General features: G+C 40.8%; 4 protein-coding genes across 5 annotated transcripts; all 4 read right to left on the bottom strand.

Annotated features, from left to right (window-relative positions):
• Window positions 1–9,614: 9,614 nt before the first annotated feature.
• On the bottom strand, window positions 9,615–13,426 carry faslg (Fas ligand (TNF superfamily, member 6)). The gene is made up of 4 exons (XM_023429213.2): window positions 11,413–13,426; window positions 10,762–10,804; window positions 10,586–10,648; window positions 9,615–10,501 (listed from the first exon to the last, which is right to left on the bottom strand). The coding sequence occupies exons 1-4, from the start codon at window positions 11,794–11,796 to the stop codon at window positions 10,083–10,085; spliced, it is 909 nt and encodes a 302-aa protein (XP_023284981.1). The 5' UTR covers window positions 11,797–13,426; the 3' UTR covers window positions 9,615–10,082.
• A 140-nt stretch (window positions 13,427–13,566) lies between these two features.
• Window positions 13,567–16,523, bottom strand: LOC111671955 (uncharacterized). Its single transcript, XM_023429207.2, has 5 exons — window positions 16,430–16,523; window positions 16,244–16,284; window positions 16,075–16,149; window positions 15,776–15,965; window positions 13,567–14,594 (listed from the first exon to the last, which is right to left on the bottom strand). The coding sequence occupies exons 1-5, from the start codon at window positions 16,494–16,496 to the stop codon at window positions 14,008–14,010; spliced, it is 960 nt and encodes a 319-aa protein (XP_023284975.1). The 5' UTR covers window positions 16,497–16,523; the 3' UTR covers window positions 13,567–14,007.
• A 324-nt stretch (window positions 16,524–16,847) lies between these two features.
• caiap (CARD- and ANK-containing Inflammasome Adaptor Protein) lies at window positions 16,848–21,989 on the bottom strand. Its single transcript, XM_023429218.2, has 4 exons — window positions 20,822–21,989; window positions 20,510–20,693; window positions 19,441–19,663; window positions 16,848–19,348 (listed from the first exon to the last, which is right to left on the bottom strand). The coding sequence occupies exons 1-4, from the start codon at window positions 21,987–21,989 to the stop codon at window positions 18,599–18,601; spliced, it is 2,325 nt and encodes a 774-aa protein (XP_023284986.1). The 3' UTR covers window positions 16,848–18,598.
• A 9,075-nt stretch (window positions 21,990–31,064) lies between these two features.
• jun (Jun proto-oncogene, AP-1 transcription factor subunit) lies at window positions 31,065–33,149 on the bottom strand. Of its 2 annotated transcripts, none has more exons than XM_023429230.2 (2): window positions 32,964–33,149; window positions 31,065–32,723 (listed from the first exon to the last, which is right to left on the bottom strand). In XM_023429230.2, exon 2 carries the CDS (start codon window positions 32,670–32,672, stop codon window positions 31,797–31,799), a length of 876 nt encoding a protein of 291 aa, XP_023284998.1. In that variant the 5' UTR covers window positions 32,673–32,723; window positions 32,964–33,149; the 3' UTR covers window positions 31,065–31,796. The 2 variants fall into 2 exon arrangements, with proteins under 2 accessions (XP_023284998.1, XP_023284997.1); XM_023429229.2 differs by having other exon boundaries at window positions 31,065–32,768.
• Between the last annotated feature and the right edge of the window lie 38,940 nt (window positions 33,150–72,089).

Genomic DNA, 72,089 nt, shown 5'->3' on the forward strand with positions numbered 1-72,089 from the left:
AAAATGTCATAGTTTAGTAAGGCATAAAACGTCATAGTATAGTAAGGCATAAAAACGTTGAAAAACGTCATAGTGTAGTAAGGCATAAAACATCATAGTATAATACGGCATAAACTGCCATAGTATAGTAAGGCATAAAAACATCAAAAAACATCAAAGTATAGTAAGGCATAAAATGTCATAGTATAGTAAGGAATAAAAATGTGAAATAACGTCATAGTATAGTAAGGCATAAAAACATCAAAAAACATCACAGTATAGTAAGGCTTAAAAACGTCAAAAAACATCAAAGTATATTAAGGCATAAAATGTCATAGAATAGTAAGTAATAAAAACATCAAAAAACATCATAGTATAGTAAGGCATAAAAACATCAAAAAAACATCATAGTATATAGTTTTAAAAAAACTTCAAAAAATGTCAGTTTAGTAAGGCATAAAAACATCAAAAAACATCAAAGTATAGTAAGGCATAAAATGTCATAGTATAGTAAGGAATAAAAATGTGAAATAACGTCATAAAAACATCAAAAACATCATAGTATAGTAAGGCATAAAAACATAAAAAAAAATCATAGTATATAGTTTTAAAAAAACTTCAAAAAATGTCATAGTTTAGTAAGCCATAAACGCCATAGTATAGTAAGGCATAAAAACGTTGAAAAACGTCATAGCGTGGTAAGGCATAAAACATCATAGTATAGTAAGGAATAAAAATGTGAAATAACGTCATAGTATAGTAAGGCATAAAAACATCAAAAAACATCATAGTATAGTAAGGCATAAAAACGTCCAAAAACATCAAAGTATATTAAGGCATAAAATGTCATAGTATAGTAAGTAATAAAAATGTGAAATAACGTCATAGTATAGTAAGGCATAAAAACATCAAAAAACATCATAGTATAGTAAGGCATAGAAACATCAAAAAACATCATAGTATAGTAAGGCATAAAAACATCAAAAAACATCATAGTATATAGTTTTAAAAAAACTTCCAAAAATGTCATAGTATAGTAAGGCATAAAAACGTTGAAAAATGTCATAGTTTAGTAAGGCATAAAACGTCATAGTATAGTAAGGCATAAAAACGTTGAAATACGTCATAGCGTGGTAAGGCATAAAACATCATAGTATAGTACGGCATAAACTGCCATAGTTTAGTAAGGCATAAAAACATCAAAAAACATCAAGGTATAGTAAGGCATAAAATGTCATAGTATAGTAAGGAATAAAAATGTGAAATAACGTCATAGTATAGTAAGGCGTAAAAACATCAAAAAACATCATAGTATAGTAAGGCATAAAAACATCAAAAAACATCATAGTATATAGTTTTAAAAAAACTTCAAAAAATGTCATAGTTTAGTAAGGCATAAAACGTCATAGTATAGTAAGGCATAAAAACGTTGAAAAACGTCATAGCGTGGTAAGGCATAAAACATCATAGTATAGTAAGGAATAAAAATGTGAAATAACGTCATAGTATAGTAAGGCATAAAAACATCAAAAAACATCATAGTATAGTAAGGCATAAAAACGTCCAAAAACATCAAAGTATATTAAGGCATAAAATGTCATAGTATAGTAAGGAATAAAAATGTGAAATAACGTCATAGTATAGTAAGGCAAAAAAACATCAAAAAACGTCATAGTATAGTAAGGCATAAAAACGTTGAAAACGTCATAGTATAGTAAGGCATAAAACGTCATAGTATAGTAAGGCATAAAATGTCATAGTATAGTAAGGAATAAAAATGTGAAATAACGTCATAGTATAGTAAGGCGTAAAAACATCAAAAAACATCATAGTATAGTAAGGCATAAAAACATCAAAAAACATCATAGTATATACTTTTAAAAAAACTTCAAAAAATGTCATAGTTTAGTAAGGCATAAAACGTCATAGTATAGTAAGGCATAAAAACGTTGAAAAACGTCATAGTGTAGTAAGGCATAAAACATCATAGTATAATACGGCATAAACTGCCATAGTATAGTAAGGCATAAAAACATCAAAAAACATCAAAGTATAGTAAGGCATAAAATGTCATAGTATAGTAAGGAATAAAAATGTGAAATAACGTCATAGTATAGTAAGGCATAAAAACATCAAAAAACATCACAGTATAGTAAGGCTTAAAAACGTCAAAAAACATCAAAGTATATTAAGGCATAAAATGTCATAGAATAGTAAGTAATAAAAACATCAAAAAACATCATAGTATAGTAAGGCATAAAAACATCAAAAAAACATCATAGTATATAGTTTTAAAAAAACTTCAAAAAATGTCAGTTTAGTAAGGCATAAAAACATCAAAAAACATCAAAGTATAGTAAGGCATAAAATGTCATAGTATAGTAAGGAATAAAAATGTGAAATAACGTCATAAAAACATCAAAAACATCATAGTATAGTAAGGCATAAAAACATAAAAAAAAATCATAGTATATAGTTTTAAAAAAACTTCAAAAAATGTCATAGTTTAGTACGCCATAAACTGCCATAGTATAGTAAGGCATAAAAACGTTGAAAAACATCATAGTGTAGTAAGGCATAAAATGTCATAGTAAAGTAAGGAATAAAAATGTGAAATAACGTCATAGTATAGTAAGGCATAAAAACATCAAAAAACATCACAGTATAGTAAGGCATAAAAACGTCAAAAAACATCAAAGTATATTAAGGCATAAAATGTCATAGTATAGTAAGTAATAAAAATGTGAAATAACGTCATAGTATAGTAAGGCATAAAAACATCAAAAAACATCATAGTATAGTAAGGCATAAAAACATCAAAAAACATCATAGTATATAGTTTTAAAAAAACTTCAAAAAATGTCATAGTTTAGTAAGGCATAAAACGTCATAGTATAGTAAGGCAAAAAAACATCAAAAAACATCATAGTATAGTAAGGCATAAAAACATCAAAAAACGTCATAGTATATTATGGTAAAAAAAACGTTAAAAAATGTCATAGTATAGTAAGGCATAAAAACATCAAAAAACGTCATAGTATTTTGTGGTAAAAAAACGTCAAAAAACGTCAGTATTTTATGGTAATAAAAATGTGAAATAACGTCATAGTATAGTAAGGCATAAAAACATCAAAAAACATCACAGTATAGTAAGGCATAAAAACGTCAAAAAACATCAAAGTATATTAAGGCATAAAATGTCATAGTATAGTAAGTAATAAAAATGTGAAATAACGTCATAGTATAGTAAGGCATAAAAACATCAAAAAACATCATAGTATAGTAAGGCATAGAAACATCAAAAAACATCATAGTATAGTAAGGCATAAAAATATCAAAAAACATCATAGTATATAGTTTTAAAAAAACTTCAAAAAATGTCATAGTTTAGTAAGGCATAAAACGTCATAGTATAGTAAGGCATAAAAACGTCAAAAAACATCATAGTATAGTAAGGCATAAAAACATCAAAAAATGTCATAGTATATTATGGTAAAAAAACATCATAGTTTAATAAGGCATAAAACATCAAAAAACATCAAAGTATAGTAAGGCATAAAAACATCAAAAAACATCATAGTATAGTAAGGCATAGAAACATCAAAAAACATCATAGTATAGTAAGGCATAAAAACATCAAAAAACATCATAGTATATAGTTTTAAAAAAACTTCAAAAAATGTCATAGTTTAGTAAGGCATAAAACGTCATAGTATAGTAAGGCATAAAAACGTCAAAAAACATCATAGTATAGTAAGGCATAAAAACATAAAAAAATGTCATAGTATATTATGGTAAAAAAACGTCATAATTTAATAAGGCATAAAAACATCAAAAAACGTCATAGTATATTATCTTAAAAAAACGTCAAAAAACGTCATAGTATAGTAAGGCATAAAAACATCAAAAACATCAAAGTATAGTAAGGCATAAAATGTCATAGTATAGTAAGGAATAAAAATGTGAAATAACGTCATAGTATAGTAAGGCATAAAAACATCAAAAAACATCATAGTATATTATGGTAAAAAAACCGTGAAAATATGTCATAGTTTAGTAAGGCATAAAACGTCATAGTATAGTAAGGCAGAAAACGTCAAAAAACATCATAGTTTAGTAAGGCATAAAAACATCAAAAAACATCAAAGTATAGTAAGGCATAAAATGTCATAGTATAGTAAGGCATAAAAACATCAAAAAACGTCATAGTATTGTCAGGCTCAAAAACATAAAAAAACATCATAGTATAGTAAGGTATAAAAATGTCATAAAACGTCAAAATATAGTACGGCATAAAAACGTCAAAAAGCATCATATCATCATAATATGATAAGGTATTTAACATCATAATACATTTAGGTATAGAATATTATGGTATAGTAAGGCAAAACATATCATAGAATAGGAAGGCATAAAAATGTCAACAAACTTTATAATATAATAAGGTACATAACATTAGGGTATATTAAGGTAAAAAAACTTCAAAAAACGTCATAGTATAATAAGGCACGAAACGTCATAGTATAATAAGGCATAAAACGTTATAGTATAGTAAGGTACAAGAACGTCAACAAACCTCCTAATGTAGTATGACATAAAAATGTCAAAAAAACTCATAGTAAAGTAAGGCATGAAGATGCATGACATCTTCATGCCTTACTTTACTGTGAGTTTTGGTAAGGAAATAATTAATCTGCGTTGCCAATTAACCTAAGGTGCATGTTTTTGAACTGCAGTAGGAAGCTGAAATACTTGGAGTGAAGTTACAGGAAGAATATTTAAACTCCAGAAAGAAAGGAACAATGATTGACACTCGAAACCATGACCTTCTGATTGGAAGGTGACACATCTAACCACTGTACCACCATGCTACATCACAAACATGTCAAAACATAGAAGTCCACAAAAACGTCAGATAACGTCGTAGTATCGTAAGGCATAAAATGTCAAAAAACTTCATAGTACAGCGAGGCATTAAAATGTCATATAACTTCATTATATAGTAAGGTGTAAAAGCGTAAAAAAACATAATTTTATGATAAGGCATTAAACGTCTTAATACATTAAGGTATAGAACATCACAAAACGTCATAGTACAGTAAGGCATGAAAAGTTATAGTATATCAAGGCATAAATATGTCAAACAACATCATATTATAGTAAGGGATTCATTCATTTTCTACCGCTTATTGTCTAGTAGGGTCGCTGGAGCCTATCCCAGCATCTTTTCGGGCGAAAGGCTGGGTACACCCTGGACAGGTCGCCAGTCCATCGCAGGGCAAACACATAGAGACAGACAACCATTCACACTCACAGCCACACCTATGGTCAATTTAGAGTATCCCATTAGCCTAGTCCCCATTATGCATGTCTTTGGACAGTGGGAGGAAGCCGGAGTACCCCGAGAGAACCCACACTTGCACGGGGAGAACATGCAAACTCCACACAGAAAGATCCCACGGCCGGGCCGGGACTCGAACCCAGAACCTTCTTGCTGTGAGGCGACAGCGCTAACCACTGCGCCACCGTGCAGCCATAGTAAGGCATAGAAAGTCATATTATAGCAAGGCATAAAAACGCCAAAAAAAAAAGCTGCTTATATGGCTGCACTTTCAAATTTGCTGCATTGGCTGTATGTCTATTTCAGCCTTATATTGTAGTCACATTATCTTGTGTGTGAATCTCATAGCGGGAATTTATTAATAAGTTCAGCCTGCTTTGATGAATAAGTGGTTGCTTGTTCCTTATCTGGCATCATTGTGCCTCATAGTTCCACCTTGTGGCAATGCTAAGCACGACAGTTAAGTTGATTAAGCAAGATGTTATTTTATGTAATAGTTTGTAATATATTATTCTTCTGTCATTAATTTCTCCTCTTTCAGAAACCACACAAATATATGTAAACCCGCTTATTCCTATACACCCTGTTGTTTTATTTAGTAAAGTTCACTTATCTGAACTTTTTGGCTACTTGTGATTAAATCAGTCACTTCAGTGGTGGGCTGTGATTTCCCAAGGTATGAGAGAGAGAGAGAGAAAGGTCACTGTCAGTCATTCTCTTTATTAAAAACACTGTTGTGAAAGATTTCTATTTCCACCTAAGAAACATCACCAAATTCAAACCATACCTCTCCTTTAATGATCTGAAGGTTGTCATAAATGCCTTAATTTCCTCTCGGCTGGATTATTGCAGTGCTATCTGTTTGTGCATTAGCTTCCTTGTCTTGCAGAATGCTGCTGCTAGACTGTTTACTGGTACCAGGAAGAAAGATAACACCTCATCTGCACTTGCATCTGTGCTCTCACAACCAGTCAAGTATCGAATTTAGTTTCTTTTATTATTTTTTTTTAAAGCTTTACACAGTCTGGCATCCCAGTACATCTCAGAGTTCATTTTCCCCCTTTCCATCCCCAGACCTATCAGGTCCTCAGACCACCTCCTCCTGGCTGTCGCTATAGGTCGAGACTAAGGGGAAAGGGTAATTGTGTAATTGCTGTAGCTGCCCCAAAGATTTGGAACAGTTTAGATGTTTAATTAAGTGTTCCCCCTCCGTGGACACTTTTAAGGCTAAACTGAAAACCTGTACGTTATCTAAGGCTTTTGAGTCTCCTTAAAGTTTTATTTTTCACTTTTTTGTATTTCGTAAGTTTCCTCTGACCTCAGATGCTTCCACACAGGTACACTGTATGGTACAATTAAGCAGCTAATATCCCATCATGCTCAGTGGCATGTATGAAAATTTTGAGCAGGCCCAGTCTTTTTTCTGATTTTGTATCAAGACGACATGAGAAAAAGATCACTTTCAAAAGTGATTTTGAAAGCGGGTTCACTGTTGATGCATTTGTGGTTGGAGCTTTAGTCACAAAGATGTTCAACAGGCAGATGTTTCAGTAGGAACAGTGACTAAAGGGACATTAACATTTAGATCTATGCGAAAGACTTCAGTAAATAGGCTTGTAGATAAAGACTATGTCAGCAAGAACAGTCCATCAACTGTTCCATATTGTAGTCGGGTTGCAGTGCACAGACTGATCATTACAAAGATGAATCCACATTTGAGAGTTCAGTGGTGCTAAAACCATGGGCACTGGTGTACAGAGATGTGGAAAAAATGATATGGTCAGATGAGTCATCCTTCACCATATTCTCCACAAGTGGGCGGCTGAATGTGTGGGTTACACCTTGAGAATGGTATAGGCCTTAATACTTTAACCCTACAGTGAGGGGATCTGGTGGCTCTGTTATGCCTTAGGGGGTATTATGTTGGCCTGGTTTGGGTCCACTTGTCCCCTTAGAAGGAAGGGTCACTGCAAATAAACACAAAGTTGTTCTTAGTGATCATCTTTATCCTACGAGGAAACATTTCTATTCTGATGGGAGTGGTCTCTTCCAGGATGACAATTTGCTCATCCATAGAGCATGAGGGGTCACTGAATGGTTTGATGAGTGTGAAAATGATGTGAATCATATGCTATGGCCGTTGCATTCACCAGATCTCAACCCAGCTGAACACTTATGGGGGATTTTGAACCGACGTGTTAGTGCTCTGCACCATCATCATCAAAACACCAAATAAGGGAATATCTTTTGTAGAGTGTACTCCTACTAAGACCTTAGCCTACCAAGACACTTTATGTGGATTTTCCCTTTAATTTCTCACATTTCTGTAGATTGACACTGTTTTTATTGATTGTAAAGAGATCACTTTCTGATGCAATTCTTTTACAAGACGGGGGGGGGACAAATGTGAAGCTTCATCAGTCTGGGTTAGATAAATTGGGCATATTAGAAAATTAGAGCCTTTTAACACAAAGTTCCTTCTTTCAGCCATCATAGTAACTTTGTTTTTTAACTGGGCATGTCTTTTTATTATCTTAAGACCGACTTGTAAACCTACCTTTTAAATCAATGTTTCAAGCACATATTCATTCTTACAATACAAATGGGCATTTGTCAATCATAGCCTAGAAATTTTCTATGAATCAACTTTCAACATTAGCTTTTGTACAAATGCTGCATGAGCTCTGGCATGACAGTGGTGAACTTCATACTCAGTTGCTTTATGTGATTTGCTTTGCAAAATATTTTACCTTCTGTGTGGTGGTGTAGAAAGTCTCAGAAGCCTTCAAATATCCTCTGGTCTGCCTAAGTTGAGTGAATATATTTATCAAATGTCTAGTTGTAGTGTCTCAGAAGGCTACACATTATAAAACATGTCAGTTGGACACAAATACTCTACAAATATAAACACATTTCTGTTGAAAGAGGGAGGGACGGAAAGGAAAAAGAAGTAACTGCAAAATGAGAAAATGAAATGGCCGTAACTGTGTCTGTTCTGTGCACAGTTCATCCTTGTACTCTGATATCACTAGCATTTAGATACTCTCCAAAAATGACTATTATAGCATGTGTGTAGTTTGATGCAGATATGGATCCAAACAGATAAATGGAAATAGACACATTTTCTGTTTCTTTTACAGCCGCAACCCACGTTTAGGTCCACAGAATTCGTTACACTCAAAAAAAGAGATTTTAGGCAGGGTGTCACTTTCAACAGCCAGTAATGTGATGAGTAAAAAGTGACTATTGGAACAAGATGCAACCACAAGTCTGTTGATTGCAGACACAGATCACAGACCGGGTGATAGCAGTCCAGTTGAATTATGTTGCTGAGTTAAACAGTGAACAAATCTACGGTTTTAACCGAAAAAAATTGTCTTGTGAATCTGCATCTTGGAGTAAAAGACTCAAACAGAAACAAATACTAACACATACTAACAAATTAACAGTTGATTTGTTTTGCTCATTTGCTTTCTGAAATGTTGTGTACTGTGCTAAAAGTTGCAATAACATGTTCATTGGAAACAAAACAGTACATAAAAACGTGTCATGTACATTTTGACAAACCAAAACTGTTGAAACAGGAGTCCATTATTGTTTCCATTGATCACTAACCACTGAGAGTCTCTGAGTAATTTGTGGTTTAGCCAGAAATGACTGAAATACAAAGGTTTGTTCACGTTTAAAGGATTGTTCACATCTCACTGTGAGAAGCTTTGAGACAAAAATTACTATAAATGAGTTCAGATGTTTTCACGCTTGATTAAAGGAAGCAGAAAGTATTTCACAAATGAACAGCCTGCATACATGCAAGACCCTCATGAGAATCACACAGGAAGGAAACATACGTCAAATCTGCAACTGTTTTATCCCCCCATCTGTGCCCAGGCTGTGTCTTTGTGGTGAACAGAAAAGATACAGCGCAACAAGGGTGTTAAACTGCAAAAAAAAAAAGGTGTGCAGCCTTGAAAATGCACTGCACGGTGATCTGTACGCTAAATTTTAAACTGTCAATTAACCAGGAAATGTAACTATTTTCCACATTTTAGCTGCTGTAGAGATTATAACTGGCAGGTTATAAAAAAAACAAAAAAAAAACACCTCTCCATAGTAGGCTGCTGCTGTACCTCAGTGGAATATATGGAAATCAAGTTCATGATGTATTTATCTAAATACTTTCCAGTTTTCATGAACAAAACCCATGTGGGTGTTCCTTACATGAACATCACCTACTCAAACATGACACCCACTGGATTTCAACCAGAAAGACTTTGTTTATTAACTTAGCACTTCCTTGTTTCACCAAATGGAAATTAAGTATCTCTTTTATTTACTTCAAAGCAATGATCATAAAATCATTTTTATGTTTCATAACCACACATTTAGACATCATAAATGTCAGATACACACCAAAATAAATATTTTTGAAAAATGCTACAACTAAATCAGCATCTTAGTGTTAACTGACTATCAAAACATTTACATAAGGCACAATATTTGTTTATAAATAGGTGTGGAAATCGCTTCAATTAACCACAAATTAAAAAGCTGGCAATAAAAACAATGTGCAATATTTGACCATGGTTTTAACATCATATTCCGTGCAGTTATTATAGGTCATCGGAATAACATTCAACATAGGAATCATTTGGGTAAAGTGATGAGTAAGACTCACTCCTGTCTGAGACATTGTGAGCAGTTTACATTCTTTCATTTGAGTAAATATCAAAAAAAAAAAAAAAAGCTCATCTCCCCAAAATCTTCAGACTTTGTAGAGGCCAAAGAAGTTGCCATAATGTGCATGACTAAGAAGAGAGGGGTGCGATACATTCACAAAAACTTTGTCGTATTTCTGCAGCTTTAGGGCAGCGCTGAGGTAACTCTCTGTGGTCCAAGAGTTTTCCAGGTGCTTGGAGCAGAAACCTGCTCTGTGGGCCTCCATCAGGGTCAGAGGTGACAAATGTTTCGCTCTCCTCAAAAACACAGAGTGAATGAACGAGGATGTGGGGGAACAGTTCCTAAAGATCAGCTCCACTCGTGAGTAAATGTGGTAGAGTCCGCTCTCGTTGACCTGCAGACCACCATCTTCAATCTGGTAAGTCACTCCTCCAGATACGAACGCCCGACCTACCCTCGGCTCCCATCGCAAAGTCTTCCGGAATTCCCCTCTTTCAATCCGCCCTGCAGGACGAGAGACATGATGTTACCATATGTGCAGATTAAAAACAATCAGAGTATATCTTAACTGTGAATAAAGAATGTTACCCATCATATGTGCTGCAGGTCTGTTGTCTGTGTCTTGTCCACGCACCTCAGGTTCAGGGAAACCTGAAACAACCCTCAGATTAGAATCACATCATCTCTTCCTTTCATTTTTGTTTTAGGAACATTTTCACTTTGTAGGGGATTATTTATGTGTGGTGAGATATGTTTACACTTACCAATTTGCTTCTGTGCTGTATTAAACTCTGTCTCAGGTTGATCCTTCAGTGAAATGAAAGAAACAGAGAAAACTCAATACCACATCACACAAATTCTTTTTTTTCTTCAGCGCTGTCTTCTTAAAAGTTCTTTCACAGCTTGACTTAGAGAGGATATCCTGTCTCACTGGTCCACACTGACCACAGATGGAACGATTAAGTCCTTGGTTTGCATTTTTAAATGTCAGAGCAGAGTTGAGGTGTTTCACTCTTCAAATGGTGGCAAGGACAAATGTGAATTAATTATTAAACCTCACAGCTCTCAGTTAACTTTCCAACCAAGTTTTCCACGTTCCCACTTTACACCTATCACCCCCTCTCTGTGCAAAAAGAGACAAGTCACACCTTTTAATATTGAGCAGTTTACCCCCATTATAACTGCACAAGAAATATTACACACAAAGGAACACTATTAATATTTGCATTATTTGTCACTGACCAGCAATTTCTTCACTACTTTACAAAACTTCACCACCTCACTACTTCTTGATATTGTACACACTGCTGTAGGCACCATTACTTTTTCCAATCAGTAAAAACTCAGGTTTTCAAACTACATATATGGTTTTTCAATGTTCTCTTCCATATCCATCACAACCTGTGGTTCCTTACCTGTCTCATCTGTTTCAGTTCCATCTGCATATTGTGGATCTGGTAGGCTTCAAACCCCAGGGCTGCAAACACAAGCAGGAACAGCAACAGCACGACCAAGGCCAGACTGGGGCTGACTCCCATGAAGCCCCGACTCTTCTCACGGCTCCTCGCCCTCTCCTGGGCTGGCGGGAATGACCAGCAGGGCACAAGACTCGGAGGCTGGTCAGAGTTCTGACGACTTCCACCTCCATCCACGAGGAACACCTGTGGGAAGGGATAGCTCTGGTCACAGCTCATGTTGCAGGTCCTACTGTGAGACAAACTGTGTGTGCATGTATCGCTTCTGCATGAAGGAGGTGTGTACTGTTGTCTGAGCACCTCAGTCTTAAAAGGCCAAGGCATTCACCACCCACAAAACCCTCCCACATGCACATCACTTTTCACAAACTCACACAAGCCAAAAAACTATCATCTCTCTATCCCACCTTCTCCTCTCCTCTCCTGCTTTGCTGAATGGTATTTATGTATCAATACTGAAATTTATTAGGCTTTATCTCACAGTAAGTGACTTTGGATAAAATGTCTGCCAAATGAATAAATGTAAATGTACTAGTTCAACTATCTTTGTACTGTGCAGTGCACATATAGACAACTGTAGACAAGGCTGAAGGGAATGGAAGATACAGGTTTTGTGTGACCCCCTACTCACTAAGCACCACCAACTCATCAGAAACCTGTCCATAGGTCTGATGCAATATTCAGCAGCCACAAACATAGTCATCTGGCCTGCATTTTATAACAGGTCTTGTGAACCAGTTAACATGCTTTAAACATTCCTGGGGACTTTTTTGTGAGGTCTGTGCTGATTTTTCAGAGTTTTCAGAAAGTGCTCCTCCAAATCTGAACCATGTACTGAATTTGACTTTTCTTTAGGAGTAGGTCAAATCAAAAATGCTTTATAATTAATGTATTACTCTTGCAGATCAGTCTTAATGGGGTACAGTATGTTGGTAAACAGACAGCAGTTTCAGTAGCACACAGCGTAGTTCTTGGTGGGAAGATGCGGCTGCCACATGAAAAGGACTTATGTTTCTGCACTGGCTTCTGTGCCGGCTGCTTATGAAAAGCTGGTAGCAAGAGAGACAGCAATGAATTACAGAGGTGAGAATTAACCCCAACCAATACCTCAGAGATGAGCTTACAGGAAAGCTGAACACTCACTCCTCCCCTCTCAGTCTGGAGTTAATACCACTGTGGTCTCTCTGACACCTCTAGGTTTGTTTCCTAGGATATGGGGCAGTTACACTGCTTTTTCATTGTGGTTGTTGCAGTTTCCATAAGAGATTGCTTTTTATCTGCTGCTTAACCAAGAAAATTTGTTTCCAGATATTTATTAGCTCTTTGGTGATTCGCACTTTGGCTTGCAGTGGTTTTTGATAAAGGGCACTTTTCCACCTCACAGATAGGAACTAATTGCAAGAAATTACAAGAAACCAGCCTTGCAGTAGAGGGGGGCTGCAGCAGCAGTGCACTCTCACGCAGACCGACACTAAAACTTTGGGTTCTATCATTATGATTCACATCAACGGTTAAGCTAAGCCAGTATTGCATATTATGAAAAACATTTTTAGTAACTGCAAAGGAAGACCTCAGGCGCAAGCTCTGACCACTCCTGTAAAAGTCTTGTTTCGTTTTTCCTGGCCCCTGCAGAGAGAAAGGGAAACCCACCTTGCAACGTGTATATGACACTAACTAAAAGGGTAACTACGTCTAACTTAACCATAAACTGCACAGGGCCTGTTTTCTAGAAGCTGATGTGTCTGTTTCCAAGAAGTGTCATGCTGAAAGCGGTCCTCGCAGTAGCAGCAGCAGCAGCAGCAGCAACAGCAGCAGCAGCACACAGTGGGTTAGGTGGGAGGGTGGGGTTTGGGGTCTAACCAGGCCGTGTTCTGTGTTTCTGCTCCACTTAATACAACCAGACAGTGATGAATCACTGAATCAGCAAGTATCTTTACCAATTACTCTGTGCTTCTCACGGTTGCCATCCTTTCTGCTGCATAACGGAGCTAGTTGTGGTCATGATGAATCAGGTAATGCCTGAAAATGACAATGAATTTCTCAGCCCGAAATGAACGACATCAAGCAACATAACTTTTCCTCTCACACAGCAGGTTTTGCGAGTCTGGCTTTAATTGGAAACTGAAACATATCTTTTGTCAATTCAATAATTCATTTGACCCTTTTTCTGTTGAACTGCGTCATATTCTCACATGGGGGTGCATTTCACATTCTCATATCCTGTAATTGTGATTCACACTCCTCATGTATGAAGAAAAGAGTTAAATAGTACCCCCCAAAAAATAGTATGGCATCAAATGTAGGCCTATCTTTCAAAACAAATTTCAGGATTTAGTTAGAACTAAAAGTGAGAGGAAACTGACTATGTCATTTTCAAAAATGCAGCTACAATTATCATATTAATATTTTGTTAATGAGACCCACCACTTAGGAAGCCTTTGAATGAACACAGGACATGAGAGGTTTCATTATGCAATTCACTGTAAATTAAAATGTTGAAAATTGTGGACCAGTATATTTTATGATTTAAAAACATCATGTGTCACAGTCGTCATCGGAAGAAGAGTAACAGTCTAGTCCCAGGACATGACCAGACGTCTCCTCTGTTGTGCTACTGTTCCATGATTTCTCAGGTATCCTCTCTGCTGCTTCACAGTCTGTCTTACATGCTTGGACTCCACCTTTCTGTCCATTAACCAAACTCATCACTGTCCCGTCATCGTTCTCTGTGCCTCTACTCCTGCTCTGCGATGTAAATATTTTTTGTCCTGATGCAGAATTATTGAGGTTTGGCAGGCCAGACTGCAGCACCCTGGCTAGGCTCTGTGTTTGAAAGGAGTCGAGCTGAGCTGACAGTCCTCTGAACGCAGCAGTGGCCACTGCTAGCCGTGTCCGGTCAAAGGAGAGGGGCTGGTCCTGGTCTGCACAGACTGCCTCTGAGGTTTCTGACACCAGGTTGATGGGGACAGGGGTCTGAAATCTGGTCTCCGAATAGCTGAGGGCTCCCTGCCTCTCAGTGGCTGAGGTTTTGTGACATCCTGTCCAACTGCTGTCCAAGTCACTGTCAGCTCCATTCAACTGACTGCTGTCCTCCTGTGACTCACTGCGTCGAGGGGTTTTGACTGCGAACAAGAGTGACAACACATAGAGAAATGAAAGGAAAGGTAAGATGTTGGTGTCTTAAAGGAGTAGTTCACCCAAAATGAAAAATTTCAACGCAGATTAGACAAGTACTAGCAATAGAAAGTTCCTGGTTACACTTATGTTTGGCAGAGAGGGTTTTTTCTACTCCACATTCTCAAAATAGTTCTAGCAGTGGGTCAGAACCCAGGAGACCCACAAGTAGACATGGCGTGAGTATGTTGCACATAAATATACAAAATATGAATGTTTTATATGCTAAAACCTTCGCTACTTTTTAACAGGACAGGCTCTTGTCCCACAGTTATCTCAAGGAGGAGTCTTGCTGCGTTTGTTTTTTTTAACTTGCCCACTGGAATGGGGTAAGTGCAACTTGTTGCATATTAAAAATGGTGACTGGTATAGAAGCATTATTATTGGATTTTAATAAAAATTTAGGTTCACACACTTAAAACTGTGACACCTAAATATTAAGCAAAAGAAAAGGTGCAAATGTGACATCTTAGCAGCACTCAGAATTTTTATCTGTAACTAGAACGGCACTCAGCAGAGCACATACCTACACCAAGGTGAAATACTGAAGGAAATTTCAAATGAAAATGTTGAGGAAATGAAATATTACTGGAAACGGCCAGTAAGTGGAGATGGCCCATGCCCCATCCCTCCACCAAGTTTGGTGCAAATCAGTTCCGTACTTTTTGCCTCAGCTAAGGCCAATGCCAAACAACATACACCAGACTTCAGTGGGGAAAAATAAAATCAGATTCATAGTAAATGACACTGATCTGCCTCAAAATTGAATGGCTTCTTCCCTGGCTCATGCCCCATTCCTCCACCAAGTTGAGTACTTATCGGTTCAGTATTTTTTGTGTAATCCTGCTGATAAATAAACAGACTTGAGTGAAAACATAACCTCCTCGGTGGAGGTAATTGCCTTCTTTTTTAAATTCATGGTCTACTTAAATAGGTACAGATAGATAGCATGATAGATGTAATTGTGCTGCTGTTTTGACTGTATGGAAGGTGCAGAGAACAAGGTAAATACTGGATTTCTAGGACTGGATGTATGAAACAAGTAGTTTGAGCACTGCAATATATCATTTCTCAACAACATTTACAGTAGGCTATGTAAGAGGTGAGTCGCAGCCTTGAACACACTGACCGATGCTCGAAGAGTCTTGAGTCTCTGCTCTCCTTTTGCAGTATGCTCGAGGAGTCCACGGCTTGTGTTTACAGGAAGGGTCAAGTACTCGCAGTTTGGCAATGAAGCTTTTATACTCTCTTTCTAAAGCCTCAATATGCAGCTGGAACTCCGCTATCTTCCTCTCTGGGTAATGAGAAAGCTGGGATTGCTGGGAGCAAAAAAAATCAAAAACAGGCGAACCAGGAGAATTCAATCTTCAACAATCACTTATGCACTGCATTAGAATCTATTTCACACATTTAAATTGATTCACTTACCTGCAAATAATACTCTATATCATTCTTAATGGTGGGGATCCACTTTTTCACAGAAGAAGCTGAATTAAGAGTGGACTGTGGAAGAAAAGGTTCGGCTGAAACAAGCTGTTCCAGGTAAACGTGACATGAGGTGAAATATTAACAACTTGGTAAAAATGAATTACTTTACCAGCTTGGGTCTCCGCTCGTGCACATCTTTGAGGCGTCCCTCTGTACAGGAAGTATAGAAAGACTTATGAAACAACTGTAGCTTAGCATTACTGCAGCGGTTCACAGATACAGTTAGTCTTCCGCACAGCGGGAGGATTTTATCAGCATTAAAGGTCCGTGTTGGCTCTGGCTACAAGCTGCTTACCCTCTCTCTCTCTCTGAAGCCACAGTCTGTTCAGTCTCCCCTGTTGCTTCTCCTCATTTCTCGCCATTTTCACTTTACTCTTGAGTCTGGCGCAGCCAAAACAACGTCACGTGACACATAGTAGCCCTCACGTGACACTTACATACCGCGAGAGCAACCTGCTAAGTTATCAAAAGTGCACTTGCCTTGCATGATCACATTTTTTTGCAAAATACTCAGAATATTTTATTCTATTGTGCTTAGTGCATTGCTGTCTGTGCTTTCTATTTTGTATTTCCTTTCTGAAGATTTGATAGTAACTTCCATTTAGTGTTTAACACTTTTTATGATCACAGTTCTTGTTATACTGTCTGTCCTGACTGGTTGCATGAAAAAAATAAATCTTAGGTCATTTTAATCATCACTTTAATCACTTTCATCATGGCTGGTGGGAGCAGGGACAGTTGCATCATGTTGCATGTTGGTCTATTTTATTATATTGCAACTGTCTCCATACTCAACAGTCATACAAAAACAGATACAACAACAAAAGGTACATTACATCCTGATGAACCTTATGGATAAATAAATATTGACGCTGTTTTAAAGGTGCAATCATTTCCTCCTTGTGTAAAACGATCAGTCAAAATATTGCTATGGACTGGTGTGGTTGAAAAACGTACTCTCTGCTGCTCCAATGAGCTTCATGAGAACAGTGTGGTCACATGTGGTTTCACCATGGTTACATCCTAGCTTTGTGACTTGTTTCTAGGTCATGAGAAGTTATAGGCATATTTTTGTCAGCATCGTGGACAGCATGCCATGTGAGGAAACTTGTGCGTATGTGGTGGCCTATTTTGTCAAATTAGTTAAACAAAACTTGAAATGAAATGAAAAATGAAATATGAAAAGATAAAATGAAGTTATCCAGAATTTTGCTTTGTTTTGAACTTTTTGAGGTCTTTGAAAAAAATAATATTCCAGCTCCAGTTTTTTTTAATCATTTGAAAGCCCAGCAACGTTGTCACATAGGACAGGCCTTGTCTATGTACAAACAAAACAAATGAACTGTGATTTTCATAAATACTGTACATTGTATGTAAAACATATACATGTTGCAACTGTCCCAGGAGACCAGTGCAACTGTCTACAGGCATCAGGCCAGTTGCAACAGATGAATTCTTCTCTTCAAATGTAAATTCTGAGTTTCTTATCATAGACATAGTTTCTGATGTGGAAAATAAGCTGACAGATATGGGTTTAATATATTAAAATAGTGTTGGTGTAGTGTAAATAGTCTGAGTAAGGGTTAGGGTTAGGGTTAGGCTTTCTATTATGTGTGGTGGGGAATGCTGCTCTAGTGTAAATTAATAACTGTAGTATTATGTGTAGTGCTAGTGAGTGCAGACCCAGGCCTGACACCTCTACCCAACTCCCTAATCAGGGGCATATTATATAAGGCCGATGTTGGCCTATGATCTTGCATTTTCTGATATACGTAGACTGATTCATAGAATGCAGAAGTGATGTGATGGTCGTGGTGTGGGGGAGTCTCACGTAGTTTTGGTGTCAGTCACGTAGCATTTTGATCTTTTTTTTCAACAACCATACCGAAAGAAAGACTTCATTGGAAACCTGACGTGCATCACCAGCCGTCATCAGACCATAGTCATCACAACTAGCACCTTTGCAGATTGTTATATAGATGATAAGTAAAATGTTTTGTGCATCTTTAACCACATTTTTCCGGCTAAAAAGAAGTCGGCACACAGCAACCGAAGTAAAATCCATTTTCAACATTATGCACACATTACAAACCAGATTCTTTCTTTTCATCTAAGCTTGATGGCTAATTCACATTAAGAAGACATATTTCTGACTTGAAATCTTTGAATGCGATACTGATCTAAAGACAAAATACTTGTTTCCTTGTTGTACCCTTTCAGGGAGGTCTATTTCAGAACTGGCGTTCGAGAACACTTCAGTAGTATGGATAGTTTAGACATGGGGAATTATGTGTCATTGCTACATACTTGCTGTTTTAAATGAATTTTGTTTTTATCTTAATTTTTTTTTATCTGTCAGGTAATTTATGCAAAAGGAGCATATCTTCACAGGTTATGATTGGTAATATCACGATCATTAAGCTAACTTTTCAGCTCCTGACATTTTCTCTTAACTTCTCTCCCTCTACTTGGTGAGAACCATCTTTCTCTTGAGTAAAGTTGCAATGTTCTCATGTTCTGGTGTGTCTCCACTCTCCGCCACCTGCAGTGGTGTCTTCCCCACATTATTTGTAGCCTGCAAATTCACCCCTTTCTTCCGTCCCATGTGCCCAGCTTGGCCCCAGTTTACAAGCGTCTTTACTACCTCCTGGTGTCCACCTCTGGCAGCACAGTGCAGAGGAGTGTCTTTACTGTGATCTGTTGTGTTGATCTTTGCCCCCGCCTCCAGCAGCAGCACAGCCACACTGTCATGGCCCTTCTCAGCTGCAACATGAAGCACTGTTTTCCTCCATGCATTCCTCTCCTCCCTCCCCTTACTGTTGAGTGACTGTAGAAGAGCTGAAACCACGCTGGCATGCCCACCAGCTGCTGCGTAATGTAGAGCCGTGGAGCCATCCATGTCTTTGGCCCCTCCCTTTGCCTTGTGGGACAACAGTGAAGTCACAGCGTCTAATTTCCCCTCCATAGCAGCCAGGTGGAGGGCAGTTCTTTTCTCATTGTCAGTGGTGCTTGGGTTGGCTTTGGCTGACAGCAGCAAATCCACCACACTGCTCTCTCCCTGGGAAGAGGCTGCCCAGTGCAGAGCTGTCCTCCCCAGCCTGTCCTTCACTCCTGGATCTGCCTTGTCTCGAAGAAGCTGGATCACTGCGTCTGCATGGCCCTGCTGACTGGCTAAATGCAGAGGGGTCAGTCCGTCCTGGGCAACTGCGTTTACCTAAAGAAATGACACAACTCTCAGGCTCCACAAACATACTACAGTAACTATCTGCAAAACTGACACCAATCACCAACTGGTTTGATAATTACCTGTGCTCCAGCTTTTACCAACAGACCGACTAAGTTTGATCTATTACACTGAGCAGCCAGGTGTAGAGGGGTTAGAGCTTTAGGTCCGGTGATATTGGAGTCTAATCCCTTTTCTAGCAATATCTGCACTATGGGCACACTGCCACTGTGAACAGCCAGGTGCAAGGCTGAGGAGAGGTCAGGTAAAGTAGCAACCAGTTTGGCCTGTTTTGCTACTAGCACTCTGAAATGAAAAAGAAGGTCATACATAGAAACATAGAAAACATACGGTGCATAATTAGTAACAAGAAAGACCTGCAGTAATAGACAAATAGAAAATTAGATATGATATAGGAAGAAGGAACTCCATATCTGTGTATGTTCTGTGTGTGCTTGCTGTTAAGACATGTTAATATATCATGCTATGTTGTACATGTCATGGTTTGTAGAAAAAATTTTAAGTTTGAAGTTTATATACTATTTATGCTGCAGATACCCCATCACCCTCCTCCCCACAGATCTGACCTCTGAGGGCACTGAAATTGCAGGGCTGAAAGGGCTGCAGTAACTGAACCAATTTTTAATTTGTCACTTATGTTTATGCCAGAATAATTTAAGCAATGAGATACAGATACAGGCTTTAAATTGTAACATCGAATATGTCCTTGTCATGGGACAGTGAAAGGCAGCATATCCTTACACTTATTTGAGGGGCTGGAACTAGGGAATATTTGGCATTTCTTTCTTGTGGATGGTCATAAACTGCTGATTGATTAACAGAATAACACCCATTTGATTTTCTGTCAGTCGATTAACCGATAAATCAATTGTCTCAGCTCTTGCTACATGTTTTTTCTCTGTAGTCTTTCTGTGGATCATGCACCTCAACCGCCAACAGTCGATGGAAAGAGATTACTTTAGAGGAAGAGGATGAGAGAGAAAAGGGTAAACATTTTTCTTTGTGGTATTAACAAAAAAAATCAAGTCACTGATAATACCCCAAACTAATCAGATTCCCTCCAGTTGAATGTGTAAAGGAGCCATGTCAGTATGTTATAGCAACACTAAATCCTTGTTGGAGGACAGTTACCTGAGGACTTCAGTGTGTCCCAGCTCAGCCGACAACAGGACAGGAGTGTATCCCTGTTTGTCACACAGGTTCAGATTTGCTCCGCTGTCTATCAGAGCATTTACCACTCTATCATGGTTCTGTCTAACAGCTGAGAAGAGAGCAGAGCCCAGTGCTTCCTCACTCAGAACCTCTTTGGCATTAGCTGTGGTTTGAACAAAACATAGCTTTATTTAAGTATAATTAACACCTCACAAAAGAAGTCTACTGCATATGGATTCAAGATGTGAAGTAACATTACTGTAAGTGTTACAGTCTGGTGAAAAAACTCACCAAGCAGCAGGCGGAGAATTGATTCTTGGTTGAGCTTAATGGCTTCATTTATAATGTCATAGTCAACTTTAGCTCCTGACTTTAAGAGGACACTCGCGGTTTTCTCATTGCTCCTAGCAACTGCATAAAACAGAGCTGTTTTGTTAAAGTTGTTTCTGGCATCAACAGCGGCCCCAGTCTGCAGCAGCAACTCAGCCAGCCTCCAATTGTCTTCTGTGGCTGCCATGTGGAGAAACATGTCCTGTGTGTGGCTGTCAGACTGCTTGGCCTCCTCCTTCACCAGCACTTTCACAGAATCCAGGTGCTCATTTTCTGCTGCCAGGTGAATGGGAGTTTTGTTGTGGAGATCCAAAGTGTAGATGGAGGCACCAGCCTTTAAGAGGGCCCTGACTATGTCTGTGTGACCCCAGCTGGCTGCACTGTGAAGAGCTGTGTGACCATTATTATCCTGCAGCTCCAGTCTGGCTCCTTTACGGGTCAAAAGCTCAATGATGGATAGATGCCCGTGCTTAGCAGCTACATGTAAAAGAGTCTCATTGGAAGAACTGACAATGTTAATATTAGTTTCTTCTTCTAACAGCTTTTCCAGCAGTACCTGCTCTCCATCTGTAGCAACCCTGTGAATGTGGTTTTCTGGTTTACATTGTGGCGCCTCATTCTCCAGAGGCACAGTGCTGCTGTCTTCAATCTCAAGGCTAAATCTTTTAGTTTTTTCAATGGGAAATAAACTACTAGTCTTCTTATGAGTCTGGGTGGCAATTCCTGCCGTTCCCTCCTTTTCCCTCTCCAGCAAATATCCAATCAGTTGTCTGCTTGTGTCTCTAATATGTTCGTTCACATTCCCCAAATAGGTCTTGATTTGCAGGTAAATGTTGGGCTCTGTCAACATAAGACAGGGATGGAAAAACTTCCGACATGCCCTCTCACCTCTGGCCTCCATGATGTCAAGGACCCTGGAATTCTGATCTTTGCGAGTCCTGATGGTCAAAATGATGGATCTCTTGGCTGCTGTCATGACCCCCTCTGTGACCAGGAGATCCAGTAGATCCTCAGTATGTGAGATCCCATAAACCAGATCCTTTCTCTTTGTCCGGATCACATCCACAGCATACGGGTTGATATAGTTTGATGCTGCTTGAGCATCAAAACCCTTGATTATATTGAACATTATAAATACACTAGGAATGTTGAGTAGAAAACTAAAGGTGTTCTTAGCCAACATAGTCAGCAAGTCATTGTTATAACTTGTTGTTCTGGCTGTGTGTGTATGCGTGTGTTTCATTCCTTATTGCTGAGGAAAATACCTTGCCCTAGCAACGGGCAGAGGCCATTCACTGTACAGATCTGTCCAGCTCAACCTGCCCTTTGTGAGATTATGTGACCAAATAACATTGTTTGTTTTCATTTGATGCAGCACGGTAGTTATGACAGTGGTCATACAGTGATTTTATAGTATGTAATTGAAATACTAATAATAATAACTAAAAAATTCCTGAAGAAATTTTGAATGTGCCTGCTGTTTGGTGCGTATCCATCACACACATTTCAATCTCTACAGAGGACGTTACTTTGAGTTTCATTCATGTTGTAGAGAATTATCCTAACTCTGACCTCAGTCCCTGCAGGTATCCCTCAAAAAGCTCTTTGAAACCATGATGACTTGCCAAAGTGACCTCACAATGATGATTTGGAACCTAAATTTGTCCCTAAACCATAGCAAGACATGTATACACACATGTGCATGCCATAACAGAAGTTGATCTGCAAAAGCTTCTGTGATTTCTCCTGCTAGAACAGAATAACATGGACAACAGTAAAAAAAAGTTAATCAGTCTAATTAGCCAATCACAGTCAGTTTTGTGAAAGTTTGGGCAGCAACTGCACTTGCGCACTTGTGTGTGTCTGTCAATGTGCATGTGTGTGTTGTTGTGTGTGTCAGTAGAGCTGTCTACCATAGAGCATCCGAAAAGCTTGTGTTGCCAGGTTGAGACACCTATACAGTTAATATCTATAAGGTGGTGATGGTGTTCGTGTGTCTGTCAATGTATGTGTGTACGTGGTGTTAGAAACTGCCTCGGCTTAACCTTTGAACAGCCCTTTGAAGTTGTCAGGATCAGACAAAATGACCTCACAATAATGGTTTTTAACCACATTTGTCTTCACAACTATTGAAAAACATATATACACACACAAAGAACCTCACAACAACATGCACACACAAGTACACACAAATACACCGTGTTGATTTACTTTCACTTAACTCATACCCGAGTTATAAGGCTTAGAGTTAATGAGTCTAATTAGCCAATATGAAACAGCTTGTTCATTTCTGCCCGGTAACTGTCAGTAGCACCTGCTGAGACACATACGCTATGGTGACTGTGGCCACTAGGGGGAGGAGGGAAACACACACACACACACACACACAATCCCCTCTGTCTCCCCAGGCCGCAATAGCTTTTAAAGGGGACATATTATGCTCCTTTTCAACAAGTTTGAATAAGAGGTCCCCAAAGCCTGTCTTTGAAGCTTCTTGCTAAAAAATCCACTCCGATCCTATATTTCAGCATGCCTGTAAACCCCTCTTTTTCAGCCTTGTTCAGAACAGGCTGTTTCTGTGTCTGTAGCTTTAAATGCAAATGAGCTGTGCCTGACCACGCCCCTCTCCGGAAGGGGCTGCCGTTCGGGCTTCTGGCACCATGCTCTAATGTTTACGGTGACCGTGACCGGCGACGGTAGCGATTTGGTTCAACCACACGACTTTTATCCAGAATCTGACCCAGAAGGAGAGGCTGCTGAAGAAGTTCAAACTCTACAACTGCAGCAGGACGTTTCTGAATGGTTGGTATCCAATTTTGTGTATTTTGACATTACATTTTCAGTTTGTTGATGAGTGCCGGCACACAGTTACTAACATGTAGCTAGGTAGCTAATGTTACTGGGAGCTCTTTTGGTAAATAAGCACTATTGTGAATTGTGTAATGTAGTTACCTGTCATGCCTCCTTAGATATACTTTTACAGTCTGAAAATGTTTGTTGTATGTGGACTGCTACAGGTGTTCAATGTTCAATGTCTGCTGACAAAGTAAATCATTTTTCTCCATGTTTTGAGCAGAGATGCTCATCATGACATCTTCCTTTATGTAGTAAATTTATTTTGTGTATTACAATGAAAGCTGTAAATCAGCATAAACATGTCTGACAGCAACAGTAATCTTTCGTTAAAGACTAAACTGTGCAGTTTTCTACACTACACTGTTGTCAAGCTCCACATTATATGCAATAAGTGACATGTTATAAATTACCTATGTTATATGCGCTTAATATGTAGCCAAGCTTACTTCTTACCCACCTTAGCTCCACTGTGTGTCAGTGTTTTAATTTCATAAGCTTTATATTTTGGTGACCATGCCCACAGAAGCTGAGAACATCTGCTGCTAGGAGATACCACAGGTAGCATTCTCACTGCACAAACTAATCACTAATTTGTTTTGATTACATTACATTAATAATAAACCATAGCATTTACCATTTGCAATTCACTGTAGGTTACCAGACGGCTATGGGAGATCGACGAAGATTTACCATGTATGGTAGACCATCCTGGGTTGGAGCCGCTCTGCCTCATTGTGTTCTGCCTGCAACATGTACCGCACTGACTATGGTCCTTTATGGTTGAGAGGAATACACCAGTACGTTTTGCTTCTTTGTTAAAACATAGTTTCAATCTAAATAAAAGATGTTAGGCAGTCTTGTTTTACTTCAGTGCACATAATTTTACAATGGTAATAACAGACCACAAATAGAGTAACACACCCTCAAATGAATTAGTTTAGCTGCTCTTTGATTTGTAAAGTTCTTCTATCAGCAGATAGTGTGCATATAATATATGAATTCAGAGGAGTCATTTCTTTAGTAACAATCAAGTATTTATTTACATCAAATGAGGCACTGTAGGATTCACTGGATCCATAAAAAAATTTGTGAGACACATCATAGATATATGTTTGCAAGACTAAATGCCCTGTCCAGTTGTTTTAGTCGATACAGGTATCTAGTCTATAGGAGCTTTGTGAGCTGGTGCTGGGGCTTCCTTGGTCGCAGAATCTGGGTCGTCATTCCAGCCTGCATGGTCCTGCGCATCCATGCCGAGTTTCCTGACGCCACATGCCAGTACGTGGGTTTTAGACTGGCCCATGATAGAACCGGGACACAGAGCTGGATATGACCTCCTCCTTCTCCTCTCAGGCCGCTCGAACTGTGCAGTGAGGTCCTCTTGGATGGGGATGGCCAAAGCAGCTTCTGTGTTTTTTACAAAACAATGACTGAAAGTCTGTTTCTAACTACCTCCTGACATTTTCTTTACTGTATTTTGTTGTTGATGGAACTGTCATAACATTATACGTGCAATACTTAATACAATGTGTACAAAACATTTTTTTGTTGAAAAATAAAATAATATAACACACCTTTGGAAATTGGACATTGAACAGTGGTTCTCCTTCTTTTGTTTGGGCTTGTGGTCGGTCAGGAGTCTGGAGGTACAGTAAAGAGAAAATCAAAGATGTTAATGTTGACAGAAACCTTAGCCTACACACTCTCACAAGTTCTAAGTAACCACAGCTTCATTTATCTGCACATTATTCCAAGACTGATAAATGACTTAGGTTTATCGAAAGTAGATGCACTTCAGATGGCTACAGACCTGTACTTCTGATGTGAGGCTGAAGAGTCTTCAAGGATAACTGTGTGCCTGCAGTGGGTCAGTCTGGCATGCAACATCCCTTGTTGCAGGAAGCTGTATAGATGCACTTGATGTGCTGGCATGAACAGAGGAAACAGAGGCAGTAGTTATGGCAACAGTTGCAAGCAGTGCAAAAATGATAACAACAAATACACTCAATTGTGTGTAAATTGGGTTGTCAATAGCTTGTAAATGCTGCAAATAGCTCACTATATGTGCAAAATGCAAAAAATCTGCATTACAGACTATCCCCTTGGACATATCCCCTTAACTCTGCGCTTATCTAGATATTCCCTACAGGCACTGTATCTGTAAACATGATATAAACGTTAAAACGGCCATCATAAGGCATGACTCGCACAAATAACTTTCACAGCACTAATAAACAAGCCCGGACACCTATGCTAATCACTACAGAGCCTATTTTTAGTCCGAATTTTACCAGCTTGACTTTACAGACAGCTAAAACGCCTTTAAAGTATAATACATTTAACAGGGTGGCTCTAAGCAATGTCACACGGCGATACCAAGCAGAAGAATTGCATACAATCTGTACCCGGCTATACCCGGCTGCGTGTCGACGATGCTAAACGTTAGCCACATTAGCTGCCATGCTAACAACACACGCAACAGGCTCTCGTGAACATATAGTAAAGCAACATAAAATTGTAAAACTTACAGCTCCCAAGTTCAAAGTTGGGTCACGGACAGTCGGTACTGATCCAAGCTTTATCTTGAGACTTGTAGCAAATCCTGCATTGTACTGGCCCAGGTTGAGAAAGCAATCCGAGGTGAAATGGTTAGCACACACGGAGTGGAGCGGGTACATTTCCATCAAAAATAAAATTAATCCACCGGGTCTTCAGATCCTCGGGTGTAGGGGTTAAAAAAAGATTTCTGTGTTGGTTTGTGCAGCCAACAACAAAGCAACTACTGTGTTTCCCTCGTACCTTCGACATTGTTCTACCGAAAGCCAGTGTTCGCGAGGGAAGTAACGATGCCGTCTGCAACACGGACTCAGTGGGCGGAACACACACCTAGCTCGGGGAGTGTCACGCACCCGGGGGGAGGTGGCATCGCCCTTCTTGACGACATCAGGGGAAAATCTCCAATTCGCCCGTTTGAGCACACATTTCTTGAAAGGTGGAGAAAGCAAAAGACGGAGAGGATGGACTTTTCTCATGTTTGGGGGGTTCGTAGACATGCCAGGGACACATAATACTGATAGAAAACCACGGAAAAGTGCATTTTGCATAATATGTCCCCTTTAAGATGAAACTTGTGTTTGAAAATTTCATCTCAGAGGGAAAACTGCAAGTCCTATTGAAAAGATCACCTCACCATTGCCGTCCCAAGGCTTCAATAAAGAGACTGAAAACTTTTATGTGTACCTACAGTTTACAGTTGAGGTTTTATCGCAGTTTAGAAACTTCCCTTAACTTCGTCGAGGGCAAGAGCTTTAGAGCTCAGTTTAACACGGGCGTCTATGGGAGCTTTGGACAGCGATCTCTGCACTTCGGGGGAATTTCCTCAAAAACTATAAAATATATCAGAATTAGACCAAAACTGGCTGATACAGGCCAAAAATTGTGGGATTTAAAAGATTTAGGAAAATTTTCAGGGATGGCAGTAAGAGTGCACGTAATGTCATCCAGACTAGCTCTGAACGTTCAGTGCCATCCACACCCATTATAAAATCTGAAACTGTCCAAAAATGACACAAAACGTAAACTGCGAATTTGTGAAAATACCAATTGAACCCAAAAGAGTCTCAAGTCTTGTGACCCGTTTAATGTTTAAACTTTTTTTCTACGTTGAAGTATGATGCAGCAGTACAGCTCCAAAGAGGGGTGGGTTTAGTCGTTTTCACGACGTCTCCCAATTAATTCTCTATGGGAACTTTCTTCGCCTTTTATTGCCATTTAAGTCGCCATGGTTACTCGAATCCCTGAAAGTCATAGCACACCATTCCCGAAAGAGCTGCACGTATTGACATTGCCTATATATTGTCTGGGTTTTCTCAAAGCTGTGGGACTAGTTATGCGCCCAAATTTTGTTACGGAAGATGAATAAGTTGAATAAGTATGCAGGATAGTAATATATAATAATACACTCTTTCTTCTGAGCTGAATCGGTATAAAATTATTTTTTCACATTATTTTAATTTTGTAAACAGCATCAATATTGTATTCAAAACTGGCTTTGAAATGTAGCTGTTTCATCCTTTTGTGTGTGTGTGTGATTGAGAGCGTTTGAGAGAGAGAGAGAGAGAGAGAGCGAGAGAGCAAGAGAGCGAGAGAGTCAGAGCAGCCGTGTGTGCATGACTGAGCATGTGTGGGTGCAGAAATGATTTCCATGGTTTACCCCATTCTGCTCAGTCTCTATATGTCATACTTAGCCTACATTTCAAAAAGTCAGTGAGATATCAGATAATTAAAATCTTGATAACCTTGTGCACTTTTTACATTTTTTTCCATATGTTTTTACTCTAAAGTTATCTTGGTGTTGAACATGCAGAGAGAAGTTGTGCAGTATTCAAATAAGAAAGAGTAGAAATACAAAAAAAGGTCCATTACAAGTAAATGTCCTGAGTTCAGAATCTTACCAACAAAATTTATAAAAGTGTCAAAAATAAAAGTACTTGTTGTGCAGCAGAATGGCCTCTGACGGTGTCACATTATTATATGTTAGATTATTTAATTATTATTACTTACATGTAAGCAGCAGCAATGTTGTAGATAGCTAAGGCAGCAATAGTTGTAACTACTTTACAGACTGCTCGGTAGTTTCATCTTGTACCACAAAAATCGAATTAATAATCATTAGTACCGAAGCACTGACATGTAAGTAGCATTTTACCTATAGCTTGTTAATGTTGAAATAATAAACTACTTTATAAGCTCTTGGGTAGATTCATATATCATCATATTTATATTCATACAATATTTTACAAGATATATTTTTCTATTATAATCTAAATGGGAAGATTAAATAGAAACTGTAACTGTCAAATAAATGAAGTGAAAAGTGCAATATTTCCCTCTGTAATGTGGTGGAGTAGCCTACAATTATAAACTAGCATCATATAATGGAACGTAGTTACTGCCTTGTAGCCTACTATCCCGCCACAGATATCATAATAGGCTGTAAGTTTTGTCTCTTTATATTTACAGCCTGCATGTACATATAAGCTACATTTTTCTCTTTTGGATCATCCAGTAGGCTTCGACTTGTCACCGTAGTAATCTTCTCATTGATTTACCCTTGGGAGGTGGATCCAGGCTCAACTTCTCGGGAATCACCTTATTATGCAGAGATTACAGAGTCGATTCACTTCCCGTAATACACGCCTCCTCCGTCGTGACGTACATCTTCCGAGTGTTCCCTCTCCTTATATGGTAGGGAAGGACACCACCTTCCGGAATGATGTCATTCTGTCCCACGTTTGAGAAATCAGAGCAGGTTAAAAGCAGGTGTTTAGCGAAAGTAGAATTCCCGTTATAATTGAATACGTTAAATTAGGCTATATTAAATTACTTTCATAAGTGGTTTATCATATCATTATTAAAACAGGTTATTGAATTAGTCTAATCTAATTGCATTTGTGAATGAACTTATTGAGATAGGAAAAACGGCAAATTTTTTTTAGCTGCATTGATGTGTTACACCATCTCACGAATAGGAAAAGATATATATAGAGATGAAAAAACAAACCACAAAAAGAAAAGAAAAAAGAAAGGAAAACAAAGAACAAGATGGAAAATAATATAACACCTAAAGCAGAATAGGCTGATGAAGAACTTTTGTTTCACACTTAAGGCTCTGTGTAGGATATCATAGCCATACTAAAAGATTTGTCAAGTTTCCATAGTTAACAAACTGTTCTGTTTCTTTGCTTAAAATGATGACATGTAGGTCTGTAGTAACGTAAGCACAAAGCAACAACTGATGACCCAATGTACGGTGTAATGCTGATTTACAGAAAGCAACGTTGCGTCTCATCTGTCAGATAAGTAAGTCTATGTCGCCCTCTAGTGTTTCATTATAGGCAGTACATACTAGTGACTGAGGAGTTTTGCAGTTATGTGTAACGTGTTTGCTCTATCTCAGTGGTTCTCAAACCTTTTCACATCAAGGACCTTAAACTGACACAAATTCGACCATAGACCCCCAGCTGATAAGATTTGGTCTATGGGTCCCCAATTTGATAAGAATTTTGCTCTTAGATGTTTTATTACAGAAAGTGATTGAAACTCATGACCACCAAGTCATTGTGTTACTTATGGATGGAATTTTTAGTGAAATTATAAATGACTAAATATTATTAAAATAAATGATTCCCCTTTTTGCTGGGGACTCCAAGGAAACGCCTCATGGACCCCTGCTCTATTCTGACCTGTCCCGGCACAGTCACCTGCTGTAATTACTGTCTGTACAGTAGGTTAAATTGGGCTTATTATATTTTCTGCAGGGTTTACTGGGGGTATTGAGTCAAAGTTTCCCTACTCTAAGTTGTGTAAAGCCCAAATCTGTTTTTTTCACTTCATAAATTTGAGGTTAACTATTGAAGAGAAAAATGTCTGCATTCTATCTCTAAAATGGTAAAACTTAAAATAATGGGCTGTATTTTGATATAAACCTTTATCAAATTTAGGAAACAGTTATTTAGCTATAGTAGTTGCCTTGTGTGCACCCCTGTATTTGAAGACCTGTCAGAGGTTTTGAGAAAGATTATGGGTTTCATTCTTTTGATTTTTGGTAGTGAGGCATACCCTTTTGTTTACATCTGGGTTATTGTTTCTTTAAAAAAATACTCTATATGTTCATAGGATACTATGTATTCAGAATATCATCTCCCACAGAACCACAGTGGTAGTTTTGCTTTTTATTGAGATAATGTCTTATTGATTAAGTAGCCTTTGTCTGTTCATTCCTGATATAGGCCTAAGACTTTGAGTGTGTTTCGACAGCGGTTTCCCATGCTAGGGGTTTCTTTATTTACAATGTAACAGGAAGTCATGTTGAATAACTGAATGGTGCAATATTACAGAGGATGGCCTGTGATTTTCATTCTATGTATCAAATCAGTGATACCTTATGTCCCATTTCATAGCCTTTATAACTTGACATTGTTAAAGTGTTAAAATCTTATACTTCAGTTGAAGTTACTATTAACACCTGAGGAAAATGTGAGGTGTAATATGTAGCCTCTACTCTTCACATACACCTGTGTGCTGACATCTGAAGAGGAGAAATTAAGCTATGCATCCTAATTTGCAGAATGGGCCTCCATCAGTAAGAGAGCCTGGTCCGTCAGCTGCAACACAATCACTTAGCCTGGATCAATACTAGCACTAATGGAATTTACCTTGAGGTACTGGGAACTAGCAGCTTTTGCAACATGTTGCAACATGTTTTATTGTTTGAGCTCCTGACATGGCACACCCACTTTTTTTTTTTTTATCTGTCACACACACTTACAAGAACACAGAGGCAATGTTTCTTCATTTTATCTGGTTTATTTTCTTAAATATTGATTAGTTTCTGAAGTGCTCAGAAAACAAAACATAAAAAATTATACAGTATTCTTATTACAAATGGTAAACATAAGTACTCCAAGTTGATCTTATATACACATAACAATGAGTGAAACCCCATTAAACAACTTTAGAAAAAAACAAGTAAATCTTGAAGCTTTTCTAACTTAATTTCTTACAATTAAGAAAAAGTACATTGTACTGTAACTCAGAAGTCAGGCAGCTTTTGTTACAACTTTTCAGCCGTTTAGAGTCGGCCAACACGCCCATTTTTGAGGCCATTATGGCTACAGCAAGAAAAGTCTCTATTGCAGGTTCTTAAATCCTCTAATACTGAATTTCTCCTTTGATGGTCATGAGAAGACCCATGCAGAGCTGGGTGTAAATCAAGAAAACTTCAGTCCAGTCCAGTTCTGTAAAACAGCACGAAACAGAAACAGAAAGGTATCCTGCTTGTTGCCATGCCCCCTCTGGTTCATGGCTACTGTTACTGTCCTGAGCCCCTCTCTGGGACGCACCACCGGAGAGCGCGTGGCACTCAGGAACTTTAGTGCGGCTCCCGGTCCTGCCAGTGTCGCGCCACATCATCCCAAATGCCGTCACGATTTCGGGAGACACAACCACTCACTATCACAGGAAGCGTCCGTATCGGTCAACTACAGTCTTTTCTCTCTTCGCCGCCGCTGACAGCACCTCAGAAGGTCTGGAGCTGCTGCGTTAACATGAGCTGGCAGCCGCTGTTTACGTGGTTCATCACCTTCTGCTTCAGCTGGGCCACCTGCTCGCGCAGCATGTTGGCGGTGGACGCGAGCTCCGAGTTCTGGGACTTGAGGGTCTTCACTTTATCCTCCAGCCTCGAGATCCGCTCCAGCTTCCTCTTCCGGCACTTGGAGGCAGCGATGCGGTTCCTCATCCTCTTTCTCTCGGCCTTGATGCGCTCCTGGCTCTCCATGTCGATTGGGGAGAGAGGAGGTGTCTCCCCCGGCATCTCAGGCACGGTTTGGGGCTCCTCCTTGAGCGCCGTGAGCCGCGGGAGCTGGGCGGAGGAGGGCTGGCCGTAGATGGGAAGCTGAGGCGGGGCAGCTGGGAAGGACATAGTCGGGGCTGAGGTGGTGTAATTCGGGGCTGAGACTGTGCTGATGGCCGGGTTGAAAGTGTTCAAGTCCTCATAAACCGGCGAGTCAGCGCTCATGGTGGAGTTGGTGTTGTAAACGGTGGCACCGGCAACAGATGACACAGGCGGCAAGGCAGTGTTGACACTGGTCTGAGGGGCTGAGGTGACACTCACATTAGTTGGGGCAGGCATGTGCTGGTGGTGGAGTTCGGCCAGAGCTCGGACAAACCCCTCCGCGAAGCCCTCCTGCTCATCGGTGACATTCTTGGGGCACAGGAATTGGGTTGGGGTTGGCGTGGTGGTGATGAGTCCGTTGCTGGACTGGATGATGAGCCGCTCCAGTTCCGGGGAGGCCAGCTTCAGCAAGCCCACATCGGGGGAGGTGAGGATGTCACTGGCTTTAGCCCGGAGGTGAGGTTTCAGAGTGCCCGTCGGGTCGGAGAGGTTCAGTGTCATGTTGTGTTTCAGCGTTTTGGGGTTGCTGTATCCGTAGCCGGCGTTATCGTGCTGGGAGAAAGCGTTGAGTGAGTCGTCATAGAAAGTAGTTTCCATCTTGGTATACATAGAAGAGAAACCAAAAACAAATGTAGCTATAAAGTCTTCTACAAAACAACTTTTCGTCCCCCCTTCTCTTCTTCCTGGTTTATCAGGTGAGTAAAAAACACTGGTTTCCAAACGTCCTCTCTGTGCGTAAAAACTTCCAAAACTCTGAGTACGCACTGTCTTGACACAGGAATCAGGACTTACTTCTTTCAGCCAGCGACGGTCGATTGTTGAGTGCTGAGTTGTAAAGAGTTCACAACGCTTTTGCCAAAGTATCCACTTGTATTGAATGGTTGAATGAAAAGTGCCGAGTGGCTCTAACTTCTCTAGTCAGGCACCAGCAGTGTCTGTGGTGCCTCCTCTGCCTGGATGTGTATATACTCTGAGCTGTGCAGCGTGGAGGCAAACCTTATCTGCTGCCGCTCTAAAAATAACTATGATGTCATGACTGGGCTCTCCCATTGGCTGGAGGGCGTGTCGCGGGGCGGGCCCAGCCCTCAGATAAGGGCCCTGCCCCTTGCCTAGACGACCACCCAGAAGATTCTTAATCTCGCGGTGAATTGTGGGATGAGGTAATGCTGTAAGGAGCAGAGCGTAAGCGCGGTGCATTGTGGGATGACGTATTGTTTTTGAATCTCTGGTTACCCGCTTTACTGTTCGTGGCGGGACAGCCTGTGTTCACAGCTCCTGTTGTGTTGGGAAAGCAATGTAACATACATTTATTTGTATGCCTTTTTTTTTTTTTATACTTATAATCATTACAAATTTTCTATTTATTTAAAGTTGTTGTGCACATAGAATTTAGCTTAACCCTTGCAAGTCTGTTAAAGTATTGCTGAAACATCTCTAACTGCCTATAAATTGATGAAATTACTTTAATTCTATTCTATTCTGTCATTCAAGTTTGTTAATGCTAATCTGCCTTCAATATGGCCATATTAGGATACAATACATATACATACACAAATGACTAACCTATTCTATTCTACTCTGTTCTATATTTTATTTATTAATGTTGTTTAAACCTTATCAAAAATGACCATAATATGATATGATAAATGAAAAAGCCCCTCAAAAATTCTATTCTATTCTTTGCCAAATATCTACATTGCAGCTAAATGTGAGCTCTAGTTGAGCACGAAGGCAGACTTGAAGGAAGTGAATGAAAACCATTACATGAAAACAAATTCTATATTTTCCACATGGATGTGCACTCACAGTGGAAAGTTTTCTTGTTTTTACTGTCATTTTACTTCTTGGTCTGGGATATCATGGTGGTCTATGGTTGGTGGTCCCACATAAATTGCCTTATAGCACACATACACACATTTAGTTTTGACTATACTGTGTATGCCGAGAGTTAAAATTTGACACCTGGGCAGGTTAATACAAACACAGACATATTTACTGAGACATGCATTAAAGGTCTGCTATTTACCTGAAAAGCCGTGCCAAGTCCATCTCATTGAGTCATGTACTTTGGAAACAGTCTTTCCTTAAGATTTAAAACCATCTGATTGTTAAGTCAGTCATTAAGGGGACAGATTTAATAGGGCCTTTTGCTTTTACTACAGTAAAGACCAGACATCTGCAAAGCTACATTTAAGACCTTTTTATTATTGCTACAACTACAAATTGTTAAAGATAGATCTAGAGTCTGTCTGTTCGTTCTCATAAAGAGCAAGTACATTTCCTATTATCCATGTCAGGGTGTGTAATTAGTGTAGTGCAGTCCATTGTCCCCTGGCCTTTGGTCAGAAATCACTGCTGGTTTAATGGCAGGAGGTTAACTGGTGTGTCTCACGTGTTCCCCTCTACTCCTCCACACTCCCACTGTCTGGGTCATCTTCTGCCCTGCCGGCTTTACTGCCCACTATCTCCAGCACACCACGTCTAAATATGTTCCCCTTGTGTGACAAGTAAATCAGTCCCTTGGCGCTGGCTGGCTCAGGAAGGCACCTAAGGAGGATGAACCAGATAATAAAAAATCACCACAGTCTGACTTTTTATGGCTGCTAATACTGTCTTTATCTACTGTTGTATATGTCAGACCGTGGCAATCAATAAAGTTGGATATAATCTGATCTAATTGGTTGACTTAACTGATCTTGTGCAGTTCCTTTTTTGATTTAAATGCTAGAGAGAACATTTCTACGCTTTATGGTCTTACACAAACTAGGGAAATGTGAAGATGAGTTTTATACAGTAAACTTATACTCTTATTCTTACAGTTCCTGTCAGTTGCATTAATATTTTTCTAGTTTTATAATAATCACTCTGGGGATGAAATGAGAGGAAGCAGAATAAGGACAAGTTGTTTAGTTGCTTGTTTACACTCAATGTTCCACTGGCACATTCTGAAATATTTATCCACTTTGCCTCATTCATCTATTTATGACTGCTTTTCTTCTGAATTAAAGCACATGAAAGAATCATAAGTAGGTGGTCTAGTGCCCACCACCTGACAGCAGGGATCCTCATGTATGACTTCACCCATTGTCCCAAATAGACGAATGAAGTTAAGGCAAAACACATGATGTCATTTAAAGTTATTATCTCATTTAAATTAAAGCTCTTTCAGAGTCAAATCCCATGGCAAAAGTCAGACCTTGGTGAATTCTGTTTTATATACTTTCAAATAGTGTTTCATACAGAACCCCCTAAATGTTTCAATATGGCTTGAGCGCTGCATGAGTTGGGTCTGCTTTTCTTCCCTGGTCGCCATGCGTAAAGTTATAAAGGGGTAACCACAGCATGGTAGTTTGCCAAAGTCATTTTCTGTGTGGGAATGTATGGGGAAATTAGCATGGAGGACTAACTGTGTAACTGACTATTCAAAATAGGGGTTGGGTTATCCTGCTGTGACCTTGGTTCAGAGCCTGGACATTTGGACACTTGTGGTCACACACAGTGGGCTACTTATTCAGTATTGTCCTTGCATGTTGTAGGACCGAGGCAGAGGCTTAGCAGGGGAAAAAGCAACTGGCAACTGTGGAAAGATGCTGCCAAAAAGTAGCTACATCCATCATATAATAATTCAAATAATTATACTCTAATGTATATTTTGTAAGTATTTGTCTCATATTACTGATTAACAGATTCTAAGCCAGCAGAACATATTTCATATTTCTGATAAAGCTGATTCACTGCCACCATTAGTGGATCTAACAAGTGACTAGGTGTGCTGGCTTTCAGGACTTTTGGACATAAAGATTCAGTATTGGAACAAACTACAGCAGGATAGAAGCAGTAATAGTAATTTACTACTTTCAATCAATGGAGAATCCAGAATCAGTAAAAATGAAATGAGTGATATGATATGAGTGTGGATGTGGCTTAAGAGTCTACAGCCATGCTAAGCATCTCTGTGAGGCATAGCAGTGGTTTGTGCTAAATGCTAACATCAATGTGCTAACATGCTCTCAATGACAATACTGACATGCTGACGTTAAACGGGTATAATATATATAATAACCAAGTTTACCATCCCTGTTTGGCATGTTAGAATCCTAACATTTGATAATTAGAACAGAACAAAGTACAGCTGAGGCCGAGGAGAATTTTGAAGGTGTGTCGTCACAAACCAAAGCAATGAACAATTTAAAATTTTCACCTGACGATGGCGCTCATGAAACAGTCTGACAATCACCAAAGTCGTTAGGATTCATCCTCTGGGGACCATGAATGTCTGTACAACATTTCACAGCATTTCCAAGGCACTTCATGTTAATTGCAGCCTGAACAGACTAAACAGACTGCAAAAAGTGAAATTTTCATAGAAACGTTTAATCCAATAAATAAATAAAATGTCTGTCATGCAAAGCTGTCAGGTGTGTACATGTGTAGCTATGCATTGATTTTGCTAACTCACTTACAGTCTTGACTTTATAGTAGCAATTTTTGATACACATTTAAAACATCTTTTCTTACCATGCAAGTGGCGATGACTCAACTTTTCATGTCTTTTTCACTGTTTTTGTATTTTCTTTCCAGGACTTTAAATAAACACACTCTTTCAAACAAACACACATTTTTAAAGTAATGTGTTCTTGCTCAGCTGTATCCTGACCTGAGGTAATACAAATGGGCCTTCCTCTGAGTTGTCTAGCCTTTAGCCTTTCCTCCCACCAACCCCTGCTTCATGATGATCTTTTCTATCAATCCCCCACCTCCCCCCGGCGTCCCCGACCTTCACTCCCTACATCCTGATGTTACCTCTCCAATATTTTCCCCTCTGGATGGCATCCCAAATGTCCTCCACTTACACTTTTGCCTTTCTCTTATCTCTCTCCTCCTCCTCCGTTCTCTCTCTCACTCATCCCTCTCCCTCTCATCTTACTCCTATCAGTGCCTGTCCAGGCAGCAGGATTTCCCCTGTGATGGAAACAGGCTGTGGCTCAATTGTATTGTTTTAGCAGTTCTTTTCAGTAAAATCCCAGAGTGCTCTCTGTTTTTATATTAGTCTCGTTAAAAGTTAAAGAAGTACATTGACCAAAGCATTGCACAATACAAAGGACAAGCACAAGTGTGAAGCCATTGTTACATAAAAAAAAAAAAACGTTGGTCTTTACGTCAAACTGAACATCCCTTGTGGTTTGCATGGTGAATGAGAGACAGGGAGACAGACTGTCGAAGCTTTTGAGACAGTGCACTCTCACAATGGTCTTAGCCTGTGAGAACAATTGTTGTTTCAGCTGTTACGTGAAGGAAAAAAACGTGCCTGACGGTGTAGATTGTGTGTTGGACTGGCCTGGAAGCAAGCACAGGCCAGTCATTTGGCTGTGTATGTGTGTACACGTTTGGGTCTGCCTTTACTGTAAATGCAAGAATTTGTAAATGTATTTGTCAGTGTGTTAGGACACAAAGCAGGTAGTGTCACTGCACCGACATATAGAGGAATATTCAGAGGGTGTACAAGCAAAAATTATGGAGGAGCTCAACGAATTTGATGAAACAAATATGAATTGACTAATAATATTCAAATCTTGTGTCAGGCGTAACACTTGAACACCAAGTGTTGCAGTTAAGAGACTAGTGATGGGATCACACAACATGTTGATAACCCTAACCCATGACCACTCAATAGTCACTACTACATTATTACATTTATAGTCAGTAGTTATTGGTACATTATTACAGCAGAACTCAGCACTCATGGGTGGGTCCACACCCATCTTTGAATTCAACCTTCATTTTGATGTCAGCTACACACCTGTAAAGCTTCGTGACCTTCACAGTTGTGGTGTTATTGTGGTTACAAAATGCACCCACAGACAGACAACACACATTCAGACAGACAAGTAGGCCTACTCAAAACCACCTCTGTGGTAGTTCCGGCAACAGTAGGTATCTCCGGCACCACATTTTGCCATGACACACATGTACTCCCGCACACAGACTCAAAAGGTGAAAACAATACTAGCCCTGCTGTTGCAACTCATAACTAGCTAGCAAGCAAGCAGAGGAGAAGAAACAGTTAGCTAAATGTAAGACATAAATAGTTGACATAGATGGCTTGAAGCATAATAACAGTTAAAAGTTATGAATAAAAGGCTTAACAGCTAAAAATATGAATTATTGATAGTTATTAGCTAAATGTTATGGATTAACCCTCTGAACATGAAGCAGTTTCTGGGAGTTTTAACCACATCACATTTTTACTCACTGTAGGCTCATTTTTCACTGCAATATAACGTCCTGTGCCTCAATGAAAACAGCACAACCATGGCTAAAAGTAGAGAGAGCTCAAAATGTATTTTGTGCAGCATAACACATTTACAGTGCCATAAATTACAAAAATAAATTAAACAAAATATGTTTTTCTTTGATAATTTTTATGATTCTTTTTTTTTAATCTAGGCTATATATACAACCTTGTTTCAAGTGCACTCAAGTGTTAGGAATGAAGGAAAAATAATTTGGGGGCTCCATTTGCCATACATACTCAACTATTGACATGTTTATAACTGTGAAAACCAGGCGACTTCAACTATTTACATATCATTCAAAGCAACTGTATACAACACTACTACTGCAAGCATGCAGAGGAACCACAGTCATGCTAGTCTGCATTAGTTCCTAATATCAGGCACAGTGCCACACCACACTTTCTGCACTTATATATATGTATATATACACACAGGAGTTTATGTATATACTTATATGAACGACTCTTGAAAATCTGTCAGGATCTATTATCATATTGATAAATAAAACTCACATACATATTACAGAGATAAATCACGGTAATATGATGGATTATACACATGGATTATGACATATTTCACCTCCTGAAAATCACCTCTGACTCTTTTGAAAACCTGTCAGAAGCTACTATAATATTTATAAATATAACCCAGACACATATCATAGATATACATCATGCTAAAAAATTTATGATAGCCTATAGGATGATATATGCCCTACTCACACGTCCTCACACGGATCAAGACGGCCTGTATCCTAGTCTGAGTCGCTTGAAATCCAGTCATTTTCTTCGTCCTCACAGTTCAAACTATCTTCCAGTAACTTACTTATAACTGTCTTCAGTCTGTATTCAGTCTATTTCCTTTTTGTGTCATGATAAATGTGTTTTAGAACTCAAACTTTTTATGTTTCGTGTGTCTTCCCTCACCCATTCATCCACGTTCTGGAGATTGTAAACAAATGCTGGTAACTTCCGTGTGTTATTGTGACGTATTGGTCAGCTGACATCGACGTCATCATGGCTGCGGGGGTGGGGAAGCGTATATTTATCTGTTTTTTTTAAATGATTTAGCTGAGCAAACCGTTTGTTTTGCAATTTTTCTTTCCTTTTAAGACATGTGGAGTGGAGCGATTTCGAAGAAAGACTGCAATTTGAAGCCACGCTTTTTGACGGAAGCGTATGGTTAGTTCATGGGACTATAGGAAAGTTGGAAATCCGATGATTCTGTTAGCCTTCAAAGCTCCTGGCTATGATAAATGGTTTATTTTCGGCGATTTTTTAAACAAAAATGGTTTTTCGATCCCATGCCCGGGGCTTGGGGCTCAAGGGGTTGAAACAGCTAAAGGTAATGGACAAAAAGTGAATAGTTTGCGATAAGTAATTTAAATAGTTCGCTAAAAGTATTGGATTAGTGGTTGAAATAGATCATTAAAAATAACAATGGATGAATTAATAAATTAAATAAATAAAAAATATAAAGCTAAAATGGATAAATGGTTGATAGTATTCTAAACAACACAATGGATAAATGGTTTAAATAGCTAAAAGTAATAGGAATTTAATAATTAGCTTAAAGGAGCTATTTGTACGTTTTTCTATTGCTACAAAGCCAATGTTAACATTAACAGCTGTATATGTACCAATCTAGAAGAAACGTTACGATTTCAACATCAAAATTCCTTTACTCCCCAAGAGCTGTCTCCAGAGGTGGAAAACAACCCTCTTGTTTTGCTATTTCTATCACTTTTTTCTGCTACTGAAGCTACCTCCGGCCCAATTGGCCCATCTTGTCATTTTCTGATATGGAGTCACTGCGGCAGAAGTAGCACTGCTCAGAGGGCGTATTATAACCTCTTGTACAATGATGCCTGAAGCTCTTGGCAAGATAGCCGTAAATGCTAACGTTGGCTATGTAGCAATATTTAGCAGAACTTACAAATAGTTAATGTAATGGTAAAAACATCTATCAAACATAAGAAAACCAACATAAACAGTTCAAACATTTCTTTTTACTGTAAACATGCACTGCATATGATATCATATCTGACAAAGCTACTGGGTGAGCAAAAGGCCGGGAACCACTGAAGTTGAATTTAGCCTCCGGGACAGAAACAGAAACAATCATTTCGAGAAATCTTCCAATCAGTAACAATTTCTGTTTGTTTTCCTGCCCAAACAGTATGTTATCCCACATCTTCCTTCTTTGTCCTTATCCAGCACCACATCTTTTATTCTCCCCAGTGACTCCTTTTGATCACACACACACACACACACACACACACACACACACACACACACACACATTAATAAGATACTATGGCAGGCATTTTTATAATGAAAAAGGAAAGACGCAGCTAAATGAGAAATGTCCTTTCCATTTGGGATTTACGATGTGGTGTAAAGGCAGGAATCATTGTCTTCGATTAGTACACACACACTGACACAGACACTCATTGAGTCTCCCTGAGTGATGTCTCATTGTTCCGCCCTTCACCAAGTGTAGAATGACTATTTGATGCCCGACAGGGCTTTTTCAGGCAGTGTTTTAATTAATTTGCCCATAAAATGAACCATGATTCCCAGCAGCCCTTCTGGCACCCTCACCCACAAAAGACTTTATTAGCTTTGACAATTAATCGTCGCTAACTACCTAGACTAATCACATCTTAGATTTATTGGTCAGAATCATATGGAATATCGATCGCCCTTCTCTCATTTTGACCCTTTCAGCTCACCGTAACTCACTTTGGCAAGTGTGCAATGACATCATTGGGTAAGGGTGGGCAAACTGCAGGTACTTTGACTTTACTTTTCCTTTTTAGGCTGCAGATACTTTTGTTTAAATCATGGCTAAGGCAGGAGAACAACTTCAGTTATAGGGTTACAAGACTTAGACTTGTATGTTTGTGGGAGTGAATGTCTGCATGCATTTTTATTTGTTGTCTCAGAGTAATTTAATCTATGAGAGTGAGTCTGGGCCTCATTATGTAAATTAAATAACCTCATCTAAAACGAAAGGCAGAGTGAGCCACAGCAGGACTCTCTCTCTCACACACACAGACACACACAAGTGAACACTCAGAGGCATACAGAAGCACTAACACACACACACATACAGGCGTGCAAAGTAAATGGCCTTTTTGACACTGCATAGTGGGTTGTGTGCACATGTGCAGTTTGTGTGTGTGTGTGTGTGTGTGTGTGTGTGTGTCTGTGTGTATACTCTGGGACCTGTATGAGTCCTCAGCTGGCTCTGTTCAGCCTGTAACAGGGAGGTGAGTGTGTGAGTGTGTCACCAGGGAGAATGATCGATAGCTATTAAAACCCACCAGTGCCTCAGTCCAGATGGAAGACTGTGTGTGTGTGTGTGTGTGAGTGTGTGTGTGTGTGTGTGTGTGTGTGTGTGTGTGTTTTATGTGTGTTTTATGTGTGTGTGTTTAGCCATGATCAAGCGCTGTGTTTGTACAGGTGGGACACTATATGGCAGCAATGCTAACCTGTTCCACTCCATTTACCTCTGCAAGCTGGGGGACCTTACCAACCACACAAAGTGTGTGTGTGTGTGTGTGTGTGTGTGTGTGTGTGTGTGTGTGTGTGTGTGTCTGTGTCTGTGTCTGTATTTTTGTTTTAGTATGTCTTGGGCTGCATTTGTGTGTTTGTGTGTGTGTGTGTGTGTGTGTGTTTGTGTGTGTGTGTGTCTGTGTGTGTGTGTGTGTGTGTGTGTGTGTGTGGGTGACAGGACTGAGCGATTGTTTTAAGCTGAGCAGCAGTTTCAGTCTGTGGTTGAGAGAGACTGAAAGAGAGAAGAATGGAAGTTTGTTCTTGTACACTTACTAAAGAGGATCGAGCATTAATACAGGCTTGTCAGAAAGACAGAGGGAGAGGCTTTTACAAATAAAACATGACTCAAGGCGTGGTGAACATTTTGCTTAAATTATATTCAGGCTTTATTGGATATATGATAAGTATACATGAACTTGATCTGGCAGGATGCAGTCCTATGAAACAAGAGACATGCAACTGCAAAAAGCAAATCTCTTGACTTCTCTTCTCTTCTCTTCTCTTCTCTTGTCTCATACGCCACAAACACACAAACACACACACACACACACACACACAAACAAACACACACACACACACACACAAACACACACACACACACACACACACACACACACACACACACACACACACAGATCATACTCACCATCCTCCTCTGAGGCAACTATGAAACCTGATCACAGATCAATATTGAGTGGTATTATGGCTGTAGGGGTGGGGCCTCAGGCTTTGATGACTGCCTGGCTGTTGAACAAGGGATTTTATACCATTTTATATTTTACTAGCACCGTGGAAAATAGTTCTTTCTGAATGGCTTAGACATGTGCATTAAAATTACATACTAGGACACCTCAAGAAACCAACCAAGATCAGACTGGGCTGATGTAATTTTGCTATACAGCAACTTATGTGGCCACAACTGACAGTTACATAATAATGGTACCATTATATACATATAGTAACAGTAGCACAAGTAGAGAGGAGTAATAAAGTCAGCAGCTTGAGTAGTAACGAAACCCCTGAGTATGCTGAATTTAGACGGTATGTTTTATTACTTATGATTTAAACTTTTTTGTAAGAAGACATGTGTGTTACTTCCTTTTTAAAAATTACACAGACTCAATTTAAAATGTGCATGTTCATGGGAATCTGTAATATGTATTAGCATTCTTGTAACCGTAGCAGCAAAACTGAAACTCATTGAAGGTTAAACTAACTTTTGGTTGAATCAATGGCACACGCAGCCAAAAGAACTTGAAAATGATTTTGTGTTTATCTTTCGTGTTTATTTATTTTTTTGCTTTGGTAAGTTGCCATGGTGTGTCTCAATATAGGAAAATACTGGACTTAGTGGACAAGAGACTATGTCATCTATTATTTTTCCTAATTGGGCCACTTTGCTGAACATGTTACGCCAGAGACCTCAACAGCGTGCGTGTGTGTGTGTGTGTGTGTGTGTGTGTGTTTGTGCTTATTTAGGGCTAGGTTGGGTGAGGCTGAAGAAGGAAGCAGGAGTAGTCTACGTTGTTGAGTGACAGTAGTTTGTTTAGTTTGTTCTGTTTCTGTGCAGTTGCTGCTGTGTCTACCTGTAGCTGTCAGTGTGTGTGTGTGTGTGTGTGTGTGAGTGCACGTCCATTAAGTCAATACGGTCATAGGGAAACTCACAAACTACCCTTTTCCCCTTTTTATTGTACAGCCCACTTATTATTTTTTTAAATTGTATTTTTGTCCCATGTCAACGTCTTCATTCTCCTCTGCGCGACTCTCTGGTATCATTGTGAGGATTTGCTAATAAACGTGCTGGTTGTCCTGTTGCCATGCCGACCGAGCAACAAATATTTGGAGCTATGTGGCACCTTCCACCAACATTCCAGGATCTGCTGTTTTGGAAAGTTCTTCTGTCAGTCGCCTTTCTCTCCTCCTTCCTTCCTTCTCCGTCCAACTTTCAGCCCTCTCTCTCTCTCTCTCTGTCTTTCTCCCTCTGTCACCCCTCTGTGTCTCCCCTCCTCTTTTTTGCCTCCCTCTAGATAAATGGACTCTTTGTCTCCTGGTTAAATGCACTTGAAAACAGTAGTTGGAACAAGTGGCTCTGTCTAACAGCAGGAGCACACACTGTAACTGGGCACTGATGCAGATCTGGAATAGCAACTGCTTTGTCATTGTAACTGACTAAATGTAGTTTTGACATGCTGAAGCTCCTACAGCTATTACTGCTACTCTACTACTGTACTGTATATACTCTGCACACATAATATAGCCTGATAGTAACAGCTATGCCACATAAAATTGTCTAGAATGAGATACTTTACTTTATATACATACTGTGCAAATCCACTTCATTTATCTGACAGGTAATTAATAGTAATTGTAGGGATTAGGATTATTCCTAATAATTATAGAGTAAACTACCCACAAGTATCAGAAGTTAAAATGATCCCCACTTCCACCAGCTACAACATTAAAAATGCTGCTTACAGATCAGTAATAATCATCCAATAATATAACACTAGGACTTTTTACTACTGCAAATACTTTTGCAGATAATATTTTACTTATTATACTCGGGTAAATGAGTAAAGTTTCATTTGTTGTTTTTTTTAAATTAATTATTTGTTAATTTTTCTAGTATTTTTACACTGTAATATTACTTGATTAAAGGATGCAGATATCTCTTCCACCGCTATCTGTAACATAGCCTCATCAAAAATCAGAACATTAAAAGCTTCAAAATGTTGCTGTTGGGTCCAAACTTGTCTTTACAGTAATAAATGCAAGCTAGCACAAGTAGAATGACTTTTCCAGCCATGAGACTGAGATGACAGATAAGAACTTCCCCTAATTGATGCTGCACCAATTTCAAGTTTTTCTTCCTGTTCATGCTTTGTGAATCTGACTCAGTGATCGCTGAATCCGCAGTTAATCATTACACTAAGTTATGACTTGGCTGAGTCATTGCCAGGCTGCAGAAAGGCGCAGGAAATCTTATAGTGTGAAATCTAAAACTTCTGACAGGTGATATACAAGTGGTGGGAATGTGCCTTCCGAAGGATTTACGTGCAAGCTTGCACACACACACACACACACACACACACACACACACACACACACACACACACACACACACACACACACACACTGTGCACACAGGCAATCTCAGATCAGTTGGAGAAGTAGGTGCTATCACTGGCATGCAGGAGCAGCGTAGCTGTTGCTGTAGTCCTGCAGCATGTCTGCATATTGATGGAAACCAGGAGCAGTGGAGCTCTGTGAGGCATTCACCTCCTCTGGTCCTTCTCATACAATTCATATCATTCACATCATATCACCATGTGACAAGTGTATGTAGGTAGATATATCTTGCCTAAATATGCAGCACAATTTCTATTCTTATATGATATGACTATTGCTCCATTCATCACAGTACAGACAAGTCCAGTGTGAATTTACCAAGAGAGACAGCAGGTACTATTGTTGTAAACTGAACTTTTTAGCATCCTGTAACTGCTCAGGACGGAGAATTTACAAGATCAGTGCTCATATACTGCATCTGATTTACTATCAGTCATTTTGTCTGATGTTAGATTCTTGTATTTAGTGTGTCCTCTGTGTTTTATGGTATGTATGCAGTCATTTTGGTGACCTTAATATGCACTTAAATCAGTGGTCAATAGCCTGTGTGTCTCTGAGTAATCAGTGTGTACAACCTAGACCTGGAAATATGCAGTGGTAAAGCTTATTTTCTAACTACTATTTTCTTACAAAATTCTCAGAGGAGATAGTGATCTTGCAGCATGTAGTATGTGTGTGTATTTGTGTGTATGTACATCATTTGAATTTGAGGTGGCCATGATCAGTGAACTCTGTGGAATGCACTTCCAGCCTCTAAGCCAATCATTAATCTCTATGTACTCAGTGTAGCTCAGGGCACTCTGGCCGTGAGAAATCGCTCCCAAATCACCTCTCTACTTCAGAACACTTGCATGTGTGTCTGTCTCTTTATACGTGTGAGTGTGTGCGTGCGTGTGTTTGTGTGTGTGTGTGCGTGTGCGTGGATATGTGTGCAGTCAGACTGGTTTGTCAGAGAGGAATAGAAAAAACATGTCTCAGCCGAAACTGACTCTGTTGCATGCACATATACGCACATTCTGTCCATGTTTCACACACACACACACACACACACACACACACACACACACACACACACACACACACACACACACACAGTGATTGATTGAGCAGTTGGAATCCTGTATGCACTCAAAGTCCTGCCTCTATCTCAGAAGGTTAAGGGCCTTGGCTCTTATCACATACTGGGACTCTGTGTGTGTGTGCACATGCATTAGTGTGCTTGTATGCATGTGTTTGTATAACCCTGTGCACATGTGTGTGTGTGTGTGTGTGTGTGTTCATATTTGAGAAAACACAGACTGGCCCATGGGACTGCTCAGGCTGTGTGTTTTGGCTCTGTCAGGCAGACCATTATGATGGCGTCGAAGGTCAGGTGGTCTGGCCAGAAGGCCCAGATATATTTGTATGTTTGAATTAGGTATGCAGGCCTGATGAATAACCTCTCTGGGACGCTGATGTGCACTTCCTTAGTTCCCAGTGGGTTTGTGGGATTCTCAAGACTTCTCAAGACCGTTTTTGCATGTCTTTGTGCAGCTGAAGGATAAAATGGTGAAGAGTCAGGCCACCCTGGAAGGCCCCGGGTTTTATACTTGTTTCACCCTGATTCAAAGTATCCTTGAGCAACACTTTGATCACTTACCTTTGTCAAGGAGATTAAAAGCAGCTGTGGAAACTGTGGTGATAGGCATTAAAATATGGACACATCCCAAATGGCCTTAAGCCTCTCCTCCTTTTCTCCATCACCTGGCAGCTATTACTACGTACCATTGTTACCTTTGGCGTGCATAATTGGACCATCACTTCTACATGATTCACATAAAATCACTGTATTAAAGCACAAACATGTATAATTCAGTGACAAGAGAGTGACAAATTCTTTGTTAATTCACTACCAGGAAGTGTTCTCTTAACTGATAAAGTGTGGTTGCTCATGATATCTATTCTAATGTCATGATGAATATGGAAACTTCAGCCAAACTGATGAAAGTATAATACACAAAAGCACTACCACTTCAACCAAAACCAATACTTATTGTAATACTAAGACCTACGCTAACATTAATACTACTAATACTAATACTATTAATAGAAACACTTAAGTCATACTGAGACACCAGATAATGACAGCTCTGTTTCCACTCAAGACTACTAGGTATCTGTGGGGAGCAGACAGTAGAAAGTTGTCCTGGGAACCATTCTGCTGCCCCTACACACTCAGGTTACCTGAGGTCAACATGGAGCCGGACTATCTTGCTTCTCCTCTCACTGTTTCTTTCTGTTCTTCAGTACCACTCCTTCTGTCTTTCTTGCACGTGTTGTCATGTATTTTCGCAGGCTGTTTGAATAATGAATGTCCAGAAGTCTCTGTTTCTCTCTTTTGATTTCGCTCCATGTGAATCCAGGTCAACAACCATGTAAATCTTGGGTAACAGATGCCTCAGTGGTTCTGCACAACCCCGTCTTCTCTCTGGTTTCTGCACGCAAACGTAAGAGAGTGCTGCAGAGATGACATATTTTTGTAGGCCAGTTAGAATCACCCTGGTTCCCTTGGAAAAATAACAACCCCCCTTAATTCTGACATGGGAACGCCTTCTTGCTAACTTTATACTCACACTAGATAAATAGTTACTTTTATTGTGATATGCATTCATAGCAGTCCAAAAATGAAACCAGATAAAACAGTGTATAACTCCTGTAAAGTGCTGAATCAGTTGTATTAGTGTTAATATTTGTTTTTTATATATTAGGCCTATATTCTGCAAACAGTTTGTTTACATGTCTGTAGTGTCAGAAATTCCTTATGTCTCTAACTGCGAATTAGTTGGAGTTGCTCGTAATTGTGGTTTGAACAATATGACGTAAATGTGGCATCATCTGCCTGACTATTTTTTGGCCAGGACCAGTTGCCAGGCAACCAACGGAGACTCTAGAAAGTTGCTGGTCCCAACCAAGAAATAGTCATGTACATAACCTCCTATAAGACCATAACTTGCCGTTTTCACCCTTCTGATTTTGTGTAGGCAGATTTTGGCTGTTTTAAGTCTGTGAAGTTAAGGGATCCAGCTGCTGGATTTTATTTCATATTACATTTATCTTACAGACATGACAATGGTATCGATGCTCTCATCTGATTCGCCGCCAGAAAGTGGAAAATGGTATTTCCCAAAATGTCGAAGTAATCTCTTAAATTAAAATAAAATCTCAAACTAATCGAAGAAGATCCGCAATGAAAGGTTTTCGTCTTAAAACTTTTGTGCACACCAAATACACATTTTCAATGCCAGATGTTTTCCTGTCCAGTGGTGGACAGACTGTAATTAGCTGTTGCGTGTCAGAGGTTGCAGGTGTAAGTAATTAATGAGATATTCTCGTGTGTCAGGGATCCTCTGCTCTTGTTTGTGAACAAATTAGAGCAAGTAGTAAGTCAAATGCACCTGATTGATAAATATACTTTAATTGCTAAATTTTGTCTGGTCTGTCAAGCCCACACATCTAAGTGACATTTTCAGATTGATGCGCATTCAAACGGACAGTGGAGGAAGTCGTTTTGGCGTAATGGCGATAAATGAGTGGGCTAACTGGCAGTAATTACCCATTGTGCATGTATGTGTGTCAGAGCGTGTGAGTCTTTGACAGGCTGGGTAGAGACACCAAAGATAACACAGCTGTGTCTTATTCCTCTGGGTCTGGGAGTGATTATATCGGAACTGAATGACTCCCTTTTTATACTTTCATTTTCCCATTTATTTTATATGTTTGTGTTCAATTTCAGCTGAACTTCTGCTGACGTCCTGGCCATTGTGCTCTTTTCTGCCTGTGTAGCGTGTGGGATGGAGAAGTGGAGAGACAGATGGAGGTGGAGAGAATGGACAGACGTCACTGTCAGTCGATGTAGGAGCACTCAGACACTCACACACTTTCATTCAGCTCATCACAAACGCCCCGCTGTCTTTATCTGTCTGAGTACCATGCCGGGTAGCAGTGGGCGCGTGACGTTATAGGGGAGTAGGATTCCACTGTTTGCTTCTTACGTGCGTCCGCCCTCAGCCACATGTGTGTGCACTGGTGTGTCGACGTGGTTGTGCGAGGGGACATATTTGTATGTGTGTGTGGTTTTGCAGAGCAGAGAAGTGAAACCAGTGTAGCCTCAGAGCTGGCGCGATCCTCTCACTATCAACCAGAACATGAAATTCACAGATCGAAAGAGCACCGTGTCACATAGCGCCGCCTCACCGGGCTTGTTGTTTCTGTTGATGAGTGTGCTTTATTTTGTAGCAACAGTTGCACTCACACTAATAGCAGAAATTGCAGCCACCCTGGATTGAAGCTGGATGGATTACATGTTGACAGTGACATTTAGATGTTGCACATGAAGAACATAAAGCATGTGAGGAATGCTCTGCTACCCAGGGGGGGTAACCTGTTTGGACAATAAACCACCACAGTGGCATTTCACAGCCACATGCCAGATTTTGGCGCCATTCTGCCAACATACTCCTACTTTTCCAGCTGTGACTGTGCCATGTCGGACATGTGTTGTAGGTGACTGGTGTAAACAAATCCCTGACACAAGGACAGGCCTCAGTGGAACATGGGTTCTGCCTTTCAAGAGCAGCAGGAAGGACTTACAATGAAACTACTCAGGCTGCTTCCTTTCTGTGCAGAGGCTCTGAAAAGCAGGCACAGTGCCAGTTTCTCCGCCTCTAGCCCGAGGTGGGGTTTTTATAGAGCGCCGCTCAAGAGTTTGGGAACACACGGGGCAAATATTTTGATGGGCTGTTGACTGATTGATTGATGACTTTGTTTGTCAAGGTGTTGCAAAAGCTGTTCGGGTCTTACATTAGCACATATTAAAAATACACCACGTTCTTATGTGGCCGTTTTGTCATACTCCCAATGCACAAACTTGTCATTGCACTTTTTTATCACGTGCAGCGTGCCAGCTAAGGAAAGGTGCTCATGCGTACACTCGAGTCATTGTGCTTGTGCACCTGAAAGCTGTGTTTATTTTCCCCGCTGCTGTATATGCAAGCTCTGTTTTGCACATCGGTCCTAAGAGCAGCTTCCTGAGGTTCTCTCCAAACTTCCTGTCTGAGAAGTCAGAGGTTATCTGCAAAACCCGCCCCTTTCAACCCACACAGGCCCATGCAGCTGTTTCCTCTGATGATTATGGATCAGATTGAAACACACACATATGCACACGTTCCGGGATTTCGGGAAGGCTGCAAAGAATGTAAAAGCCACTGGAAGAATAGTTAAGTTTCTGTAAACTTGCTGCTTCCTTTCTTGCTGGGAGGATGCTTCTCTGTGTCTGATGTGCTTCCTAACTTCCCTTTTTTTTTTTTTTACATCAGTGCAAATTTGTATGTATTTAGAAGGGGTGTGGTCATGGTCTCAGTTCTAGGAAAGCAACTATGCCCCAAGAGTGTGTGTCTGTGTGTGTGTTTTTGAACATCTGCTCCTCGTTGGCTTTGTTTTCCCTCCTCTACATGGCCCACCCTTGCACTGGGTGCTGCACTCCAAGCTCTTCTGCTGTTTGTCTGCAAAAAAGAGAGGAAGACACAGACAGAGTGAGGATGAGAACCTTTAAGCAGCCATTTTCATTGAAGTGTCAGTGTTTTAATCTCATTGTCAGGGGATTAGTATCAGTTCATATTTACAAGTTCCAGTCCCACCTTTTCCTCTTCTTTCCACTTTGTTTTGCATTTTCTCTTCTCTTCTTTCCTCTCTGTTTTGGCCCGTGGCCTTGCTCGCTCCATCCACCTCCCTCCAGGCAGCAGATGTTGGATCTGTGTCCAGATGTTTTGTGTTTATCACTCTCCAGTCACATCTTTAACAAACTCTCATACAGTAAACATTTACAGAGGCGTCTCCTCTCCTCTGCTGCCACGAGAACAGGCACGAGAGGAGAAAAGCTGACATTACACAGCGGCTGAGATAGATAAAGGTCATGACAGAAAAGCGGAGTATGAAAGAGAGAAATCCAATGCCACCTACACATTCGCATGCTTGTTGCCGATAGCGACAGCCGTTCTTGTTCTTTAAACGACATGCACAATGCACCAGTGCGCACACTGATTGACCCTCGCATGCAAACAAACTCAGGTATGCACACGCTTCAGAGTCTCTGCACTGGTTTGACTGCATCTTCCCCACCGACAGCGCTGACTTGACAACAAAGAGAGCATTCTGTCACTCGTGTGCAGCCAGACTCCAGTACAGAAAGGAAGTCTCAGATCTGCTTTTACACTCACTCCAGAAATCACTCAGTCTTGAAAAGCATTGCTTACATAGCTGCATTTTAACCAGCGTATCTGCAGGCTCTTCTCCCTCCACTGTCTCTTGTCCATCCTCTGTGTTGTTTCATATCTGGGCCGTCCACAGAAAAGATCCTGGGAGGCATTTTTATGGATTTGTATTTTACATTTGACTGAGACATAATAATTCTGTCGCTGCTGGTCTCACACGCAGCCACGAAGGGAAGCAACGGCTATTAATATTGAGCAACTCAGCAGTGAGATACCAATAACAAGACCATAAATAATTCTTTCTGCAGTTCACCTGGCTTGTTGCGGCTTGGTGGTTTGACAAAACAGGCAGAGAGACAAGAGTACATGCCAGCGCAGAGACGCCCATGCATGCTTACACACCTTCGTACAAACATCTATACTTGTAATGCATTCTTTAAATCTCTAAACAACATGTATGTTTATAATCCTTGCTTACCTCCATACTGCTGGCCAATCACGGTGCGAGGTGGATTTGAATGTCAGATTGTCACGTTTGCAAAACAAAATAGCAACTGTGAGACACAGCCTCCAAAATCTGACAGGGGTTTTCTGAAGCTACCTGAGCAATTGACAAGTACTTGCACCTTTAGTCTGTCTGTAACAGAAATGTACAAAGCATCAGAAAAATTACTTTTATTATTTATACATTTTTTTCATTTTCATCACACACACAAACACACACACACACACACACACACACACACACACACACACACACACACAGACATGTCAGTGGACAGGGACGCAGACAGAGCTACAGCAGCTGATACTGTAGTGAGTGACAATGCTGAACCTCGGGTGCTGAACTTGACCGCAGGCCCAGACTGTGGCACAGAGGTGTGACCCTCAGCTTGATGACATGGCACCCTGATGCCAATTAGGGGGGACTCCCTCCCTCTCTCCTCTGCTCTCCTCTCCTCTCCTCTCCTCTCCTCTCCTCTCCTCTCCTCTCCTCTCCTCTCCTCTCCTCTCCCTGTTCTGTTTAATGTCTGGCTGACTGATGGACTCCTAGGTAGGTCTGTTTTTATTACATCCACAGGCCTTCTGGACATGGACACAACTCACCCAACACTAACCCCCCTCCTCCTACACCTTGCTGCCTTCCCCCCGGCTGGGACATCAGCCTCTCTACTGTATCTTACCTCTTTTGTTCCCCTGCGGTTTCTCCTCCTTTCGTTGCTCTCAGCTCTCCCACCCCCTTCCTCTGTCACTCCCTGCATCACTTATCAAGGTGATGACATCCATCTCATGACAAGGCGGACAGGCTGCTCTGTGTGATGTCCAGGTGCCTAATCCTTCGCTTATATCCAGTTAGCCCCAGTTAGCCCCTCTGACACGTCGGGCTGGGGACATGGAGCCAGGGAGCGAGGCCGACAGACGGACAGCTGCGGGTCTAAGGTGACAATCCAACCTCCCCCTACCCTCCCTCTACCACAACACACACAGGCACACACACACTTTATTGTGCCTTTCAAACAGATGACAGTCTTTCATTTATCACCTCACCTTTAACCCTTACCTTACCTCTTACTATTCAGCACACAGGACAATCAAACACAGAAAGGCTTAGGTGCTTGTTGTGTTGCATGTATTACAGTTTAATATTTTCTCCTTGAATGAATCTTTATTTGACCAATTTAGCTCCACACAGAGACACAGCCACGACAGCAGCAGCACATTTAGTCTGTAGATGAACCCACAATAAAAAACAAATAGGTAAGTCACAGACAGTGGGAATGTTTTCCTCTCCGTGCCAGCAGTCGCACTTGGCTCGTTTGTCCAAAATTTATAGCGCAGTTTTCTGGTTGAGCCTTTCTCTGCTGAATGACTGGAAACAGTAAGTGATGACTTTCCTCCTCACACTTTTACAACAGCGGTTCAGCCTTAATGCACATTGGAAGAAATGTACCCGGCATGCTGAAGTGTGCCTTTATGGCTGATAAAGCATCGCTGCTATTAAACAGGACTGTGTGTCTGCGTGCATGGAAGAAGAAGAAGAAGAAGAAGACACACAGACACACACACGCTCCACACACTGAGACACACTTATTCATTGCACTTAGTGGTTCTGAGGAGGAGCAATGCTCCCCATAAAGTACTGAGTCATGAGTATGGTCCAGAATTCAATCATCGTTTTCCCTCTGGTCTCTGAGCTGGATTCCCATCAGACACACACACTCACACGCACAGTAACTTTTCCCATCAAAACATCACTGTTCTCCAGTGCTGTTTACTGGCCAATGAATTCATGCGCCTGCTAACCGATGCTCTTCTTTACCACTCTTATAAAATACAAGGCCTGAGTGCACATGGGGCAAGTGTTTGAGTGTGTGTGTGTGTGTGTGTGTGTGTTTGTGTGTGTGTGTGCCCTTGGGTATATCAGTAATGAAATAAAAAGGCTGATTTCATGGTAATTGCTTACAGTACAAGTTCCATCCCATAAATTGGCTATCTTCCATTTAGCTTATTGTTTTAAATGGCCGGGGTGGGGAGAGATAGAGGGATTAAATCTAGAGATTAGATGGAAAGGAGTAAAGATAGATTTAGAGGAGGAAGAAGAAGAGTGGTTGATAGTTAAATAAGAGGAAGATGGACAGATTGTGAAAGAGTAAACTGGGTCACATTTATTTGTTATAAGTCACTGGAAAGTTCTACAAAGTTTAGTCCCTTGCATAAATCGCATGTTATCAGATTAATTACCTGATTAATTACCTAATTATGTATTTATATATAACCCTAATTTCAAAGTGGGAGGAGAAACTGAAAAGCGAGAGAAGATGTTCCATTGAATACGTGTGTTTTGTGTTATTCACTTCAGGGGGGGAGGGAGGGTGAGATGGGAGGATGAGGAGCAGGGCGAGATGCAGAGATGGTTGAGTGAAGGGAGGGGAAATCCCTCAGGGAGGTTCATCTGTCCACAAATGTAATGAAAAGATAGTCATCCATGTACCCGCCTAATGTAGTGTATTGATGAACAGCTAACAGCCTCCCTCCCTCTCGCTCTCTCTAATCACTTGTGTTTGCAGCGAGGCTACAGGCTTTGTTGAGGTCTCCCTGCCTGAAGGCAAACCAAAGCCTTTCAACTCTGTGGCTTGTGGACCACCCTACCCCACACTGGTATGCACTCTATCCCCCTCTATCCCCAGCTCTGTTGCAGAGGTCAGGGGTCAGGAGCTGGCAGGTGATTGGATGTTATTGTGGTAAGGGAATACTAGGCTGCTAAGTGCTGCAAAAACACCAACTGTCTCTGATAGTACTGCCCACAGGCCTTTAGCCTACGTGTGTGTGTGTGTGTGTGTGTGTGTGTGTGTGTGTGTGTGTGTGTGTGTGTGTGTGTGTGTGTGCACGCGTGCTCTTATGCGCACGCACAGGCATAAGAGAGTTTTAAAAAGCCCCATTGCTCGGTACAGTATTTTAAAATATCTTCAGCTCCTATCTGCCCATAAAATAAGTAAGAGTCAGAGCCTCAAACAGACAGACAGTAACAGTTGGACACACACACACACAGTTGAGGTGCTGGAGAAGTTAAGTCAGGGGAATGCAGACAGACTCTCCAGTAATGTTTTTGATGAACCGGCTGTGGCCACCACATAAACCAGCCGGGCTGGAAGAGCGGTGTATCAGAGGAGAGAGAAGAAGCAGAGGGAAGTGGTAGAAGACAGTATTTAAAAAACAAAAACTAGAAAGCCCTGCGTTCTCCAAAGAAACTTAGTTGTCTGTTTTTTCTGCTTGAGAAAAATTTGCAAGCAATACAAGTGGTCGGGAACATTTTGCTACCCAGTTGTTACAGTAATACACTGCTTTGTAGTTGCTAAGATGCCACTGGGAGCTTACTTGGTCTTCAAAATATGGATAAAGTTGTTGCAAGTTGGTTACTAAATGTTTCTTAAGTTTTACTAGGTAGTTGCTGTTTGAAGTACCATTCAGGTTGGTGAAGATATGAAAAGGCTGATACAAACTCAAAGAGTTTAAGTTAGGTAAAAGCTTAAGTGGCAGAAGCAGGCCACAGAAAAATGTGGAACTGATCGTAATGTGTGTTTGTGCATTGTAAACACACACGATGAATGAAAGAGTACACACACCCATGCTTTTCTTGTCTCTAAAACCGATCGGCTTTTGAGGCATTGAGGTTTGTTTGAATATGTGTCAGCGTGTATGTGAAGGTGGAAGCTCATGGATGACACGTGATGTGACATTTGTTGAGCATCTATGTAGGTTTTTAGATATGACTCAGAGTTTGTTAGACAGATCAATGAGGTACACACGAATACACACGCACAATTAGTGTTTTTCGGCTGAAGTTTGTGGACGGAGAGGATTCACGAGTAATTATGGGTCTATTCTCATCACTCTTCATCTGAAGGCTAAAGTGCTCTCCTGGCGCTCCCTTCCCCACTTTAGTTTGATAGAAAAGACTCTCAAGTAGACAGTTTCCAACATGGTTTAGCTGAAACTCATACACGGACACACTTGTACATATGAGCGAGCAAGTGCACAAAACACACATGCAAACACACACCACAGCTGCTGTATAATATTTTTAATGAGCACACAATGCTCTCTTGGCTGTGCCTCGGCTCTCCAAAGTTCAAGCACCCAATAGTTGATATCCTGAGTTAGTGCCAGACTGACTCACTGCTCTCTCCCTCTCATACACACACACACACACACACACACATACACCCTTACACACCCATACACAGCCCCAAAGCTTTGATTGTTCAGTGCCCTTGCCAAATGTTTCACTGCAATGGGGAGCTGACTGCAGCCATTTCTCGTGAAGGCCCGCTCTTTCTCTCACCTCTTCTCCACTTCTCCACTTCAACTCTCACGTGCAATAAATAATCACCAAGTGAAGTCCAATAATTAGCTGGCATAGGTGTGAGAGGGCTATCCAGATGAGCATATGCCCACAGGAATGAGGTGATATAGAGGGGAAGGAGCGGAGTAAAAAGGAATAAAAGGGTAGAACAGAGGGGAGTAAAAGCTTAAAAGGTGATGGAGTTGTACAGACACGGCAGTCGTCGCAGCAGCCAAACAAACCCGCTGACCCCTCTCCTTGCCTTACTGCTTCCCCTCTCTGATGTTCTCCTCTTTTGGCAGCGACGAGCCATCTCCATCTGAGCCCGGCCCTTCCCGTCGTCTCCGAGCCTCACCTAGCATACCAAATGATGGTTCAGTCCAGCAGAGCAGCGTGAGCCAGCCCCGCCCGGGCCGCTCACCCAACCCTGCAGGAGGCAAAGCGTGGAACCTCTGCTGCTCTTATGAAGCACTGGAAAACTTTTATAGCTCCATAATAGTTAAACCTTTCCCCTCAACCCCCCACTTTTTTTTTCTCCTCTTATGAAGCAGTCACATTCTTTCTGCATGTGCCCCAGCTGTTCCCAACTTTATTGTAGCACTTTCTTTGTTTTATTCTTATTTCCCCTCTATCTCGTTCCCTTTCTTTCTACTTTCTCTTTCTCCTTCTTCTCCCCTCACACCCACTCCACCACAACCTCCACCGTGCGCTGCCTCCCCGTCTTGCTGGCTTGCTGTAACAGAATCAGGGGCTTAGAGAGCAGTCAGCGCCGAGATCCTCCACAATGCAAAGCAGATGTGTGACACACACACACACACACACACACACACACACACACACAAACACACAGACAGACACACACAGACACACACACACAGACACACACAGACACACACACACACGTGGAAGAGCAGCCTGGAGCATTTTGGATCAGAGGGTGGAGAGAGAAGTAAGCAGAAACAGCTCTGTTGCTAGGATACAGCCAAAATAAAACAGACTCGGGGAACTGCAGTTCTCTAGCTGAAACAGGCGGTTTGTTTCCCACACACACACACACACACACACACACACACACACACACACACACACATACACACACACACACACACTGCAAACTGTCAAGACTGGAAAACAATGTTTTGAGAGAGTCCTGAGAAAATGGATGAGCTGAACCTGAAGACTTTCATAAACTTTGTTTTGTTCGACAATCAGCTTCAGTTTGGTCACCATCAAGATCCGTTGCTGATTGTTCTTTCAGTTTCGAGTAAGTGAGGGCATGTGAGCTTTGGCGTGTGTGTGCATTTATATTTATATATGTGTGTGTGTGTGTCTGTGTGTGTGTGTGTGTGTGTTTGTGTGTGTGTGTGTGTGTGTGTGTGTGTGTGTGTGTGTGTGTGTGTGTGTGTGTGTGTGTATGTGTGTGTTTTGTGTTCAACAAAGAAAATCTCTTACTGATTGAACTGTTTTCCAGAGCACTTCATAGTCAAAGGTCTGCTGTCTCCCTGATGGAGAGAGAGGGAGAGCAATGTGTGTGTGTGTGATTGTGTGTTTGTGAGAGAGAGAGAGAGAGAGAGAGAGAGAAAGAAAGAGTTGGTGGCTGACAGCCTGTCCATCCAATTTATTCTATGTTTTGTCATCCTCCTCGCTCTATCTTTCTGTCTCTTTGGTATTTCTGCCTCTTTGGCTTGAGCTGTGTCACTCTCATGGCTGTTAAATACATGAGCGTTTACTATTCCTTTGGTAATTGTGCGTCCTAACCCTCCTCAGACAGAAGGTCTGCAGGAATGTTTATTTCCCTGTTCTGCAGAACAGGTGCTATCTTCCTGGAAATCTCCTGATGGCTGTAAGCAGTCACACACACACACACACACACACCACACACACACACACACGCACACACACACACACACACACACACACAAGGGGGATTCCTGGGACTAATGTTTAACAGCGAGATTTTGGACTGCACCATCAATTTTAGCTCTTTGTGCAGACACTGTGGTTTACTCTAGATAGCCGGGCCGAGCCTCAGAGATAAGACAACTCTCGGCCTGCCTGTGGGAAAGATGAAAGCATTCTCCTCAAAGCTGACCTCTCTTTCTGTGTCTTTTCTACCCTCTCTCGCTGGATGTGTATGAATGTGTTTGTGAGAGGATGTGAGATTGTTTGGCCTGAAAACCTTGAGAGCTTGTGAAAGAGATTTTTATAAATCCTGCAGTTGCAGCTGTGAAGTTGGATATGCGTGTGTATGTGGTGCATTTCATTACGCTCATCATGTTCGTCAAATGTACAGGACTTTCTGCAGGAATATTAACACTTATTTAATCCCTCCAAATATGTGACATTGTAGACATTAAATACATAAACCATCATACCTGATGAAAACCTGCGTACATGGTAGTTTAAATCAAAACATTTCCAGCCTGACGTGGGGTCAGCTTTAAATTGTGCAGCTGGAAATCATCATGTTTTCCATATTTTCTCACATGCTGTGCATTGCCTGTGACTGTTAGGGGTCACGGAGAAAGATTTGAGATACAGTTGAATATTCCTGAAACCTAGAGTCTTAGCGGCTCATTGTAACGTTGAATAAAGCAAAGCAAAGGGAAAGGAGCTTTGTCAATAAGTATGTTAGATAATTAACTCTCTCTGTTTACCTCGATGTCAGATTCTGCACATATTTATGACTGGAGAGAAGTTGCAGGCACATTTCAGTGGAAGTGTGGCGGTTAAACTTTAACTCGCCATGCCAACCAACCAACCAGTACACACACACACACACACACACATGCACACACAGATTCACAAGCCCATGTGCGCTCACACTCATCTACGCCCATACACAAACAGACCTACCATGGTGAGTGCTGTGAGTAACTGTAGATTACAGAGCTGTCAAACTGGCTGCTGGAAGGAGGCAATTAGATCAGGGGATGTCTTGCTAATGGGCTGCCTGACCCCAGACACACACACACACACACACACACACACACACACACTTACACGTACATGTACACAAAAGCAGAAACTGAATTTCTCCATTACCAGCCTGAACCTTGCCCAAAACAAAATGAGAGTACTGTCAAATGTAATGCTGCCTTTAGGCTCAGAGGACTACAAACACTCAGACCAGGAGGGCGACGATATGCAGAGGCATGCACCACACTAAGCCCTGACACACAGGTATGAATTCCACTGGTATACAGCACTGTTTCCCAGGATCTCCAAACTATTAATAAACACTGTGTGTGTGTGTGTGTGTGTGTGTGTGTGTGCCCAAAGATTATACAGTGTATGTGTGTGTGTGTGTGTGTGTGTGTGTGTGTGTGAACAAGTGGGTGTGTTCCTGTGCACACGTTTTAGGCAGACAGAGGATTCATTGTGATACGGTTGTGTCCCTCAAGGCGCTGGAATCTGGCACATTGTCTTTGTCGGAAACTCAAACCATTTACAACTCTCGACTTGTTTTGATCCTTTCAGAAAATTCCATTTCCTGCGGTCGTTTGGGGAGTGACTGTAGAGAAGCCTCTGGAAGGAAAAGCCTCATTATGGCTTCAGCGTGAGCTGGAAGACTTGACTTTAAGGTCAGTGCCAGTCTCACCACTGTAGTTTCCCTGTGTGAGAACGAAGTATGGGTGAAAAAGTGGCCGATAAGAAGGAAAAACCCAACGCGGGTTCTTGGTTCTGGATGGTCAACTGCAACCTGTTGACAGGGATTCACTTGACAGCACAATCTGTTTGATCACTGGGAATGTTTGGCTATTAAATAATATATTTTTTGGTTTAGTTACTATTTTTTTCCCAGAAAATGAAAATGTCAGTAGTGTAAAAGAATAAATCATAAACCACCTGTTTTGAGGTTTTCCGGATCCTTCCATGTGCCGTTCTTTTCCAATTCTTTTCTAATCCCTGGCCTCGCCCTGCTGGTCAGTCCAGCGGCAGTTTTCCACAGCCATGCATGCAGAGTTGAGGAGCTGGTCCTACCCGAAAAACACTCCCACACCTATAGGGATGAGACTGAAAGCAGTGCCTCATCACGCATGTGTGTATTTTCTATGAAAGCATTTATTTGTCAGCTTTCATTCAGTTGAACAGTGTTTTCCAGTGAGCATGTTTGCATCCACACTCATGTGTCCGTTTCTATGCGTGTTTTTTAACGTGATGTAATGTCTGTAGGAGCCGCTCTGCTCACTGCTAAAGCGCCGCTGCTCCAGAAATACAACTGGTATGACCTCAGCTGATGCAAATTTCATGGACAGTGTGAATCAAGGAACTGGAGCATAGTAATGAAAAGAGGAATAGAGTGTGAGAGAGAGGAAGCGAGGGAAGGAGAAGGACAGGAGCCTGAAGGTACATATATTACACGTATGTTTGTGCCCTTTTCTGTTTGAATATGACATTTAACAGGTGAGGTCCAGAAAGTAGTTTTCCCAGTATGTTGAGGAAGAACTTGACAGACCTCAACCCCATCCAGCACCTTTAGGATGAACTGCTCCCACAACAGATATCAGAAGAGATTATCAGAGAAAGCAAAAGGTGCTGTTAGCACCAATCACTGCACACTGCTTAGGGCGTGTGAGCATCCATTGTATGTAACCATGTTATACAGCTGTGGAAGTATGCATCGCTTTCTCTAGCAGACTCTGAAACATGTTCAAAATCATGCTTATAAGCAATTCTCAGAATCAAAATGACAGCAGAATGTTAGGTGTGGCTTCTGAAGAGGACCCAGGGTCTCCAGGACCCCAAACACAACATCAGGGTCCACGCTCTTGTGGAGAAATGGCAGCAGTTCCCTTTTTTCTCTCACAACCTCCACACTAGAGTGGTGAGGGGGATTCTCCCAGCAGTAAACCGACGGGTCACCTGCTCTGTTTAGCTCAGAAAATGGTTTTCCAGCTTATTTCTGTGCAGCGCTTATGAATGAGTGTCACACATGCGTGCCTGCATGCACGCAGATGTGAACGCTGGATTTGTGGCAGAAAGAGAAAGAGAGAGAGACACACATGGAGAGAGAGAGAGAGAGAGAGAGAGAGAGAGGTTATTTGTGTGTGACAGAGGGTAGCCTGTATCTGTAGCGTGTGACACAGTGCTCTCTCTGCAGCAGCCAGGCCACAGTTTAGGGACTTGTGCCAAGGGACAGAATAGCTTGTCTGTTTCCTGCCTATTACTGAACTCTGATTGACAGCAGGGCTTCTTTGTGTGTGTGTGAATATGTGTGTGCATGTGTGTGTGTGCATGTGTGTGTGTGTGTGTGTGTGTGAAACTGACAGACTGACAGAAACACGCCTGCACACATTGCACGAAGGAGGATGTAAAGAAGTTGCCATCTCCACAGAGAAAAGAGAAAAAGACACCCCGCTCTCCTGTCAAAGTGTCACTTATTTAACAGTGTGTTTATCTGGTCTTTCTCTTCACAATCTCACGCTGGATTTGTGGCAGACACAAACATGAACACATACACACAGTTCACACACATGTTCACAGACCGGTCAACCTTCATTTAAATAAACAATTTCTCCACAGAGCATATTGCGGTTTATTTATTCAGAGTGTCAAATAGCACACATGAACACGTGTGCACACATCCTGGTCTCAGCTGTCATGTTACTGAAGTGTCAGGTTGTGAAGAGCAGAAGTAGCTGCCTCACCTCTGACCCTTCTGCGGTCCCTCGAGGTCATGAGGACTGCAGACGCACAACATGTGTATCTGAGATTTCAGCATTCAGACGGAGGAAGGCAGAGATCGATGTAGGAAGGGTTAGAGTGTGTTTGTGGAGGTCAGAGCATCTGCAGAGGAGATAAAGAGCAGGCAAAGATTAAAAGAACAGATGTTTGTGTACAGGAACAAAGTACAGGGTAAAGGATGTGGCTGAATAGCAGAAGTTACAATGGGTGTCATAGGAGTCTGTTTAATATATCATTAGAACCACAGGGGAGAGTTTGTTGACTCAAATGAGTTAGTCTTTCTTAGGGTGAGCAAATAAAAAGAATTCCAGTCAATGAAAAGGACCTATTATTAATGCACTGGTTTATTCATAGTTCAGAATGTGGAGATGAACTGATAAAAGAGTTAGAGATTCAGCTATATTAATATAAAAACACAGATTTGACCTAAATTTCACATGACCAACGCTCACGCCGCTGCCTGAAAATCCTTAAATTTCATCTTCAGTCTATTTGACATGTGCAGCAGTATCCTAAAATATCCTGGTGGCACAACAAACTCTGCTACTAATTTAAGAACGTGACATGTGCACTGACAGTGAAGTTAAAGACAGCACGAGTCAACACCAGGCAAGACATGCTAACGTTAGCATTTAATGCTAATTCCAAAGCACATTGGGCCTGACGCCTCCTGACAGACGGCAAAACGCTCACTGAAGGCATGTGCTGTTTTATTATATACATGCACCCATAAAGCTTTTCTGAATCTGTATTTGAAATTATAATTGATTTATTTTTGTCACACTATTATTTAAAAAAAAGTAAAATATTGAATCAAATCAAATCAAATCAAATCAAATAAAGTCAAATCATCTAACAGGGAGAAACGCACAAATGCACCTTTATTCTTGTATGGAATACTTTATTAAGTCGTCACTTAATATATAGACCAATAAATTAATAATTGATTATGTATAGTTGTCTACTGAATGATTATCAGTGGTTTTCTGTGGTGCTTGTAGATAGTTTGATAACTGATGAGTTTGTGTGAATTTTGGTAATATCAGCGCAGACATGCACAGCATGTTTATTTTGAATGAACACACCCTTACGCCTAATTTTATGACTTTATACTGAACCTGTGTTGAAGGATTATGCTGCTAAATTGCATGATGTGAGTAGGGGGTTGTTTGAAAGTAAGGAAAATGATACAAGCATTGTATGTGGATGAGATATATGGCTAAATAAATGATATACCTTTTGTTGTGAAGGAAACAGTCACGCAACACTCACTGAAATGTTTTTTGTTTTAGTTTATTTAATTAAAATATTTTTTTGACCGACAAGACATGGATGAAAGTGGTAAAAGAAAATGCAGGGTGTGAAGCGGGCACATATTTGGCGGAGCTGTCGTCAAGGTGTGGTTTATCTTTTCATTAAGGGAGGCTGAGAGAGGAGAGAAGAAGCGGAGCGAGGAGACATGAACTATAAACAACTAGAATTGGACACATCATCGAGGCCAGCTGATAGTCCCAAACTCCCCCCCCACCACCACCACCACCACCAACAACCCACTCAGCAGCCCTGCAGTGAGGCCCCAGACACTCACCGAAGGACTAAACAGGAATCCCCCATAGCCCCACGGCAGACTGACTGACTCTGCATGGTCTACATCACACACACACACACACACACACACACACACACACACCCTAAGAGACTGCAATACACACATGCATTTGCACACAGGCTTACAGACAGTACAGAAATAGCCCCAGTCTGGGGTATTACCATACACCATACACTCTATCTGCCCAAAAACACCTCAACCACTTATATCACACTGCAGCACTATATGGCTTTACCATATGCAGTCAGTTATAAAGAGAAATGAGCACTCTTTGCTTTTTCTGCTGATATATTTGCCACTCAGTCATGTTTACTTCAATATTTTCAACCTTCACTTTTCTTGTCTGTAATTTGTCTCATCTGCCATCTTCTTTCTTTTCCTTTCCTCTCTCTTTTGCCCCCTTCCCGTCATCCTCTCTGTTTTAATTTCTCTTTCACTCTCGCTCACACACACCGACACTCACATGAATACACAGATCCAGACTACGGTTCCTGAAAGCATTTCTTTCTCACTGTTTATTGAGTTTACATTCTTCCAGCCCCCCCACATTTCACAATGACATTGGGTGATGCACGGAGACAGAAAGTGCAGATGAAAAGGAAAGGTCAGGAGTTCCTGAGCCTCTAGTTCCTGACATTGCATCACCTCCCACAGCAAAGCCCATGTGCTCTGGTTCCCCTCAGTGCTTAGTGAAGCACTTCGCCAGCAAGGAGGGGCTTTCTTCCACCCTTTCCCCTCAACATTTGCATGGTTAGGGTTTTCCCTCAAATACAGAGTACCACATAGACTCAAGCATTCTAAGAGTACTTTGTCTGATTAAGGAATTAAATCAGAATGAAGATTATAAAAAGGTGTCAAACTCCCAAATAATCCCCATGACAGCTATTAACTAAAACACAATTATAATCAGTGATACCATCCAGAACTCTCTTCATTGAGTTTAAAATAAACTCTTAAAAATTATAGTTTTAATTTAATTTGATAATTACTGTAATCCTCAAGTGTTAAGATGTCGTTCTGAATCTAATCTCAATATCAGTTTTGCTCCCTTTGGCACGTCACGGTAAGTCATTTCGTGCTGAAACGTCCTCACCCAGAGGATGATTCAGCGGTTTTGTTCAGCACAAATTTACTCACACATTCAAGAGTTATGTCAGCGGAGATGAAACTGCTGTGTTCAGTTGATATTGGATGGTGCTTACTAAAAGACTTGGGAAATACGCTTACTTGCGTTAGGCAAGTAAGGCAAACTGGTAAATGGGAGATTGTTGTTTTCACATTTTGGTTTTTGTAAAGATTAAACAAACTGAATACAAATAGTTAACTAGTGAACTTTAGAGGTGATGGTAGGCAGATTTTCCAGTGTTTATGCTAAGCTAAGCTAAGCTAACCCTCTCCTAGCTGTAGCTACTTATTTACCAAGTTGGGGACTCTTTCAATAAGAAAGCGATTAAGCTTATCTCCCAAAATGTTGAACTAGCCTATACCGTGGTCCGCTCCAGATAATAACAATTTAGTTGAAATGAGTGGTGTTTCACTTCAGGCTAACATTCAGTTCAGCGTGTGGCTGTGGGCAGATTTGCTTCGTCATGATGGCCGCTCAGGACACACGATCCCCTCTGCAGAGAGCACCCTGCTGGTGTCTGTATCAGGTCAAGCTCGCCGTCAAGAATGCCGTCTATTTCCAGTTGACCTACCGTGACAGCTAGTTATAAACCTGGGTTATGCGATTAGGGCTGCCAGAGTGGAGGAAGAGGAGGATGAGGAGGATGAGGAAGATGAGTGTGGGGTTTCCTGGGAAGCTCCCAGCCAGACATCTGCTGCCATCACTCTGTCACCCTTCCACCACCTCACTCCCACTCTGCCATCACGCTGTCTATGTGCGATTTGCCCTCTTTCTGTCTCAGTGTCTCAGAGATGGCTCTTTGTGGCGAGCAGCAGTGCTCCACTGAATAATTCAAAGTGCCAGCAGGGACAGACAGTGGATTAAGTCCCCGTAGAGGAGGAGGAGGAGGAGGAGGAGGCGGTAGAGGGGTGAAGAGCCGGGACAAGGGAGGGGTTTAGTCCATTAGACGTGAGGAGCTGAGGGGAAATTCATTGACGAGGCAGTGGGGTGGGCAGCGGTGTTAAATCAGTAGGGTGTCAGTGGGGAAAGAAGGGGTACTGTCAGAAGTGAAAGGGAAAGGGAGGAGAGAGAGTGAGAGAGTGGGCGAGCGAGCAGGCACCACGTCATGTGACAATCGGGAGATCCCTGAGCAGAGCTGGTCACCTGACCTACTGGAAATGCACCCTGCTTGCCTTAGAACGATTCCCAGAAGTTACGTGTGTGTGTGTGTGTGTGTGTGTGTTTGTGTGTGTGTGTGTGTGTGTGTGTGAAACTATGCCTCCTGTCCTTGTCCTTAATACAGATTACAGCAGCAAGAATGTGTGTATGTGTGTGACACTAATAGGCCACATCGCAGCGAGGGATGGGTGTGTGACTTTTACATTGAAAAATTGGAGTTTAAATGTGCAGAATTGAAATACATTTTTTTTCAAAAATCACCACGTTATTTAAAACACAGTCAGACAACCATGACAGTAGAAGTCCTTGTACAAGATTCCCGTCAGGTGTCTGTCTGTGTTTAAGTGTTGGCAGCAGAGATGAAAAGTGGATTTTAGTGAAAAAAAAGCTGTGTGTTTAAAGTCAGTGGTGCAGTGAGTGTTGAGTTAGTGTGATCACAGTCTAAACTAGGGTAATTCTACCTCTTCTTCTTCTTCTTCTGCTGCTGCTGGACTTTTGGCCCAGCTGTCTCACGCCCACTCAGTAACACACAAATGCACAATTTCAAAACAGCCAGAGCATCATTTACATATAGTTCAGAAAGTCAGGGGGATTCAATCAGTCGTCTTTCTTAGAAAAATGATTTCTAATTATTTTAAAACCTAATGCTTGCTGTTTGTTTTAACCAACAACACTAGTTCCTCTTGAATGATATATGTTATTCTGGAGGCTGAGGCCACTGTGGTCAGTGACTAACCATCCAGTGGCTGTGTGTGGGTGTGGGCTCAAGAGGGTTTGATCAGTCATGTTTCATATGTGTTTGTTGTCTTTTGTGGTCGAAGACTTTTTACTCTGCCGGCATTAAAGCAAGTCTTATTGTTCTTACTCTCACATTTTAATAAAAACCCCCCGAAAGTCCAAAGATGGCAGATTCATAGTGAGATCAGCAAATCATTATTAAGCAAAACGCAAGACTGTTCGTGTTTTGAAAAATATGATGAAGTGCTACTGTATGTGCAGTGTGGTTATATCAAGTGTTGCAATCTATGTGTTTATATTTGACGTCAAAGTATTTCTGTCGATCCCTCTGTTTTCTGCAAATTATAATAGTGAGTCAGACATTAGTAATAGATGTTTGAAGGTTAAACAGACATGAACTAATGCCTTATGGGAATTTACATGCTCTGCCCTGAGTCCTGCTCTTACCCGGTCGACACAGTTCATGCTAAGGCTGGTCGAGCAGCATTCAAAAGCCCTGTGCATTCTGGGAGTGTGACTAAACAAACACATTGCAACCATAACTGAACAGTTCGTTGATGGACTTTATGGGCCTTCTCTGAGCGCAGCGCTTTCAGGCTTTGTGGAGCGGGATGAAAAATGCACTCGGCATGAAAAGACCTTAAATACTTTCCATGCGCGCACGTTGGCTTGTTTTCCCTGGAGGATGTCCGCACGTTACTTTATACGTCCCCGGTGGGAATCTGGTGTTTGCTTTAGTTCCGGGTGGGTTGTGCTCTGGGTTTGTGGGTCGGTGTTTTCAGGCCAGTAGCTCCAGTAACAGGACCGGGCAAAACTCCTCTGTGTTTTCAAAAGGAAGCTCTGTAGCTGCTGTTACTCTCAGAATGAGGATTATGAAAAAGTATCCCCTGGTTCTAGGTAAGTGTAGGTGAGGTAAATATTCTTTGAGGTTTACTGAAATACACGTAACCAGGGTTGGTTTCAGAGCACCCACTCTTGTTTCAGAGCATCAATAATGAAGAGTAACTCCACCAGATGCAGACCTCTAAAAACACTGGCCTGCTGTGAACAAATGTGGGCCAGCATCGCTGCAATGACTATAATAAAAAACAGATCAGCTCTGTTGTATCCATAATCAATCAGACAGACATCTGGCAGTGATTCATTTTATTAAACTGCAGTGTATTTCAGTATCAGTCCTGCTCTCCTCCATCTCTGTCTCCTTCTACCATCTCACTTCATCTCTCTCCCTCTAACATAACAGAAGTGCTTCTCCTCTCCTATGTAACCCAATGCTTGTCCCACAGCACTAAAGTGTCATTTGGGCCGCGGCTTAAGTACTCTGTGCGCTCTGTGCTGTGCTCTAACTCCTACAGATCAACAGAGGCCCAGATTAGACAAATGAATAATTCAGTTTATTGCTTTAAATGCAGTTTGTGGTAAAAGACTGTTATAAATCCTCTAAGACTTCTGACCCTGTTCATTTTAATGCTATGACCCGAGGATCGTGCTGTGACCAACATGGTTTAAAGCATGTGCCAGTGCAGAGTATTAAGCTGATTATTCCTTCTTCTTTTTCCTTTCTAATCTTTCTCTCTCCCTCCCTTTTAAGGTGAAGTTTTAAGAACCAGTGAGGTGACGACTCTTAAATATTCCCTCCAGGACTTAAGGACAATGAGCACATCAAGAGCTGGGACTTGTGTGTGTGTGTGTGTGTGTGTGTGTGTGTGTGTGTGTGTGTATGTGTGTTTTATCTACACGATATTGATGGTCTTGTATAAAAAAATGGTGGAAAATAGTATTAAGCTTGGCAGAGCAAGAGTTTCTGCTCTTCCCTCTGATCCACCTATATGATAATGGATGTCAGCATATTAAAGTGAATCAGAAGAGGCTGTTATTAGCCATCATTCATCAATTATTGATCTTTTACTTGAAACTCCAGGCAACCGAGGTTTAGCAAGGATGATATTAAAGCAATGGGTCGATGTTGCTCAAGCGGAGAAGCATGTTAAAACGATAATGTTTTTCTTTTTCCCATGTGTGTGTATCAGTTGTTTTCAGTGCGTCTATCTGCCAGCGTGCTTGTGCTGGTGTTTCAGTCAGGGGTGAGATTAACCTGATGATCTCATACTGTGGGTGATGCAGTCTTACGGCAGGTGAGTCATCAGGCGATGCTGTGGGCCTCTTACTGGAACAAAGACACGCTCAGATCATCTCCCCTGCAGCATTTATCTACTGCTGTTCTTACTGCTGCATCATCTCCCCATCCTCCCTCCCTCTGTGTCCACCTCATCACACAGCCGGATCTCATTTTCCTCCTTCACCTTCTCTCTCTCTCTCTCTCTCTCATCACTGTCCTTAACTTTCTTTCCTCTTCAGTCCACTTCTTGTGGAAGTACTTCTCCTCCGTTTCTGTCCTCATCACGGTCCCTTTATTTTTACCCTTTCTAGACAGTGGCTGTTTTGTCTGATCCTTTGTTTGATCCATAACTTCTTATCACATGATAAAAAGTATAAAGTGTGTCATGAATCAATTAAAAAAGAAAAGAAGAAATTCAAGGAATGATACAGTGGCACATTAACATACCCATTAGATGACCTTTCATTAGCAGAAAAAGTCACAGTCACATGCATTCCTAAGAATTTCAATCTGCACAGATAAGAAACAAATTTTAAACACATTAAAGGAATAGTTTCATTTTGAGAAATACGCTTATTTGCTGTCTTGCTGAGCATAAGATAAGATGATCGATGATTGAAACAACGCTCATGTCTGTATCTTATATGAAGCAGGTGCCAGTAATCGGTTAGCTTAGCTTAGCTTAGCACAGCATAGCATAAAGACTGAAAACAAGGGGGAAAAATGTCCTTTCTTGTTCAGGATCATCAATTTAACCTCTGTATTTTCCAAACTATTCATTTAACACCAAATATGAACGAATAAATGAAACTCAGAGCTTCATCAATAGCTGCCTCCTCTGTCGTCACTTCATTTCTCCTTCCTTTGTCCTGTGCCTCTTTTCCTCCAGCTTCTCTATGTCACTCTGCTTCTATTTGCATTTCTACTGCTGCTTGTATTTTATCCCCCCCATCACACAGCAGTAAACACGAGAGCAACAGAGACCGCCGGTTTGTTTTTTTAATTACGTAAATGGACTTGGGTCCGCTGGACCAGACAGAGAAATCACTCTTTGGACTCCAGCACTGTCATAACCATTTCTTAAATTAATGACGTCCAACTAAATGTTATTAAAATCTGTCTGTGCAGCGGGTTGTGTGTACTTTTACCAACTGCTGTTTCTGTTTTTGGGTTTCTTAAATCTGCTCTCAGCCTCTGACAAGGTGAACCCTCCACAGCGTCCAAAGAGCAGAGTCGACAGATGCTCGTGCCAAAGGGGGAACTCACCTCAAACCTCAGCCTTACCTGGTCCTGACAGGCTGCAATGTGACTCTCCTACACCCACACAAGGTGAGGCCTGGCTGGGTTCAGTGGGTGGAGAGGCGGCACTGCCCATCTTTCCAGGGAGGATCCCGTCAGACGCAACAACAAACATGTGCTCAGACAGAGGGGTATTATCTGTTGTTATTATTGGAGATAATTGTGTCAGATAATTATATCTATTAGCCACGCTGCGTCTTTTCAGGCACTCCAATGTCAATATTGTTTCAATCTCAGTCCTGAGAGCGCTGTAGCCCCATGGGAAAGTACTGTGGATCAGGTAAAGAGGGGCTGAGAAGGGGCCATGAGGTAAGTGATTTGTATGGACATTAATTATCTCTGTAAAACTCTAACAATAATAATAATAATGAGAAGAAAATACAATAATTTTATTTGTATAGTAGTTTCGAGGTATTATCAAGGATCAAAGTCATTTTCTAAGAACACAGATAAAAATCACATGAAAACTTTAATCAGCGTTGTATACAAAAGTAAAGTCATCATATACTTCAATTATAAACCTGGATTTTACTGTAATCTGAAAAATCTTATCTATGTTTTTTCTTATTACCACAGACATTTTGTTTCCCAACATGCCCTGTTTCCTTGTCGTACATGAGCGTTTCTGACTTTTGACTGACTGTTTCACTCACAGAGGGCTTTTGTGTGCTGCAGGTGTTGAGGTATATGAGGCTGCGCTAAGGAGAGTTTTATTCCTATGGGCCCCATGAGGCCCCGAGGCCTGGTCCAAGAGAAAGACCAGAAGCTGTTTCAACTTCCTCTACTGTTGTTTTGTATGGAACACAACTTCAAACACTGTACGTCAGAGCACGCAGCCGACCACAGCTACACACACACACACACACACACACACACACACACACACACACAACACCTACATACTACTGTAAATGTGTCTGCCTGATTTTCTTACACAAGTTTACCCACAAAACTTTTCCTGCCAGACTTAAAATAAAATAAAGACATGGATATTCATTACTTTCACAGGTTATGGAGAGAAGGGAAGGTTTGGATTGAAACTGTTTCATGCCTGCACATGTTGTCATGTTATATATATATATATAAATATATGTAGTATCAAGAGCCTTTACTACATTTGATACAAACTGTAGTAATAGCACAACATTAATATATCGTATTACAAGTTTAAAAAATTACTTCAGTAGCAGGATGTTTTATTACATCATAATGTGTAAGCAGCATTTTAATGTTGTATCTGGTCGGGGTGGAGCTGTAACTTTCACTGCTTTTTATACTGCTGTGTATTTCAACATATGAATAAATGTGCACCGTATTTAATAAAATGATCATATCTTTCACGTAAAAACTTTAAGTAGTAACTACCTGCTATGGGTGTCAATTGAGTGTAGTGGAGTAAAAAAAAAAAGTACTCAAGTACAGTTCTCAGTCGTATCTATATCTAAGTGTATTTTATTTTGAAGATTCAGCAACTTTAGAATGTAATTTTTAGAAGTTCCCCGAAGAATAATTTGTACTATATATAATATAGTACAAAATTAAGTTCAGCTTAGAGTGATGATATACAATACAGCGTGTAATATTAGACCATAGCAGTAAATGGAGTCCAGTCAACAGGTAGAGCAGCAGAGCAGAGAGCTCCCAGAATGGATTGTGTTAGCGTCTCTAAAGCCCCTGGAGCCACAACACTGACCTTTCCTGTTATGGAAATGTACTGCTGGCTGTTCTAGGCCCACAGCCACACACTGCTTGTTTGAATGGCCACACAGGCCCCCTTCTGCTGCCTGCCTCTTTCCTGAAGACTGCTTTTACTGTTTGTGCTGCTATGTGAATGCACGTTTGTGGAGCATTGTTCAGCAGAATGGGCACAATGTGTTCTCTTTTTATGTTATTCTCTGTCTTTATCTTGGCAACCTTCTACTCTACTGTGTGGTACAATTGCGCGGAAATTTACTCAGAACTCCTCATAATACTCGATTAATAACGCCCGCCTCTATCTCTGTGTGTGTTGGATGTAAACCAGTTGATTTATGATTCCAGACCAAAGAAATACAACAGTGCGGAGCGTTCATTTGTCGCCTCGCAGTTCATTTCAAGCTGCTTGC

The sequence above is a fragment of the Seriola lalandi genome, unplaced genomic scaffold, assembly GCF_002814215.2.
Source record: "Seriola lalandi dorsalis isolate HSWRI2012SDOR001 ecotype SW California unplaced genomic scaffold, Sedor1 jcf7180002054890, whole genome shotgun sequence".
Lineage (NCBI taxonomy): Eukaryota > Metazoa > Chordata > Actinopteri > Carangiformes > Carangidae > Seriola > Seriola lalandi.

What these genes read in the sequence shown, in the direction of transcription:
- faslg (XM_023429213.2), bottom strand. Translation starts at nt 11,796, where the DNA reads ATGCCTTGGCCTTTTAAGACTGAGGTGCTCAGACAACAGTACACACCT. An exon ending in TACAGCACAGAAGCAAATTG is followed by an intron (nt 10,649 to 10,761) that starts GTAAGTGTAAAC and finishes GGGTTGTTTCAG; the next exon opens with GTTTCCCTGAACCTGAGGTG. An exon ending in ACCTGCAGCACATATGATGG is followed by an intron (nt 10,502 to 10,585) that starts GTAACATTCTTT and finishes CTCGTCCTGCAG; the next exon opens with GGCGGATTGAAAGAGGGGAA.
- LOC111671955 (XM_023429207.2), bottom strand. Translation starts at nt 16,496, where the DNA reads ATGGCGAGAAATGAGGAGAAGCAACAGGGGAGACTGAACAGACTGTGG. An exon ending in ACGAGCGGAGACCCAAGCTG is followed by an intron (nt 16,150 to 16,243) that starts GTAAAGTAATTC and finishes TTTCTTCCACAG; the next exon opens with TCCACTCTTAATTCAGCTTC. An exon ending in TCAAGACTCTTCGAGCATCG is followed by an intron (nt 14,595 to 15,775) that starts GTCAGTGTGTTC and finishes TCTTGTTCGCAG; the next exon opens with TCAAAACCCCTCGACGCAGT.
- jun (XM_023429229.2), bottom strand. Translation starts at nt 32,768, where the DNA reads ATGGAAACTACTTTCTATGACGACTCACTCAACGCTTTCTCCCAGCAC.
- caiap (XM_023429218.2), bottom strand. Translation starts at nt 21,989, where the DNA reads ATGTTCAATATAATCAAGGGTTTTGATGCTCAAGCAGCATCAAACTAT. An exon ending in GGACACACTGAAGTCCTCAG is followed by an intron (nt 19,664 to 20,509) that starts GTAACTGTCCTC and finishes TTTTCATTTCAG; the next exon opens with AGTGCTAGTAGCAAAACAGG. An exon ending in TGGTAAAAGCTGGAGCACAG is followed by an intron (nt 19,349 to 19,440) that starts GTAATTATCAAA and finishes TCATTTCTTTAG; the next exon opens with GTAAACGCAGTTGCCCAGGA.